Genomic DNA, 72,089 nt, shown 5'->3' on the forward strand with positions numbered 1-72,089 from the left:
GTAACAGTCAACATTCAAATCCTGTAACAGACAACATTCAAATCCTGTAACAGTCAAAATTCAAATCATCTAACAGTCAACATTCAAATTCTCTAACAGTCAACATTCAAATTATCTAACAGTCATCATTCAAAATCTGTAACATCAAACATTCAAATCCTGTAACATTCAAAATTCTAATCCTCTAACAGTCAACATTCAAATTCTCTAACAGTCAACATTCAAATCCTGTAACATTCAAATTTCAGATTCTCTAACAGTCAACATTCAAATCCTCTAACAGTCAACATTCAAATCCTGTAACTTTCAAAATTCAAATCCTCTAACAGTCAACATTCAAATCCTGTAACAGTCAAAATTCAAATCCTCTAACAGTCAACATTCAAATTCTGAAACGGTCAACATTCAAATTCTGAAACAGTCAACATTCAAAATCTGTAACAGTCAACATTTAAATCCTGTAACAGTCACAATTCAAATCCTCTAACAGTCAACATTCAAATTATGAAACGGTCAACATTCAAATTCTGAAACAGTCAACATTCAATATCTGTAACAGTCAACATTTAAATCCTGTAACAGTCACAATTCAAATCATCTAACAGTCAACATTCAAATCATCTAACAGTCAACATTCAAATCCTCTAACAGTCAATATTCAAATTCTGAAACAATTAACATTCAAAATCTGTAACAGTCAACATTCAAAGCCTCTAACAGTCAACATTCAAATCCTCTAACAGTCAACATTCAAATAATCTAACAGTCATCATTCAAAATCTGTAACATTCAACATTCAAATCCTGTAACAGCCAAAATTCAAATCCTCTAACAGTCAACATTCAAATTCTCTAACAGTCAACATTCAAATCCTCTAACAGTCAACATTCAAATCATGTAACATTCAAAAATCAAATCCTCTAACAGTCAACATTCAAATTCAATAACAGTCAACATTCAAATCCTGTAACATTCAAATTTCAAATTCTCTAACAATCAACATTCAAATCCTCTAACTGTCAACATTCAAATCCTGTAACATTCAAAATTCAAATCCTCTAACAATCAACATTTATATCTTCTAACAGTCAACATTCAAATGATCTAAGTCATCATTCAAAATCTGTAACATTCAACATTCAAATCCTGTAACAGTCAAAATTCAAATCCTGTAACAGTGAAAATTCACATTCAGAAACAGTCAACATTCAAATCCTGTAACATTCAACATTCAAATCCTGTAACAGACAACATTCAAATCCTGTAACAGTCAAAATTCATATCATCTAACAGTCCACATTCAAATCCTGTAACAGTTAAAATTCAAATCATCTAACAGTCAACATTCAAATCCTCTAACAGTCAACATCAAATCCTCTAACACTCAACATTCAAGTTCTGAAACAGTCAACATTCAAATTCTGAAACAGTCAACATTCAAATTCTGAAACAGTCAACATTCAAATTCTGAAACAGTCAACATTCAAAATCTGTAACAGTCAACATTCAAAATCTGTAACAGTCAACATTCAAAATCTGTAACAGTCAACATCCAAATCCTGTAACAGTCAAAATTCAAATCCTCTAACAGTCAACATTCAAATTCTCTAACAGTCAACTTTCAAAATCTGTAACAGTCAACATTCATATTCTCTAACAGTCAACATTCAAATCCTGTAACATTCAAAATTCAAATCCTGTAACAGTCAACATTCAAATCATGTAACAGTCAACATTCAAATCCTGTAACAGTCAACATTCAAATCCTGTAACAGTCAACATTTAAATTCTATAACAGTCAACATTCAAATTCTATAACAGTCAACATTCAAAACCTGTAACAGTCAACATTTAAATCCTGTAACAGTCAAAATTCAAATCCTCTAACAGTCAACATTCAAATCCTCTAACAGTCAACATTTAAATCCTCTAACAGTCAACATTCAAATCCTGTAACAGTCAAAATTCAAATCCTCTAACAGTCAACATTCAAATCCTCTAACATTCAACATTCAAATCCTCTAACAGTCAACATTCAAATCCTATAACAGTCAATATTCAAATTCTGAAACAATCAACATTCAAATTATCTAACAGTCAACATTCAAATCCTGTAACAGTCAACATTCAAATTCTGAAACAGTCAACATTCAAATTCTGAAACAGTCAACATTCAAAATCTGTAACAGTCAACATTCAAAATCTGTAACAGTCAACATTCAAAATCTGTAACAGTCAACATCCAAATCCTGTAACAGTCAAAATTAAAATCCTCTAACAGTCAACATTCAAATTCTCTAACAGTCAACATTCAAAATCTGTAACAGTCAACATTCATATTCTCTAACAGTCAACATTCAAATCCTTTAACATTCAAAATTCAAATCCTGTAACAGTCAACATTCAAATCCTGTAACAGTCAACATTCAAATCCTGTAACAGTCAACATTCAAATCCTGTAACAGTCAACATTTAAATTCTATAACAGTCAACATTCAAATTCTATAACAGTCAACATTCAAAACCTGTAACAGTCAACATTTAAATCCTGTAACAGTCAAAATTCAAATCCTCTAACAGTCAACATTCAAATCCTCTAACAGTCAACATTGAAATCCTCTAACAGTCAACATTCAAATCCTGTAACAGTCAAAATTCAAATCCTCTAACAGTCAACATTCAAATCCTCTAACAGTCAACATTCAAATCCTCTAACAGTCAACATTCAAATCCTATAACAGTCAATATTCAAATTCTGAAACAATCAACATTCAAATTCTCTAACAGTCAACATTCAAATCCTGTAACAGTCAACATTCAAATTCTGAAACAGTCAACATTCAAATTCTGAAACAGTCAACATTCAAAATCTGTAACAGTCAACATTCAAAATCTGTAACAGTCAACATTCAAAATCTGTAACAGTCAACATCCAAATCCTGTAACAGTCAAAATTCAAATCCTCTAACAGTCAACATTCAAATCCTCTAACAGTCAACATTCAAATTCTCTAACAGTCAACATTCAAAATCTGTAACAGTCAACATTCATATTCTCTAACAGTCAACATTCAAATTCTCTAACAGTCAACATTCAAATCCTGTAACATTCAAATTTCAGATTCTCTAACAGTCAACATTCAAATCCTCTAACAGTCAACATTCAAATCCTGTAACTTTCAAAATTCAAATCCTCTAACAGTCAACATTCAAATCCTGTAACAGTCAAAATTCAAATCCTCTAACAGTCAACATTCAAATTCTGAAACGGTCAACATTTAAATTCTGAAACAGTCAACATTCAAAATCTGTAACAGTCAACATTTAAATCCTGTAACAGTCACAATTCAAATCCTCTAACAGTCAACATTCAAATTATGAAACGGTCAACATTCAAATTCTGAAACAGTCAACATTCAATATCTGTAACAGTCAACATTTAAATCCTGTAACAGTCACAATTCAAATCATCTAACAGTCAACATTCAAATCATCTAACAGTCAACATTCAAATCCTCTAACAGTCAATATTCAAATTCTGAAACAATTAACATTCAAAATCTGTAACAGTCAACATTCAAAGCCTCTAACAGTCAACATTCAAATCCTCTAACAGTCAACATTCAAATAATCTAACAGTCATCATTCAAAATCTGTAACATTCAACATTCAAATCCTGTAACAGCCAAAATTCAAATCCTCTAACAGTCAACATTCAAATTCTCTAACAGTCAACATTCAAATCCTCTAACAGTCAACATTCAAATCATGTAACATTCAAAAATCAAATCCTCTAACAGTCAACATTCAAATTCAATAACAGTCAACATTCAAATCCTGTAACATTCAAATTTCAAATTCTCTAACAATCAACATTCAAATCCTCTAACTGTCAACATTCAAATCCTGTAACATTCAAAATTCAAATCCTCTAACAATCAACATTTATATCTTCTAACAGTCAACATTCAAATGATCTAAGTCATCATTCAAAATCTGTAACATTCAACATTCAAATCCTGTAACAGTCAAAATTCATATCCTGTAACAGTGAAAATTCACATTCAGAAACAGTCAACATTCAAATCCTGTAACATTTAACATTCAAATCCTGTAACAGACAACATTCAAATCCTGTAACAGTCAAAATTCATATCATCTAACAGTCCACATTCAAATCCTGTAACAGTTAAAATTCAAATCATCTAACAGTCAACATTCAAATCCTCTAACAGTCAACATCAAATCCTCTAACACTCAACATTCAAGTTCTGAAACAGTCAACATTCAAATTCTGAAACAGTCAACATTCAAATTCTGAAACAGTCAACATTCAGATTCTGAAACAGTCAACATTCAAAATCTGTAACAGTCAACATTCAAAATCTGTAACAGTCAACATTCAAAATCTGTAACAGTCAACATCCAAATCCTGTAACAGTCAAAATTCAAATCCTCTAACAGTCAACATTCAAATCCTCTAACAGTCAACATTCAAATTCTCTAACAGTCAACTTTCAAAATCTGTAACAGTCAACATTCATATTCTCTAACAGTCAACATTCAAATCCTGTAACATTCAAAATTCAAATCCTGTAACAGTCAACATTCAAATCCTGTAACAGTCAACATTCAAATCCTGTAACAGTCAACATTCAAATCCTGTAACAGTCAACATTTAAATTCTATAACAGTCAACATTCAAATTCTATAACAGTCAACATTCAAAACCTGTAACAGTCAACATTTAAATCCTGTAACAGTCAAAATTCAAATCCTCTAACAGTCAACATTCAAATCCTCTAACAGTCAACATTTAAATCCTCTAACAGTCAACATTCAAATCCTGTAACAGTCAAAATTCAAATCCTCTAACAGTCAACATTCAAATCCTCTAACAGTCAACATTCAAATCCTCTAACAGTCAACATTCAAATCCTATAACAGTCAATATTCAAATTCTGAAACAATCAACATTCAAATTCTCTAACAGTCAACATTCAAATCCTGTAACAGTCAACATTCAAATTCTGAAACAGTCAACATTAAAATTCTGAAACAGTCAACATTCAAAATCTGTAACAGTCAACATTCAAAATCTGTAACAGTCAACATTCAAAATCTGTAACAGTCAACATCCAAATCCTGTAACAGTCAAAATTCAAATCCTCTAACAGTCAACATTCAAATTCTCTAACAGTCAACATTCAAAATCTGTAACAGTCAACATTCATATTCTCTAACAGTCAACATTCAAATCCTTTAACATTCAAAATTCAAATCCTGTAACAGTCAACATTCAAATCCTGTAACAGTCAACATTCAAATCCTGTAACAGTCAACATTCAAATCCTGTAACAGTCAACATTTAAATTCTATAACAGTCAACATTCAAATTCTATAACAGTCAACATTCAAAACCTGTAACAGTCAACATTTAAATCCTGTAACAGTCAAAATTCAAATCCTCTAACAGTCAACATTCAAATCCTCTAACAGTCAACATTTAAATCCTCTAACAGTCAACATTCAAATCCTGTAACAGTCAAAATTCAAATCCTCTAACAGTCAACATTCAAATCCTCTAACAGTCAACATTCAAATCCTCTAACAGTCAACATTCAAATCCTATAACAGTCAATATTCAAATTCTGAAACAATCAACATTCAAATTCTCAAACAGTCAACATTCAAATCCTGTAACAGTCAACATTCAAATTCTGAAACAGTCAACATTCAAATTCTGAAACAGTCAACATTCAAAATCTGTAACAGTCAACATTCAAAATCTGTAACAGTCAACATTCAAAATCTGTAACAGTCAACATCCAAATCCTGTAACAGTCAAAATTCAAATCCTCTAACAGTCAACATTCAAATCCTCTAACAGTCAACATTCAAATTCTCTAACAGTCAACATTCAAAATCTGTAACAGTCAACATTCATATTCTCTAACAGTCAACATTCAAATCCTTTAACATTCAAAATTCAAATCCTGTAACAGTCAACATTCAAATCCTGTAACAGTCAACATTCATTTCCTGTAACAGTCAACATTCAAATTCTGAAACAGTCCACATTCAAAATCTGTAACAGTCAACATTTAAATCCTGTAACAGTCACAATTCAAATCCTCTAACAGTCAACATTCAAATTCTGAAACAGTCAACATTCAAATTCTGAAACAGTCAACATTCAAAATCTGTAACAGTCAACATTTAAATCCTGTAACAGTAACAATTCAAATCATCTAACAGTCAACATTCAAATCATCTAACAGTCAATATTCAAATTCTGAAACAATTAACATTCAAAATCTGTAACAGTCAACATTCAAAGCCTCTAACAGTCAACATTCAAATCCTCTAACAGTCAACATTCAAATAATCTAACAGTCATCATTCAAAATCTGTAACATTCAACATTCAAATCCTGTAACAGCCAAAATTCAAATCCTCTAACAGTCAACATTCAAATTCTCTAACAGTCAACATTCAAATCCTCTAACAGTCAACATTCAAATCCTGTAACATTCAAAAATCAAATCCTCTAACAGTCAACATTCAAATTCTCTAACAGTCAACATTCAAATCCTGTAACATTCAAATTTCAAATTCTCTAACAATCAACATTCAAATCCTCTAACTGTCAACATTCAAATCCTGTAACATTCAAAATTCAAATCCTCTAACAGTCAACATTTATATCTTCTAACAGTCAACATTCAAATGATCTAAGTCATCATTCAAAATCTGTAACATTCAACATTCAAATCCTGTAACAGTCAAAATTCAAATCCTGTAACAGTGAAAATTCACATTCAGAAACAGTCAACATTCAAATCCTCTAACAGTCACCATTCAAATCCTGTAACAGACAACATTCAAATCCTGTAACAGTGAAAATTCACATTCAGAAACAGTCAACATTCAAATCCTCTAACAGTCAACATTCAAATACTGTAACAGTCAACATTCAAATCCTCTAACAGTCAACATCAAATCCTCTAACACTCAACATTCAAGTTCTGAAACAGTCAACATTCAAATTCTGAAACAGTCAACATTCAAATTCTGAAACAGTCAACATTCAAAATCTGTAACAGTCAACATTCAAAATCTGTAACAGTCAACATTCAAAATCTGTAACAGTCAAAATCCAAATCCTGTAACAGTCAAAATTCAAATCCTCTAACAGTCAACATTCAAATCCTCTAACAGTCAACATTCAAATTCTCTAACAAACAACTTTCAAAATCTGTAACAGTCAACATTCATATTCTCTAACAGTCAACATTCAAATCCTGTAACATTCAAAATTCAAATCCTGTAACAGTCAACATTCAAATCCTGTAACGGTCAACATTCAAATCCTGTAACAGTCAACATTCAAATCCTGTAACAGTCAACATTTAAATTCTATAACAGTCAACATTCAAATTCTATAACAGTCAACATTCAAAACCTGTAACAGTCAACATTTAAATCCTGTAACAGTCAAAATTCAAATCCTCTAACACATGGGTCCTCAAACTGCGGCCCTCCAGATGTGGTGAAACTACAAATCCCAGCATGCCTTGCCACAGTTTTCCTATAAGGGAGTGTTAAAACTGTGGCAAGGCATGCTGGGAATTGTAGTTTAACAACATCTGGAGGGCCGCAGTTTGAGGACCCATGCTCTAACAGTCAACATTCAAATCCTCTAACAGTCAACATTCAAATCCTCTAACAGTCAACATTCAAATCCTGTAACAGTCAAAATTCGAATACTCTAACAGTCAACATTCAAATCCTCTAACAGTCAACATTCAAATCCTCAAACAGTCAACATTCAAATCCTATAACAGTCAATATTCAAATTCTGAAACAATCAACATTCAAATTCTCTAACAGTCAACATTCAAATCCTGTAACAGTCAACATTCAAATTCTGAAACAGTCAACATTCAAATTCTGAAACAGTCAACATTCAAAATCTGTAACAGTCAACATTCAAAATCTGTAACAGTCAACATTCAAAATCTGTAACAGTCAACATCCAAATCCTGTAACAGTCAAAATTCAAATCCTCTAACAGTCAACATTCAAATCCTCTAACAGTCAACATTTAAAATCTGTAACAGTCAACATTCATATTCTCTAACAGTCAACATTCAAATCCTTTAACATTCAAAATTCAAATCCTGTAACAGTCAACATTCAAATCCTGTAACAGTCAACATTCAAATCCTGTAACAGTCAACATTCAAATCCTGTAACAGTCAACATTCAAATCCTGTAACAGTCAACATTTAAATTCTATAACAGTCAACATTCAAATTCTATAACAGTCAACATTCAAAACCTGTAACAGTCAACATTTAAATCCTGTAACAGTCAAAATTCAAATCCTCTAACAGTCAACATTCAAATCCTCTAACAGTCAACATTCAAATCCTCTAACAGTCAACATTCAAATACTATAACAGTCAATATTCAAATTCTGAAACAATCAACATTCAAATCCTCTAACAGTCAACATTCAAATCCTCTAACAGTCAACATTCAAATCCTATAACAGTCAATATTCAAATTCTGAAACAATCAACATTCAAATCCAGTAACAGTCAACATTCAAATCCTGTAACAGTCAAAATCCAAATCCTCTAACAGTCAACATTCAAATCCTCTAACAGTCAACATTCAAATTCTCTAACAGTCAACATTCAAATCCTGTAACAGTCAAAATTCAAATCCTCTAACAGTCAATTAAAACAAAGAAAGTGTAACCTCTAGGGTCCTGTTAGGAGGGGGAATCAGCCACAGAAGCAATATCACTGGAGTTCTGAAACAGTCAACATTCAAATTCTGAAACAGTCAACATTCAAATTCTGAAACAGTCAACATTCAGATTCTGAAACAGTCAACATTCAAAATCTGTAACAGTCAACATTCAAAATCTGTAACAGTCAACATTCAAAATCTGTAACAGTCAAAATCCAAATCCTGTAACAGTCAAAATTCAAATCCTCTAACAGTCAACATTCAAATCCTCTAACAGTCAACATTCAAATTCTCTAACAAACAACTTTCAAAATCTGTAACAGTCAACATTCATATTCTCTAACAGTCAACATTCAAATCCTGTAACATTCAAAATTCAAATCCTGTAACAGTCAACATTCAAATCCTGTAACAGTCAACATTCAAATCCTGTAACAGTCAACATTCAAATCCTGTAACAGTCAACATTTAAATTCTATAACAGTCAACATTCAAATTCTATAACAGTCAACATTCAAAACCTGTAACAGTCAACATTTAAATCCTGTAACAGTCAAAATTCAAATCCTCTAACAGTCAACATTCAAATCCTCTAACAGTCAACATTCAAATCCTCTAACAGTCAACATTCAAATCCTGTAACAGTCAAAATTCGAATACTCTAACAGTCAACATTCAAATCCTCTAACAGTCAACATTCAAATCCTCAAACAGTCAACATTCAAATCCTATAACAGTCAATATTCAAATTCTGAAACAATCAACATTCAAATTCTCTAACAGTCAACATTCAAATCCTGTAACAGTCAACATTCAAATTCTGAAACAGTCAACATTCAAATTCTGAAACAGTCAACATTCAAAATCTGTAACAGTCAACATTCAAAATCTGTAACAGTCAACATTCAAAATCTGTAACAGTCAACATCCAAATCCTGTAACAGTCAAAATTCAAATCCTCTAACAGTCAACATTCAAATCCTCTAACAGTCAACATTTAAAATCTGTAACAGTCAACATTCATATTCTCTAACAGTCAACATTCAAATCCTTTAACATTCAAAATTCAAATCCTGTAACAGTCAACATTCAAATCCTGTAACAGTCAACATTCAAATCCTGTAACAGTCAACATTCAAATCCTGTAACAGTCAACATTCAAATCCTGTAACAGTCAACATTTAAATTCTATAACAGTCAACATTCAAATTCTATAACAGTCAACATTCAAAACCTGTAACAGTCAACATTTAAATCCTGTAACAGTCAAAATTCAAATCCTCTAACAGTCAACATTCAAATCCTCTAACAGTCAACATTCAAATCCTCTAACAGTCAACATTCAAATACTATAACAGTCAATATTCAAATTCTGAAACAATCAACATTCAAATCCTCTAACAGTCAACATTCAAATCCTCTAACAGTCAACATTCAAATCCTATAACAGTCAATATTCAAATTCTGAAACAATCAACATTCAAATCCAGTAACAGTCAACATTCAAATCCTGTAACAGTCAAAATCCAAATCCTCTAACAGTCAACATTCAAATCCTCTAACAGTCAACATTCAAATTCTCTAACAGTCAACATTCAAATCCTGTAACAGTCAAAATTCAAATCCTCTAACAGTCAATTAAAACAAAGAAAGTGTAACCTCTAGGGTCCTGTTAGGAGGGGGAATCAGCCACAGAAGCAATATCACTGGATTTCAATTAATTTTTTTTTAAAGGAAAAGTGCCACCTTGGGAGCAGGAGCCCCGGGAGATGACTCCATTGCCTCCCAGAGTTCTGCCTCTGGTCAACATTCATATTCTCTAACACAGGGGTGTCAACCACAAGGCCCGCGGGCCAAATCCGGCCCGCCAGACCTCTTCATGTGGCCCGCGCAGCCGCCGCCAGCCTTCACCTTTTATTCTCGATTTTTTTTTAAACAAGAAAGCCGCCTCTTTAGCGCATGCGCGGCAGCCTACCTACAAGCCAGAGAACGTCTGCCCTCTAGCGCAGTGCCGCCGGTCGTCAACCCCTCCTCCGCTCCCACCTGCTGTATAGGAGCCAGAGAGAGGAAAGAGCAGGTCCGTCGTGGTGAATGGTGCTGCTGCTGCTGTGCGCTCCAGGTCACTTACTGCTGAGTGTGCACTGCACAGTGACCGGCAGCACGCTGCCCCCCACTCCTGGATAGATAGTGTGAGGAGCGCTACTCACAAGAGGGAGGGGGAAATGCACCTGTGTGAGAGCGCAGCTGTGTCCTTGGTGGTGGAGCAGCTTAGACTGGAGTGGACGCATCAGAGTGGGTAAGTGTCAAACTCTCTGCCTATGTGTGTGTGTGTGTGCACTGGCACATTGCAGCCCATCATTAATTGCTGTGTCCCATGATAATAAGCAGGACATATGCCCTAAGACTGAGTGCTGCCCCCCTGTGCAGGCAGCGTGTGCCCTAATGCACTGCAGTTCACAGCAATAGCAGGAGGGAAATGCTACTGCTGAGTTACAGTGGTATTATTTGGGACATACTTGTATGAAGGACACTATTATGATAATAAAGAGTGGACACATAGTCCTACAGATACAACCGGCCCTTTGAGGGTGACCAAACTGCTGATGCGGCCCCCAATGAATTTGAGTTTGACACCCCTGCTCTAATGCATAAACACAGAATAAAACATAGCACTAGCTCAGTTACACTTTTAAATGTACCAATCATCATGAAGTAGCACAACCACAATGTAGACACAAATATTATAGACATTTTACAGTGATCTTCTGCAAGAGGCTAACTCAATGCCATGCACACTCAAAGGCATGCAAAGACAGCACAATCAAATATATATACAGCTGAATTTGCAGGTCCCATTTCATGCAAAGGCTTGGCATACTCTACCTTTCTTTATCCATTCTCAGTACTCATGTACATGACTCAGAATAGTGAGTAACTCTGGCTACACACCCCAATACACCTGCAAAGTGATTCTCTTGCATGCATTTATATTGTTGCAGCCCAGTTGCCACCCATAATATTCATAAAGAGGCGATAGCAAAATGACTGAGAAACATATCACTATGATTCATGTGTGTATCACAAATATCCATATGCAGCCCATGAAAAATGCTAGATGTAGCATTTGGACCTCATTGACACTGTAGACAACCACATAGACAGGGGCTTATCTATAATGGGTGCATTGTGTGCTGTGCACAAGGGTGCGTTGGTCCATCTCACACACCCCACACCCTTTGTCAGTGGCATCCTTTCTGCAGAAATCACTGGATAAACAGTGTGGTGGCAATTTCCCAACATTTTGTGCATGCCCAGTAGATAACGCAAAAAATGTCTGCTGCGCCATTTCCTCGAAGACCTGTGCATGCGCACTAGGTCCTGGCACAGCTGTAGGGTCTCCTATTGACCCTAGTACGCAGAGTCTGTACTGTGCTGCAGGCTAGAGTGGAGGGACTGCAGGGGGGCCCTCTCCTCTCTAAATATGCCCCTGCACATAACTACACTTAATGACAGCACTGACAAATGCAATTAAAGAATATACAAAAAATGAAATCCTTGGAGTAGCAGAGCCATCTTAACATTAGTAAAGGCCCCTACTGCCTACCTTGTCTTGCCCCAGTAGTCCAGCTCAGCGTCAGTCCCCGGACCTCCAGCCATGTGCTCTGGGGTAGCAGGAGGGCTGCTCATCACTAGGATGAGTGAGCGGCACTGAGTCCCCCCACAGGGCACCTCGGGAGCTGTAGTTTTGGCCAGCCACTCCCCCTCGTGGCTCACCCTGCCGGAAGAGCAGCCAGCGGAAACTACAAGGGTATGCACCCAGAACCCACTGCCTGGATGAACGCCATCTTTCCCATTCAGTTGGGCCCCTAGGTCCTAGGGCCCCTGGGCAAGTGCCCATCGTGCCCAATGGGAAAGATGGCCCTGTGGAGTAGTAACATGTGTTGTATTTTCTATAATAATTTTAAAGGAGAACTTTGGAATAGACTGGTGATTTTTTAACCTTTTTTACCTTGTGGCACATTAAATAAGATTTTTGTCCCTATACATGAAAAGAAGAGACCAGTAAATAACAGTGGAACTGGTGGTGGCTGTAAACCGGTTCAGGCATCTCTAGATCTGGGGGCCCACTTGAGAACAGCTCAAGGCACACTAGTGTGCCACGGCACAGTGGTTGAAAAACACTGGAATAGACAATACTGTAGGTTATTCCATTCAACAGCGGAAAAAAATATTGGTTTGTGCTCCATTTAACAGAGTATTGATCAGAACCCTGATAAACTTAATCTACTTCAGTGATGGCAATAAAATTGTTTCATTTAATTCTAGTGAGTGCCGGCTCTCAGTCATCAGCATATCCTATAATACTTGTATATGGAACACAGAGAATGGATTAAAGAAGCACTCTACTCTAAATAAATAATATGTTATATATTCATATATAAACTATTGATGCTTTAAAATATATATATATTTACAGTACTGTTATCTGGACAAGTGTTTTTGGCATATCTAAGTGGGCATGGACCTGCTTAGCATCCCCCGACTGACAACTTCATTCCAGATGTCGCAAGGGTTAATGGGAATCGCTGCACCTGCTCTTTAAATCTATTCACACTACCAAAACACTGCAAATTGGGATCAGATTTTCATACCAATCATTGTGCCCCCCATATACTTCCTTCAAAAGGCTGGGGAGAGGGATGCTCTTCCTACTCTCTGTCTACACCAGACTAATGAGCTGTCAGAAGATATCAGTCCCCATCACTAGCATATGTGCAATGTATGCATAACTAGTTGTCCCTGTGTTTGCAGTACTTATTGCAGTGCACTAAATGGCAGATCAGGCGGTAAGAACGGGTGGCAGATAAGGTGAGATAAACAGACATCTGTAAACACTGAGGTGATGCAGAAGTGTGAAGTACGAGATTCTGCGATCTGGGCTGGCCTATGAATACAAATAATATAGACAGTGTGTGCATCAAATGTGGCACAGCTGATAACTTATCCAGATGGGGATAACATTTGTGTGCTTCCAATTATATGATACAGATAATTGGGAGACAGGGCCGTTTCTAGACAATTTAGCTCCCAGGGCAAAGAAATAAAAATGCGCCCCCCCTCCAAATATACAACATGGTATAGAAGAAATTGCGCGCGCCGAAGGCGCGCGCGCCGAAATAGGGTGTGTGGTTTATTTGTCGAAAGGGGCGTGGCTTAATATAAGGGGTTTGGTCTAGCAGGACAACAATTACCTTACATCTCACTTTTGCGACCTGCATGACCAGACATTGGTTACCGCAGGAATTGTCATTGTCCTTCCGCACTTAAGTTGGCCAGCTGAAGGGCACACAGTGACCTAGTACACCTCACAGATCAAGGCCAATGACAGCCTACTTAAATCATTATACACTATTTATCCGTGATTCCAATAACACATTACGCAGCACACTGTGATGACAATTACACCTTATGTCGCACACCATGATGACAATTACACATTATGTCGCACACCGTGATGACAATTACACATTATGTCGCACATCATGATGCCCATTAGACCCCCACACTGTGATGCCCGTTACACTCCACACTGTAATGGCAATTACGCAATACTCCCCACACCGTAACGCCTATTACACATTCGGTACTTGTGTAATATCTGGGCGCCCGATTTTTTCATTGTATTGCATCGCATCGCATGCAATATAGTGGCATACAATTCATGCGATGCGATTTTTCATTGTAAAGACCTGATTTTTAATTGTATAGTCACCCATGGGTGATTTCATACCCCCACTATCCAACTACGCGTGGAGTTGATCTTATATAGTGTGGCGAGCGCAGCGAGCCACCGAGCCGGAAGCGTGGCGAGTGCAGCGAGCCTCACGAGGGGACGCAGAATACATGTAAAGTAATCTGCGTCCGCTCGCCACACTACAGTATATAAAATCAACTCCATGCTTAGTTGGATAGTGGGGGTATGAAATCACCCATGGGTGACTATGCAATGAAAAATCGGGTCTTTACAATGAAAAATCGCATCTCATCGCATGCCTTAAGTAGTGGCATGCGATGAAAAAAATTGGGCGCCCAGATAATACACAAGTACCACACATTCTGCCCCACGCACCGCTGCTGCCGTTTACTAATATGCCCCCACAGTGCCAGATATGCCCCCACAGTGCCATATATTTATATATGCCCCCACAGTGGCAGATACGCACCCACATTGCCACACATATGCCCCCACAGTGCCACACATATGCCCCCACAGTGCCACACATATGCCCCCACAGTGCCAAATATGCCCCCACAGTGCCACAGATACGCCCCCACAGTGCCATACATATATGCCCCCACAGTGGCAGATATGCCCCCACAGTACCACACATATATGCCCCCACAGTGACAAATATTCCCCCAGTGCCACAGATATGCCCCCACAGTGGCAGATTTGCCCTCACAGTGCCACACATATGCCCCCACAGTGACAGCTATGCACCCACAGTGCCAAATATGCCCCCACAGTGCCACAGATATGCCCCCACAGTGCCATACATATATGCACCCACAGTGCCAAATATGCCCCCACAGTGCCACAGATATGCCCCCACAGTGCAATACATATATGCCCCCACAGTGGCAGATATGCCCCCACAGTGCCACACATATATGCCCCCACAGTGCCACATATATGCCCCCACAGTGCCATAAATATATACCCCCACAGTGGCAGATATGCCCCCACAGTGCCACAGATATGCCCCTACAGTGCCACACATATGCCTGCACAACTCACTGTCTGTGTCTCAGCTGCTGGCCTGCTGCTGCTGCGCTGCTGCTGCTGATGATGATGATGATTTCCTGGGGACTCGAAGGGGAGGGGAGGGGAGCGGAGCGCACATCGCGCGCCTCACCTTCACAGTGTGTGCCTGAGCCGTCAGCCATTCATAGCTCGCGGGCTGGCTCCTGATTGGCTGCCGCCCGCGAGCTCTGATTGGCTGACAGCCAAGTGAGCGAGGGGAAGGAGAGACGCGATGCGCTCCCCTCCCCTGGGAAATTAAACAGCTGAGCTGTGGCGCCGCGGACGGGGATAGGGGGCATAGGCGGCGCTGGGGGGAGCTGCCAGGCGCCACGGCTGTTTAACGGAGGCTGACAAGCCGTGCGGCGCCCCGGGCTGCTGCACGGCTTGTCCGCCTCTAAAAACGGCCCTGTTGGGAGATCTTCTCAAGCTAGATTGCACAAATCCGCAACGTATCAACAGAAGTCAACTTTGGGCTCCGGGGAACATCATCAACGGCACGTGGTCTCAGAGCCTGGAGTGTTACCTATTGGCACTTATGTACCTAAGTGAAGCCTTCACCTTGCACAGGAGCGCAAGGCCCACATACACCCTGAACGAAGAAGGAAGAGAGATAGGCAGAGACAAATGGACAAACGGACAAAGATGGACGGATAAGATGACACTCACCACCAATAAACTTGCACTTCACCCCTCGGTTCTCCTCACAGGTCCCTGTAAGGAGACAAGAACACAAGACACGTGCAGAGCCTAACTCAACCTAAATGTGGCACAACTACTACAACACAAAGCCCTAGAACTAGAAGTGTGTGCGGTGCGACACAACTATACAAAAAACAGACTAAACAACTTGGCTCTGCATGAACAAACAAACATACAATACAGTACAAAAATGTACCACCAAATAATCCCTTCAAACTTCTGCCTATTTTCTGATGTTACACTCCCTACCTAGCTAGAGCTGGCCAGTTTACACACACTGTAAATATTCCCGTTTCCTAATTTGGGACTAGCGAGGGGACTGCCACACAGCCTGTCTGCCTCTTAACCCCAACCACCCACAAGAAACTACACGCTCTGAGGGAAATCACAATAATGGGCCCCTATTTACCTGCCTATAAATTACACTGGCGACTTTGGCCTGGTGCCAGTCACTAACCATCCTCCTAGCTGCTTCCAGGCCTAATGCCTTTTCATACCCACAGGCCTAGTGCCTAAAGATGTGGCCACAGGCAGTGAGCCCAACTAATGAGACCTCAGGCTTAATGTCTTGTGAATTAAGCCCACAGGCCTAGCGCCCAGCTATCTGGGCTACGGGTCCAGTGCCCGGCTATTCGGGGGGGCCCCGGGCCGAGAGGGCCCAACTAAAATGCCCACAGACCAAGAGGACCTGATTATTTCCACGGGCCTAGTGCCCGACACCTGGTGGTTTCAGGGGATGTGGGGTAGGTGGCCCTAGGGTCGCCTACCTGCCATTTGGAGAGGCTGCGCGGGGGGAGCTTCGTCTCCTTGTCCAGGAGGCACCAGAGATCTTCTAGCTTGATACTGGTGTTCTCTGGTCTCTGATGCAGCTGCTGGACTTCTTTTGGCTGCATCCATCGTCTTTTTCCTCCAGTGTTTTTCTCCGGCGCTCCTACGCTCCATCTACACCGACGACCTCTTCTCTGCCGCCTCCTGGCGCCATCTGATGGCAGACGCCGGGGGCGGGGCAGAGTACGGCACGGCGAGTGCTGATTGGCTCGCGGCGGGCATTTCCTATTGGCTGCCAATTTGGGAGCCATGATTGGCTCCCGAATGGTGCCAGTGCTTAAACGTCGCAGGCAGCGTTTCCCATTGGCAGCCAAAAAGGTGCCAATTTAAGAAAACCGCCCCAGCCGCTCCGTCACTCCTTGCTTTGCCATCTGGACTGTCAGCGCTGGGATCAGATATTTGATCCCAGCTCTGCCTGGAGCAGGGTCCCGCTGAGCACACAGCTGCCTTTTCCCTGCCACTGCTGCTCTGGCGGGCACACTACTACACGCACAGAGGGAAAAATCCTTTGATGGTTACTTACCTTTGAAGAATTTTGCCTCTGCGCGCAGCCAAAGGGTTGCCCGGGACTTTTCAGCTGCACAGCCTTCTCCGCATTGGCGGCAGGCGCTGATGTCATGTGACGTCAGCAACCCGCCTCAAGCATTGCTCACCCACTGTTTTTTAGGCACACCCATGAAACGCCAGGTGTCTACCCCAGAACACCCCCTGCCTGTCAGGCAGCAAGTGCCACGGCAAATGAAAATACAGCCGAATGCGCTCGTGGGGGTCTGCACATGCGCATAAGCATATGCACGTGTGCAGACCACCACCATCGTGAAGGGGAGCGAATTTGAACCTGAATGTTCTGTGATCAGGGCAGCCATCAGAGGGGAACTGCAGGAACTCCAGTCTATCAAGTTTAATTTGTCATCATTTCACTGTGGAAGTTGAGTAGAGCGGCCAGTGCTGCGGACATGGGAGGTCTCCTCGGACACGCCAGGGGTTCTACAAGAGGGATGGGGGCCCTGCTTATTTTGTCATTCCCTTGCCCCACAATTTTTGATGGCAGCCATTTCTGTGATCTGCTCAAAATGAATTGCATCATCATTGAAGAAGTGGCTTCATAGGAGAATGAGAATCGGCACAAAAGTTATTATGGTGAAATAAATGCATTTGTAGACCATAATCTCATTAAATAAAATTGTCCTGTCTGCGTGCAGGTTAGGTGCAGGGTTATCTTTACGTATTGGCACAGGGGCAGGTTGAGATCATACAATCAGAGTGGTGCCCCCCAGCCTGCACCCAGACAGTAAATATCTCAGAGGTATATTTAGGCACCCTATCCCCTCATGTCCTTTTTCCTTCTTATAGTAGTGCCCTTTACACATTATGCCACACACCATAATGCCCATTACACGTTATGCAACACACTGTAATGCCCTTTACACAATATGCCACACACCGTAATTCCCCTTACACAATATGCCACAAACCGCAATTCCCCTTACACAATATGCCATACACCATAATTTAATTACACATTATGCCACACATGCTTATTACATATTATTCCACACACCATAATGCCTATTACATATTATGCCACCCAGTTATGCCGCTGACACTATTTTATCGATAGCTGCAGGCGGCGGAACAGTCAGCGATGCTGACCTTTCATAAATTGGGCAGGAGAAATATCGTAGCTGCGCTATGCCTCCTGCCCCACACCGCCGCACGCTAGACACCCACTCAACGGGTGTCATAGATCAGTTTAAGCGCTATCCCCTGCCATAAGGCACAGGGATAGTGCATATTCCCCTGATCGTCAGTTAATAAATCAACCCCTGAGTCCCGGCTCCCCATTCAGCAGCAAGTCCCGGAACCCTAATCTCCAACATAGAAGGCAGAGAGTCCCGGGCTCCCCACTGCGACTTCCGGGTCTTATCAGCCTCTGCCTGTCCTGTTGCTTCCTCCAAGCACCGCAACCTCCTCCTCCTACAGTCTCCGCCGCAATGCCCAGCCAGGTACCTTTCTCTGTTGCAGGAGCCCCCGGACCCTTCAGCGATCGCTTGGAAGGCCACCACACTGCAGAGATGTGCAGGGCCTTCTGAGCGATTGCTTTCAATTTACCAGCAGGGCTGTTATTTATTGCGGTCCTGCAGGACCACGCATACATATCACTGTGTGGCCTGCACAGCAATGGTCAGCCACTTTCTGAGTGATTTACTAAAATTATGTCAAATCGCTCAGAAAGTGGCTGAAAATTGCTCTGTGTGTAGGGCCCATAAGACTTTTAATTACTCACTGCCTGGGGTTTCATGGCAAAAGGTGCAGCTTTCTGCATCTTCTCCTAGTAGCGCCAGTTCTTCCAGGTAATGCTATACACACAGTTGCGTAATTACAAATTTTGCAAACCCCCCACCCACCCATGGCATTTTAGTGCCACTTACACATGTAATGCCCCCACTAGAGCTACTTACACACGTAATGCCTCTGTGGCCATTTTTACTGTTTTTCCGAAAGCGCTGCTGCCTTCCTCACGGGACTCTGGAGGGTACCTGCTGAATAGATGTCTATTTCCGTAGACAGAGGGGCTGGCGGCATGGCAAACAGCTCACAGACCTGGTCACTAGGCCAAACCTCAATAAAGTCCTAACCTGGACAATTCAAATGTTGGGAGGTATGAGATGAGTAACTGCACATTATTTATCAGGTGGTAAAGTACAATTTTACTGAGAGTGGAAATCTTTTAAACCTTTAAATGCTCTTTTTCCTTAAAAAAAATACCTCATTCCTCCAGAGATCTGAAATTGAAAGGGTTGTAACAAAACAAGGGCTTGCATTGCTTAACATGAGGATGACAGTTTACTAGTTTTGCTGTCCAGGCAATTATATTGCTCAATGAATTGTTAAGGAAAACACTTGTGGGAGAATCCTCATACTTATACACTAATTATTTTGCATAACTCACCATTTTTCTTGTAGCAAACATCAAACAAGTTGTTTCTGTAAGAATCAGATCTTCTGGGGGGTTAAACAAGCTCTCCATCAGGATGACAGCTTGACAGGGGTGTATTGAAGATGATGTTCCCCCGTCACAACCGGGTGCTTATTATATTGTCACTTTTGGTACGCTTCATTACATCTGCATAAGGAAAAGGAAATACATGCAATGGATTAACCTCTTAACCAACAATACATTCTGCAAAAGGGTAGAACATTACCCGATACAGATGGAGCTGCTCTCGTTTAGTGGGGGGTCTGGCGGTGGGAACGCCAACCGCCGGAAGGGGACGCGCGCACAAGAGACGCTCGCACACCCCCTTCCGACTAACGTTTTCAGTGTCAGTTGGTATATGTTCTAAGAAGAAATGTTAACTATAATACTATAAACAGGGCTGTAATCAGGAGGGACTGCCGGGACTGGAGCCCTGTCCCCACATAGAGCCCCCTGCCAGTGGCATAACTAGAAATTTGTAGGCCCCATAGCAAAAGTTTTTAAGGGCACGAATCCAGGCGGTCAGAAATCGTGGTGCGCATCAGCAATTGCGACCACATCCGCATCTCTTACCCGTTTGCTGGTGCATTTTGCGACGCAAGTCCCTGTTCAGCACATTCCCCAGTCCTTCTATGTGGCAAGGTGTACATGGCAATTCCCTGGGACCTAGTCGGCGTCCCACACTGATCCCAATCCAGTCCCACGCTGCATGGGCACCACCATGACACTTGCAGTCACATGACAGATTTCTCAAATAATTTCCCTGTGACCTTGTCACTCTGACCTGTGCACTTGCTCATGTGATCAAGGTGTGCACAGGTACTTCCTGGAGTTGATTGATGCTGCAACTTGCAGCCAATTGCAGACAGGCAGGGGGGATATAGGTCAGGCCTCTGGCACACCCTCCTTGCCTTAAACAACTTGTCTGATCCCTGAGTACTCCCCAGCAGTCAGCGCTCTAGGCTCCAGGTTCCCTGTTCCAGAGTCACCTGTGACATGCACCTGTGATCTGCTGATGATGATGGCTATACACAAGCTCCATGGTTAACCATTCATCTGCCCATTTATCCATAGCTTCCAGGAGAAGAGGTCTGAGCTTTTCCAGCTTCCACCAGCAGAGACCACTATTGGCTCCCAAAGCCATATACCATCATCGGCTCTCAAGTCTGCACAGCCTGTCCTCAGCCCCGGGGCAGTTACCCTCTCGGTACCCAGACCGTCAACATCCATTGTAGCTCCCATGCCGTCAACACCCATCTCGGCTCCTAGGCCGACGCAGTCCACAACTTCTAAGCTGACACCATCAACAGTTCTCCAAGACTACTCCTTGGCCGACACTGTCTCAAGTTCACCAGTACTACCCATCATTAATCATTCCTCAGTAATTGGCCAGTTAGGTGTTTGAACTTTGTCTAGAAGGCCACGACCTGTCCACCGAACACAGCGAAGTCCAAACCTCCTTGCACTGGTATTTGGTGAAAACCGTCAGTAGGGTTAGACTCCGTGCCTCTGTTCAGAGTCTTATCAACTCTCCCACCTAGCTGTGTCCTCAGTGCCCAGTGTTATATGAACCTTCCATACCTCAAGCCTCCCATGTTCCAGTTCCCAGACCCTTCCACTGGCTCACTGCTGCCACTGGGGTTGCCACCTCACACATCATCGATTCCTGGAGATTACCCCCCCCCCTCTCACCCTCATGCACGTGCCGAAGGCGCACATGCTCCTGGAAAACTGGGTGTGGCCTTGTAAAATAGGTGTGCCCTATTCAGGAAGTGTGTGTGGCCTCTGCAATACAGACACCAAAAGTGGGCATAGTCAGAAATAGCCCAGTAATAACCTCGGTGCGAGCACATAATGACAGCCAGCCCCCTCCCCCCTTCTTCTCCATACAGAGTCCTACAGGTACAATACAAGTGCTCCCATTATAGTTGTGTCAGGTGTGTGTAGCTGTCACACACACTGTGACAGCTACACACACTTGACACAACTATACTGGGAGCACTTGTCTCCCAGTATAGTTGTGTCAGGTGTGTGTAGCTGTCACAGTCAGCGCTACCTGCCCTTGGTCCAGTCCCTATGCATGTGGTGGGTAAGAGGCAGCACACACGAGCACCACTCACCATCTTCTGGTGGCTGGTGCACCTGTGTTAAGTCCCAGGGTCTGACATCTCACTGAGTCCGGGTAAAGAGGCGGCCGCAGCATTTAACCCAGAAAATGAGGTGAGTCGCAACCTCACCAGCGGCAGTGCCACCTGTCCACACTACACTCTATGTATCTGCCACTGCGGCGCTGCCTGTAGGCGCAGGCAGCTCCGCAGTGGTAGCAGGTCAGGAGCATGCACACAATTGGGAGGCTATGGAGGCTTTTTAAGTAACCCAGATTCCGGGAGAATCCCGGAATCTGGGTGACAGCAAAATCCTCCTGGAGGGTTGCCACCGATTCCGGGAGAATCCCGGAAATCCGGGAGAAGTGGCAACCTTAGCTGCCACAGCCAGGGACACCAGATGCCCGAGCCTTGACACATGCTGACTGAGGAGCCACAAGTGTTGACACTTGCAGCTCCTTAGTCCCTACAAGTATAAGGGAATCCTCTGGGATGTCACTCATGGCTCCTCCCTCAGCCAATCAGGAGCAGGCTCCAAGGGGAGCTCCATACCTAATTGTTTTTTGCACAGCTCCATGAATTGAACATGAGCTTCTATGTTGGAAACCGGCAACTCAGCCTGACCGCAAGTGCCCACAATGGACATTGAAATCGCTGTCTACTTCTGGATTACTTCTTGTTGCTATGCTGTACTTATTGTTGCTATCTTGAAGGGGATCCCTTAAGGGATCGAAACCTTGATGAATTATGTTATTTGACCTAGGATTAAAAATGTTCTCTACTCTTCAGTTGCTTTGATGAGTGCCCGTTTCCTGGGTACTTGTCTAAATAAATGGATTTACTACAAAATGGATCCTGAATCTTGCGTGAATAGATGCTGATATTGGATATATGAAGAACGATTGATTGTGACATTTTATTGTTATATAAAATGTTATTGTGTTATTATCGCTGGGTGGTACTTTTTGTTTTAAACTCAAGTGCCCTCTAATTGTTCCCTGCTGTACTTCCAGGAGCTCTGCACTTACTAAATAAAATAAAAGCCACAGCAAACAAAAGATACACATTTTCTGATCTGTGCTCCATATGCACGTTGTACCAGTACATCGCTCTACAATACTTGAAACCTACGAACTGGCCACTATTTGGCATCAGTGCACCAAGCAGCAGACTCACCAGGGTTTAAATCCCTGTTAGCGCAATCATACAAGTACCCAGCTGTGGCTGTGAGGGCCCAAAAACCTGGACTCTTAGCTGCATAGGTCTCTTCTATCTCTAAATATTTGTGAACAACAAACATGGATTGTAGGTGGATGCTTCCAAGGAGTGCCAAACAACACAAAATAATCCTCACAAAAAAGGGTATCCAGCTAACTACCAGTCAACAAAAGTGAGTGAGTGCAGAATTAAATAAATGCACCCAAGATAAATGGCCTTCTTTTACTTCCACAAATAGCTAACTACACCACTTAATCAAAAAACAATGAAGGGAGGGTGGAAAAACCAACAAGCGAACGTGGCTTTGGCCCAGCAGGGCAGAAAAAAACATATCCACTACCCCCTAAGAGGTTACTGGGACACATGACCTATAAAAAACTCCCACCACAGCCCTGAGGTTTGATTCACCTCAATCTCATAACATAATCCCTCATTTTGACTGTACACTGCAGGTGGGACTGATGTAAAATGTGCAGATACAGGCTTGCCATCAGAAATGATGGGGCCCACGACTGGCAAAATACAGTAGGAAGGGGCTGCCTTCTGGAACCCGCGGTGTGCCTGGTGAGAACAGAGCTGATGCAAGCCCTGTCAGGGCCCCAGGTGCTGGGGGTTTGTGCGGGCGCTGATCACCTGGCTCCATGGGGGGGGGGGGTGCTGCAGCCGCTCTATGGGGAAGGGGTGGGATGCGGCGGCCGCCGATCGTTTGCCGTGATCTATGGAGGGGGGGCGGCACTGGTCAGCTTCTCCCGGCATCCCCCCCTCCTCCCCAAAGTGCAAACATCTAAGTGCATCCACAAACCCTACAATGTGCAAACATCAGGAAACAGAACATTGTTACAGAGAGTGTAGGGGAGGGGGGGTGGTTAGGGTTCAGTCGCCTCTAACCCGGTCTGGACGGGGGGTGACGGGGGTGTGGGCAACGCTCACCTGGCTCCATGGGGAGTGCAGAGGCCACCGCTTCCATGCTACAAAGTGCCTAGAGCTGCCTAGTGGTGGCGCCGGCCCTGGGTGAGAACTCTGGTGTTCGAAGCACTAGCTGCACTACTCTACCTCTCCATTGCTCCAACAGAAATGTGAACTTTGTTTATGACAAGTTATACTTAACAGACTTCAGTCCCAGGCTCCCTTTCTGTCTTGTTTTGAATATGGTGTAGAGGTTAGAAAAATGTTACTGACTAATTTGTAAAAAAAATTCCATTCATGCTTTAATCAGTAAAAGCTTGACATGAAGTCCCTTCTTCCCCAGCTCTGCCGCTAAATAAATGATATGTGACCTGACAGTGCCACTTTCTTTAGATGATAACTGCATCCTTGTGCCACAGACCATGAGATGTAGATTAGCAATACATATAGTAATCCTTGTATTACACAAAATATACAATTCTGTACACAGATAACTTATGTTGCTTAATTGAGTGTAAAACAAGAATCTTGCATGTTTCAGATAACAAAGGGTTAAATAAAGAGTAATGCTCTTTTATCTCTTGTCTTTGAAGTTGAACATGAGGATTGAAAAAGGCAGGCTGCCTTAGAGAATGTCTTATGCAAATTAGATTAGTCTTCAATTAGTCAGACAATATAGCCAAGCATAGAGATTACTGGTAAAAGTTTGTAACTGTTGCAAGAAGATATTAACTTTTCAGTGTGCATAATCATACATATATTATATTATTATATATTATGTTATTGAGTTATAAATATACCAATCAGATTCTATCTATTATCTTCTGGAAGGTGGTAAATAAATTAGAAGTATATTCCGATTGGTTGCTATGTGCAACATCCCAACTTCAATAGCATTCCCATTTTAGTAAATAACCCCTTATTGTCAATATACTGTGCAATTTGCTATCATGAACAGCCAGAGAAAAAAATAATACCTTCAACTGGTTGGTCCCCTAAAGAAGTCTAACTGTATGGACCACCAAACATGTAGATTTTTGTGATCTCCATGTGATAACAGTGAGGATTTTGACTTGAGCTGCACCTGTAAGGTTGTAGGCGGGAAAACGTTACATCTCTCTTATTAGCGACACTGGGGGGTAGATGTATGAATCAGTGATAAGGGAGGAGAAGTGAGCTAGAGGAAAAGTGGCCCATGGCAACCAATCTGCTGCTCTGTATTATTTAATATTATGCAAATTATTATAGATGTAGTGCTGATTGGTTGCCATGGGCCACTTTTAATCTGGCTCACTTCTCTTCACTTATCACTGCTTCATACATCTACCCAATGGGTTTCTGTCACCTTTCCAATACTGTAAGGAATTTTAAAACATTTGTTCAAGAATAAAAATATTTTTGATATCATCTAATAATTGCCCATTGGGCCCATGTTCTTGGGTGATTGATGGGTATGTTTTTAATATGCCAACCTTCTTTACTGTGATTTCCCTGATGACTAAAATGAAAAGAACCTGCTCTATTTTTTGAGATGGAACATTGGTTCTATAACAGACATTACACCTTTCTACAAATATCAATACACTACCCATGTGTACGGCCCGTTGTACACATGCAGGAGCCCATCCTGCGATGACCGCCTGCTACTTTTTCTATTGGTAAGCCGTTCGCAAGGTGATTGACAGGAAGTAGGCGCCTGGAGGTGGGAAGCGGACATTCGGCCCAATGTATCAAGCTTCAAAAAGTGATAAAGTAGACAGTGAAAAATAGCCAGCCAATCAGCTCCTACCTGTCATTTTTCAAACCCAACCTGTAACATGGCAGGTAGGAGCTGATTGGCTGGCTGTTTATCACTCTCGATTTTATCACTTTTGAAGCTTGATACATCTGGCCCATTTTGTGGGAGTGCTAAGAAAACCACTAGGAAACCACTAGCCTGCCTAGGAAAACACAGGGATTGCCTACGAAAACACTGGGAGTGCCCGGGACAAAGGCTAGGCCTGCCTGAGTGTGTGATATCAGCTCAAGGCAGGTGATATCAGCTCAAGGCATATCACACACTCAGGCAGGCCTAGCCTTTGTCCCGGCACTCACAGTGTTTTCGTAGGCAATCCCTGTATATGCCTTTTTCCACCACACCGTTGAGTAAGTCTCTGGCTACACTGAGCCTAAGATTACATGTGCCCAGTGTAAAATCGATCAGTTTTTGGTGAACCTGTTACGATGGACGTATTCGCTCAGCTATGAATAGATTTGTAGCCGTACACATCCATTCACACAGCAAGGACATTCATTTGCATAGCCAGATTTCCCTCTAGCAGGGTGGCGGCTTAACCGAACTCTAGCCACTGCAAATTCACGGACCACTGAATTTGCACTGTACAGATGGAGCGGGTCTCGTTCAGGCAGGGACTGGTGGTGGATTCGCCATCCGCAAGCCCCCGCCAGCCACCAGAAGGGGATGCATGCGCAAGAGACACACGTGCTTCCCCTTCAACCAGAGCTCCCACCCGGGTCCCCGCCGCCTCCCGGCCGCCCCCAATGCCGTCCCCCACCTCCCAGCTTCCCCCCCCCCACTTCAGGGAGACGGGCAGGGTTTGCATCCCAGCCTGCCCAGTAACTGGGATGCGCATGCGCGTGGGACGCTCGCACGTCCCAGTCAGATGGAGCGCCGGCTTGCTAGTGGAGGAGTTCTGGCGCACCACGGAGCTGAGTGAGAGGCGCTTCATCTGTACATATCACTTTAATTCGTTATATCAATTGTATATATCACTTTAATAAATTTTATCAAATTCCCTGAGGGAATTATATATTTTTAGTTCTTGCATTTTGCACCAATGGGAGATTTCTGAGAATACTGGTATTATCTCCTTTGTGGATAAGCTCTAAAAGCAGGCCACACATTATCTCTTGGCTGTAACTTCCTTTAAGATGGTTTGAAATAATCAGTTCATTAACTGGCAGAAAGTAAAATGAGGTCAACGATGTTATCAGGAGCAAATTTCAAGCTTTTATTCCAAATAACTAACTGTATATTTCAGCAATATCCAACCAATTGAAATGATTTGCACTAAGATTTTAAAAAAAAGAGGAGATATATCAGATGAGAACTTTGATCAATATAGGACTAAATATAAAACAGTTATTTTACAAATTCTTTTATATGTGTTCATATTTGTTCAGCTACTTCAATGCCAGCCCAATATACAGGTTTTTGCAATGTGACAGTTTGACTGGCAGTTACTTTTTTCATTACCCAAAATTAATTAGATTTTTTGAGAGGGCAAAACAAAGATGAACAGATAGGGAATTCTTTTGGTACAAGATAACAAATAAGCTGTTCATAGAATTTTTATTTTTCTTCTACAAGGAACTAAAAACACAGAGAATATGAAATATTTCCTTGAGTTCACCTACAATAGTGATTAAATACCTAGCAGTACCAGGGATGACAGAAGGGAAAAATGCCGGGAATCAGGCCCAGGCAGAAAGTGCAATACAATAAATGACTTGTATACTAAAATCAAAATCAAGCGCTACTAAATCTGGAGCATAATCTTTAAACGTATTGTCTAGAGCATTTATCTAGTAATTCCTCATCTATAAATGATAGAATACACGCTATAGAAGTAAGCGCGTCCCTGGGTATATCTGTGTAGAATCAACAAATGCCAGAATGTGTTGTTATTCCCCCCCCCCAGCCCCCCCCCCCCCCCCCCCCCCCGCTGCTTAGTATAAATATAGAACAGCACGCAGTTTTCAGTGGGACAAACAAAATAACTATGAAGGGACCTCATATACTGTGTAGTATATTGGGAATGGGGCTACAATGTTCGTAGACCAGGCAAGACCGTATTGTGAAAAGCTGCAAGCAGGCCTGAATAAATTGTGGATACAGGGTGCCTCAGTCCCAACTTAAGTTCTTGGTAAGAGAGTCCTGTAAGATGAGTGCGGCTCCTGCAAATTGCTTAATGAGGGCATGACAGAGCTGAAAGTATCGAAAAAGATACGTGTTTCCTACTGGAATTCATACTGTGCAGTAAATTACCCATTATTAGGGGATAACTCATGATCTGAGATAAGTTTCCGAACCCATGAGAAATCGTCCAAAAAATTGAGTCAGCTGGGGCTGCTTATCAGGGATTCAGATAAGTCCATGATAAGCGCATGCTTAAGGGAATCATTTGATAAACCCGCCAGAATCCATCAGCTGTGGTTATGTTCCGCAGCTAATTGGATACTGTCCTTAACCCTTTGAGTGCCAACATCTCTGTGAGAGATGTGCAAAATACCAGCTAAAAAAGCCAGCGTTGCTAACATTTGATTTATGAATACAGATTAAAAAAAAAATTATATTTCCTATATCAGGTAAACATTACAGGTCATTACGATGAATAAAAAAATGCTTGCTTGGCAATTTTCACACCAATTTTTACAAATTCACTTGGCACTCAAAGGGTTAAGCTGCAGCCAAGTTTTAGGGCCAGATGTATCAAATTTCAAAAAGTGCAAAAATGGAGAGTGATAAGCAACCAGCGAATCAACTCACATCTGTTATTTTTCAAAACCAACCTGTAACATGACAGGTGGGAGCTGATTGGCTGGCTGTTTATCACTCTACATTTTATCACTTTTGAAGCTTGATACATATGGCCCTTAGTGCCTGACAAAACAAATAAAAGTATGAATGAAAAGTCTTTGAGGTGTGACACTGAAGATAATAATAATAACACTGGGCCGACAGTCAATCAATGAGGAGAACATTTGTCAAATAAACTATGATAAACAGAGGAAAGAGGGGGGGGGGAGTATTATGACAACAGGAAAGATTTAGCACAGAACAAACATGAGGCAATAATTAATAGCCTGTACCGTGCAAGCTGTTAAGGAACTTCTTCCATTCTGACCTTAGATTTAAAGCGGCAGTCAAAAGGAAATCAGGCCCGTTTTGCCTTGTAAATGATTGCCGCTTTACAATTTTTATTGCATAATATAGATCACACATTGCAACCCTTCACTGTGCTAAAACATAACTTGAGGAGTAGCATCTATCTTAAATGCATCATTCAGTTTATAGATAGACGTTCATTTACTTAGGCTGATTTTGGAATTGGGTCCCTGAACCTATCAATATATTTTAGAGACAACCTTACCTTGGTTGGCTGTATAACCCTTGACTCCTTTAATAAAAGCCTATACTGATGCTCTGTGACCCATGACTCACAGCCTATGTCAATTACTTTTCCAGACAGCCCAGGTTGATATAATGTAACCTTTGACTGTTTTTAAATGATTTATGTTGCATCTGGCCCGATGCATTACACAAAGCAATTTGTAACCTTCCTGCATAGAGTTAGTTGATGTTGGTCTAGGTGTCAATCGGTGCAAGTGGGTTTAAGCAGGCAAGAATCCGAATACTTATATTGGAAGTCTTTCACTGGCTTTGCTCTTCTCCTAATATCTTCATATCATATGAAAAAAATTCACTGTTGGGTTACCATTATTTTCGCTTCATACACTTGTAACCTAACAGTGTATTTGATGCTGTACTGTGCTGGACAACATATCTTTTTCTTATTTGTTTTATTTCCCATTTACAGGAACATGAACTAAACTTCCATTTCATGCAATTTTTAATTTTCAAATGTATAACATTTCCCTGGTCCATCCCAATTTTCTTGACATTCATATTACAGTCATCCTCCAGACAGAAGACTCTTGATTAGGGAGGCCAATCCCGGACATTTTTTCAATCCTGGCTTTCAGGATTTAAAACTGTCAATGCTCCAATTCCTGTAATCCCAGGATTGGCCTCCTGAAGCCGCGCCATGCCGGGACTGGAGCAGATAGACAGATGGAGGAGGAAGAGCTTGGCAGCGGACAGGGCGGCTAGCCGCTGGTCGTCTGTATCTAGGATGTGACCCCATAGAGGGAGAATAGAATAGGTGGCGAGCTTAGCCACCGTGCCCGCAGAGTGGAGAGCTTGCCACGCTGTCTGAGTCTGGCCAGTCGGGATCCCGACGTCGGGCTGATGACTGTCGGGATCCCGACTGTCGGAACCCTGTACCACACCCATCTCTATACTGTCTCTGTACTGCATCAAACACATTTCGGCCTGGATGGCCTTTATCAAGGTTAATGTGAATTATTTCAGGAGTCTCTTATATAGGTGTATCCTAATTGATCATGTATTTTGATAGGTTTATCAGAATTGTCAATCATACAAGGGGGGGGGGGGGTCTAACAGAAAAAGTTGACACATTATCCTTGATAAAGGCCACCCAGTTCTGAATGCGTCAGTAGCAACACTGGTGCTATGTTTCTTTATGTTTAGGCTGCGGAGCGGGAGGGATAGGTTCAGGCTGCAGGGTAAGTAGGTAAGGATTAGGCACCAGTGGGGAGGGTTAGGGATAGGTTTTGGGGGAAGAGGGTTAGGCATCGGGGAGGGAGGGTAAAGGGGGCCATGAGGGAAGGTAAGTATAATATACCCACTATCAGGATTTCTTCCATTGGGATGCTGGCATCGGTATACTGACTGCCGGAATCCCATCCGCCGGTCAACCGTTTTATTTTTTTATTGAAGTCCATTTGAGCATAATAAGGACTGCAGTTTGTAGTGCTAACTAGCTACTGTATCTACAAGAGATTTCTGTGAAATCTCCTGAATGAGGCTATTAGTAAATAGCAATGCAGAACATCATTTTATGACAAAATGCTTTATACTGTAAATAGGCCCCTGTGGAACAAACTTAAAAATTGTGCTTGAACTTGTAGGTTGAATTTGATGGACCGGTGGGGTTTTTTTTGCAACCTCATCACCATTAAAGACATAACTGTATATTAATATATACATAGCAAGTCAAGACCTGTGTATAGAGAAAAGGATAAAGAGACACAAGTACATGTGTCCTATATATTAAGCAATGTGCAGTATGCATTTGTGCAAGTGCATACTGTATGTTCCATCTGATTTACACATTCCTGTGTTATACTGTAGCTTCTACTAAGTACTAAATGACTGTGTGCACAAACTTTTGCACGTCTTATTCACTGTTTTATTCCATATCTGTTAAATTTAGCAAATAAATAGTAATTATGCATTAAACTGTGCAGAACTATGTACTGCTCCGTGCGTACCCCGCAGAGAGATTGTAATTATAGCCTTTCACTTACAGATTCTGCGGAACGTGCAATTAAACCACTTTTGCATAATACTGGGGGCTCTATTTAGTACACATAAAAATGTCTTTCTCCAGCATTTCAGATGGAGGAAAGAGTCTTTTTCTCTTCTCCCTATTTATAGAGGAAATTGCAGCGAAATAGACTATTTCGCAGAGTTTTTTAATCCCGTCTCTTAGTGATACAGCCACCATAGTTTTCAGTGGGGAGTGATCAACTATGCTATTTATGGAGAAGAGAATGGCCCCAAACTATTCTCCATAATATGTTGTTATGGTAGAAGACAGAAGATCAATATCTCCTTCTGCTTTCTCCCACAGTGCTCCTGTGCCTAGCTCATGCCTCTTCCTTCAGATGCACAGCTACTGTATGTCCTCATCAATGCTGACCTGGATTCCCCCTCCTAGAGAAGGCAGACCAAAAGTCAGCATGTGAGTGTGTATAAAATATGAATATATTATACTCGCTTCTACATGTATTTCGTATTTAATGTAGTTAGCAGTGGCGTAACTATGGAGGGTGCAGGGGATGCAGCTGCTATGGGGCCCGGGCCCTTGGGGGGCCCCATAGCACCGCACAGCAGGCATCCCCTGCACCCTTTTTCCTTATTAGTGCCGCTCGCTTGGGAGTGTCAGTGGTGCCTCTGCCCCCTCCCCCGCTAGCGACGATGCGCTACATATGAAGGGGAATGTGGTGGTCCGGCTGTTGCAGCCTTCCCCCCTCTCCCTTCTTTGATGCTGCCGGAGACTGACGTCACTATCTAGTGACCAGCCCCGGCGTGACACACGCTGTGCTGCTTGCCTGGCCCTGGGAAACAGGAGACACGGAGCTGTCAGTGCAGGAAGACTCGGCACTGACAGCATGAATTATATTGGTAAGGGGGGACAGGGTTAACTGTGGGTCGGAGGGGAGAGGATGTGAATAGGAGAAACACTGGGTGAAATGTAATAGGATGAGAGATTTAGAAAGTGAGAGATTTGGTAAGAAATCTCCAGTTTTTTTAAAGTGGCAATCATTGACACAGCAAAACCAGTGTGATTTTGCTGTGTCAATGATTGCCACTTTAAAAAAACTGGAGATTTCCTACCAAATCTCTCACTTTCTGAATCTCTCATCCTATTACATTTCACCCACTGTGTGTGTGTGTGTGTGTGTGTCTCTCTCTCTCTCTCTGTATGTCTGTCTCTCTCTGTCTCTCTCTGTCTGTGTCTCTCTCTCTCTGTATGTCTCTGTCTGTATGTCTCTCTCTCTGTCTGTCTGTATGTCTCTCTCTGTATGCCTCTCTCTGTCTGTCTGTCTGTCTCTCTCTGTATGTCTCTCTCTCTGTCTCTCTGTCTGTATGTCTCTCTCTGTGTCTCTGTCTGTCTGTATGTCTCTCTGTCTGTATGTCTCTCTCTGTCTGTCTGTCTCTCTCTGTATGTCTCTCTCTCTCTGTCTGTCTCTCTCTCTCTCTGTCTCTCTGTCTGTCTCTCTCTGTATCTCTCTCTGTCTCTCTCTGTATCTCTGTCTCATTCTCTGTCTCTCTCTCTCTCTGTCTGTCTCTCTCTCTGTATGTCTCTCTCTCTCTCTGCCTGTCTCTCTCTCTGTATGTCTTTCTCTCTCTCTGTATGTCTCTCACTCTCTCTCTGTATGTCTCTCTCTCTGTATGTATCCCTCTCTATCTGTCTGTCTCTCTCTCTGTCTATGTCTCTTTGTCTGTCTCTCTCCACCTCCTCTCATTTACTCCCTCCCCACCATGTCTCTCCTCTTTTTCTCCCTCTCTTCTGCTACAACCCCCCCCCCCTTTACACCTCAGCCCCTTCCATATAATCTCTCTCTATCTCCCTCCCCCCCCAAACACACACACCTGTCACCCTCTCCTTCTGTGGTGGGCGGTCCTTTCAAAATTTTGCTATGGGGCCCAGAAGGTAGTAGTTACGCCTCTGCTGGCGACGTGCTAGCCATCGCCCTTCCACTTGTGTGCGGCTATTTTACAGCTGAGGATTTATTGAATTAGAGACAATAGTATTTATATATACTGAGCGTTATACAGGATCATGGAACTCTCCACTCAAATAATTAGTTTGGAGATTCTAAGGGGCAGATTTATTAAGCTTGGAGAAGAGATAAACTGGAGATAAAGCAGAGAAAAGGTAAAAGGAGATAAAGCACTAGCCAATCAACTCCCAACTGTCTTTTTCAAACACAGCTGATTGGCTGCTGCTTTTTTTCCTTTTACCTTTTCTCTGCTTTATCTCCAGTTTATCTCTTCTCTAAGCTTAATAAATCTGCCCCCAAGTCTCTACTACCAGGCTTTTAAGCAAGTTTGATGATGTTTGCTATGGTGGCCTGTCTCCTGTCTGTACTCCTGATGGTGCGGTGGAGACTGCAGAGGTCGTGGAGGGCAGCCTGCCTATATGCACTACATATGTGAACGCTACTGCTCCTGTACCAGCCCCAGATACACGTACCTTTATGGGCCTGTCTGCTGTAAAACTTGCCTTGGTTGCTTCAAGTCTCTGGGAAGCTATGTTCACATGTCCAGAATGCTGCCTGGATTATCCCCGAGACGCTGGAGACAAACACCTTATTGCTATTTTTCCTATACTATATGGACCTAAGGACTGGCCGGATTGATAGTTTACGCTGTATTTTTTTTTGTGAGATCTCTTTCACCGTTTCTACCCATTTTCCTTTAGCAGCACTATTATTTTTCCTCAGTAATACCGTATGCAATACCATGCATATATATCCATCCTGATTTTACTACTGTTATAGGTACTTTTAATGTATACTATGTGATGCTGCATTACTGATTCTGTATGGTGAACGCACTGTCATTGAATTTGATGTATATATCTTTGTTATAATATCCTGTAAATAAAGGGGGAGGGGGGAGTTTGCATAGAATAGTAGAATTTAGAATAAAGGGGTTATGGTTAAGGGATCCAAGTACGCCTTAGTTGTGGGTGGGTTGTACAGGGTGGGGGGGTTATAGGTTTGGTTTGTTTTGGGTTTTATGGGTGGGTTTAGTTAATTTTTATTTCTTATTTTCCCTGTTTGACCGGACACCTGACTTTGCAACAATCTTTTTTTCCTTCCTTTTTTTTCCCCAATGGGTATTATGCTGATAGTCTATATTTCTTTATTCGTATTTGCTATATTTTAGTGTGATATACTACCTTAAATTTATGTGCATTATATATCCGCTAGTATCTATAATCCAAATGGCGCTTTTGGGTAATGGTAGTCCACATACCCTGCAATGAAAAGCTTTTGTTTGGAATGCTCACACTTAATACATTTTTGTCTCTGTATGGTATTTTATTGTTAACAACATTTTGATTATTTTCTACTGTATAAGTACCCTACGTCTGTCGTTTCGGGAACTGTGTCGGGCCTGGTGTTTATGTCTGCTTCACTCCTTGCCTATATCGGGTTTTTTGATTATTGTATTCTAAAAATTTCTACAGAAATCATTGAATTTAAAAAAAAAAAATGAAAATGTGGTACCAGGACCTTTTGTAAAGCAAAATATTGATCAAACTATATAGAAAAGTTGGTAGTACAAATAAAATACGTGCTTTCAAAAATTGCAACAGTATTTTCTACCTTCCTGTGCACTTATAGGTAAGAGAAGATATTGCTTGTTTTAATGCCTATATTTTGGGATTAGATATAGTGAGCCCCAAATTCTCTTCATGTGATGTGGCTGCTACTTTACGTTTTCTCCTCCTCCCTCTCTTTCTGGGGGGGGGGGGGGTTGTGCTCAGGGAGTACGCCTGCACCTATGTACTAAAAATAAGCATGCAATCTCCAAATTAAATGGGGTAAATCTTTAATGGAGAAGGATTTGGGGGTGGTCAATGTCAGTAGTCTGAAGCTGTGTACTCACAGGGCAGATATATTGCTGAGCAATATATTGCTCAGTGTCTCCTTTTCATCAGCGACCAGAGATGGTCGATGATGAAAGGGAACCTCTGCCGGGGGAGCCGTAGAGGGAATCAGCTGGTCGCAGGAGCAAGCCTGCAACCAGAGATCATAAGGGGGCTAAAAACGGGAGCGCGCACCCAGTGATTTTTTTTGCCGGTGCACACTCCAATCGCTGCCAATATGGTCGCTCAGCGATTATAGCTCGGGTGTACACAGCTTTACTGCTCAATGTCAACCAGCAGCTGCAATGGCTAATACAGTATTAGCATGCATAAAATGGGGCACAGGGAAGACAGTGTCATTTTGCCACTACATAAATTGTTGGTTGGGCTTCATCTAGAATACAGTGTACAGTTCTGGGCACCACTCCATAAGAAAAACAAATCTTGGAACTAGTAAGGGTTCAGAGAAGGGCAACAAGATCCAATATAGGTTGAACTTAATGGCTTTTTTTTTCAACCTCATCAACTATGTAACTATCATCAACTATGTAACTATGGGAGTTATTCTGAGAGATAGATTTGGGTTTTTTATTGTTTCTGTGCAGGGTAAACACTGGCTGCTTCATTTTTACACTGCAATATAGATATCAGTTTGAAGTACACCCCCCACCCAAATCTAACTCTCTCTGCACATGTTACATCTGCCCCATCTGCAGTCCACATGGTTTTGTCCATCTAAGAGTGATTGTGGCTTTCCGATTGAATCAGAATAGCCCCCTATATATAACTATGTAAGAACACACAAAATAAGTCATTGTGGGAATTTACTAAGGTGGGAGTATATCAGATACTATCTATTATCTTCTAGAAGATGCTAAATTAGTAGATTCTAACACTTACCCATAGCGACATCCCATGTGAAATTGAACTCCCATCTTAGTAAAGCCCTGTACACATGCATCGATTTTTTTTATTTTTTTTACAGATTTTCAATTCAATTTTGCTTAGAGGAAGTAAAATCTAATCGAATCCTAAACTAAATCTAATGGTTTTTGTATCACTTTCGATCTACATTCGATTCACGCTCCCGTTTTCACAAAATCTAACAGAAAAATCTACTGTTTAGCCAAGGAAATATCGAATTCGATCTAGTAAATCAAATGTGTTCAATGTACCATGATTGAATATCGAATTCGATATCTAATGCAAAAGTACAGATCTAATGCCAAATCGAATGGAAAGATCTAATGCCAGATCTAATAGAAAATCAAATCTAACATCGAATCAAAAGCAAATCGATGTGTATGTACAGGGCTTTAATTTCCCACATACACACAATTCCTCTGTGTGCATAATTGTTAATATATAATACATTTTGTTTTGCGCTCCCTGGGTCAGGGTAGTGAGTGTTTCAGCTAATAAGAGTGCAGGATTCCTTTGTGACCATTACAATTACAGACTGCATATTGGGAAAGGCAGGATGAATGGGAAGTTCTGAATAAATCTGCACAATTTGTCAGATTTATGGATGAGGTGGGTTGCTGTGACCCCGACTCAGTGTGAACATTTTAGCACCAACAGTAATTTTTTGTTGTTGTTGTTACCAATCTAACACTGTAATTATTTCCTCTCACCCTACGGGGTCCACTACAGCAGTGCAGGTTGACACAAAGCAAAGTTTTTTACAAATCTTTTTGCACAGAAATGCTGAATTAGTGCTGTTTTTACAAATCTTTTTGCACAGAAATGCTGAATTAGTGCTGTGTGTTGTAGTGTTATATCATACAGCATAGATAAGAGCCCAATGTCCAATACAATCGGGAATATTACCTGCAGGGGCATCTGGTACGCAGGGGTCACTTTACCTCTTCAGCTAAACCTGCTCTGTTTGCAGACACACACACACACTCGCCTAGCTTACTGATAGGATGGATAAGCAGATAAAGGTGTAAAAAGGGGTAACATTTATTGTACAATGTACATCATAGGTACCAGCCCAATGTCCATTTCAATCGGAAAAGATTATAGTATAGGGGGATCTGGTACGCAGGTATCACTGTAACAGGCAGACAAGGGTGAGACAGAAGCAGAATCCAATTACAACAAGCCGGGTCGGTACACAGAGGGTCACAGAGGGGCCGGTCAGGAGCGGCGAGCAGAGTTCATTAGTCCTCAGGTATAATTGGACGGCAGCAGAATATGTACCGCAGACACCTGAGTATCCGCTTTCTGCACTTTCCTTTCTCTGGCTTGGCAGCTTTATCAGATGTTACACTACTGGCTGTTACTGGCTCAGGTATTATATTAGGGGTTAAGGCCGTCTCAACTGATGATGGTACCATCTGTGGGATTATAAGATCACATGTGCAGTTGATGAACCGCTTTTCAGCACAGGTCTTTTCCACAAGTATCACTTGGCCAGGACTTGTCTCATCCACATCAGGTGTTTTCTTTGATGGGATGACAGGGTCATGGGTCCAGTTGATGAACCGCTTTTCAGCGCAGGCCTCTTTTACAAGTATCACTTGCCCAGGAATGGTCTCCACACAAGGTGTTTCTATTGGTGGGATCCATGAGTGGTAACGTATCCACTTGGCAAATGGTATTTTAGCCACGGCCTCTTCCACAAGTATCACTTGGCCAGGACTTGTCTCATCCACATCAGGTGTTTTCTTTGATGGGATCACAGGATCATGGGTCCAGTTGATGAACCGTTTTTCATCGCTGGCCTCTTCCACAAGTATCACTTGGCCAGGACTTGTCTCATCCACATCAGGTGTTTTCTTTGATGGGATCACAGGATCATGGGTCCAGTTGATGAACCGCTTTTCAGCGCAGGCCTCTTTCACAACTGTCAATCTGCCAGGAATGGTCTCCACTACAGGTGTTTCTATTGGTGGGATCCATGAGTGGTTACGTATCCACTTGGCAAATGGTACTTTATCCACGGCCTCTTTCACTAAGATGACATTGGGAGGAAGTTCCTCTCCCAAATCTGGTGTTACCCTCGCTGGTCTCACAGGATCACGTGTCCAGCTGATAAACTGATTCTTAGCGCAGGCCTCTTTCACGAGAATCACATTGGGAGGAAGCTCCTCCTCCCAATCAGACATTGTAATATATTCTTTATATATTTTCTCTTTCTGAAAAAGGGAATGCATCCACTTTCCAACAACTCGTACTGAGAAGTGAGGATTCCACGGCAACAGCTCAAAACATCCTGTGGTTAGTGTGTGTGATGTCATACTGATTATGATATAATCTGCACATGAGACCCTACTACAGTGTTTACCTTTTATATATAGTAAATATAATCCTTTTATTTTTTTTTATTTTTTGTAACATTTACATTTATATAACAAATGTGAGCGATGCTGGTATTTTTAGCATCTCTCTGATGTTTGCACTCAAAGGGTTAATAGCCGAATAGTGTAGATTATACAGGTATAAGTGAAATGATAGCAGTGTGAGTGTATGTATACACATATAAGTGAGGTGATAAACTGTATATAAAGTATACTCACACTCTACCATCTCATTTATACAATATCATTTCACATATACCCTGCTAATGTCATATAACCTGCCTTCATCTTAGGTCCATTGGCAACTAGTTGAATAATAATCGGTCCAGTGTGTGTGAGCAAACCATTACCAGCCATTTTCTCCCAGATGCTGACAAACAGTCTGGCTAACTCCCCAACTGAACCGTTAGTTGGTGAGCGCTAGCCAACAGTGTCGGCCTACTTCACTGTCACAGCCTCCAGGGAGCTGCTTGTCAGCAGGAGGGGCAGCCTGGATCACCGCACCCCTCCAACCCTGTAATCAAAATAGCTGGACCCCACCCCCAGCAATTGTAGCACCCGCAAACTTCTTCCTCAACCCAATTTGCAGCACTCCATGCGCTTTCACCCCTTCACAATCTAACCATCATTAGTGCCCCATCATCAATGGAATCAGCGCCCACCCATCATCAGCGGTAGCAGCACTCCCCCCAGTGTGTCAAAGTCTGTCAGCACCTGTGTTTCAGCATGTTATTGTCATCCTGTCAGCATCTGTCTGTCCATCATGTGTCTTTGTATGTGTGTGTGTCAATGTCTTATTGTTTTAAATGTTCAAAACATGCAGGAGTAGGAGAACCTGTCCGCCTACTTCTGTTGTATGGCCAGCATAACTTTTTGTCTGTCCAACCAACACACCACCCCACACCACACACCTAACCAACTTTTTCATCAGACCGGCCAACCTGCGAACCTTTTCCTCAAACCAGCCAACTTCTCTCCAACTTGTCATGTCACAGAAGTAGGCGGACAGGTTCTGCTTACTCCAGCATGTTTCCAATATTTCAAATAAAAAAACTTCTGCATGTGTCAGGCGAGCGCTGGCACACTGACACACTGACACACTAGTAGCAGGTGCCGTTAATGAATGGCAGGGCCTATACTATGCACAGTCCAGATGTGGATATTCATCTGGGTCCCTGTAATTGTGGGTGCTGCTAATGATCAGTAATATCGCTTGTGTTATGGGGCCTACACACGGAGCGATGTGTGCCAGTGATATTAGCAATGTAGATCGCTCCGGACACAGCGCTGCGTGATCTGTCAGGGCCAGTGTTCTAGGGTGAGAACATGATCGATCTGACTAGGTTTATACTGCATGCTGTATAAATCTAGATGGGTAAAAGCTCTGCTCTGGGACACATATCGCTATCACCCCCACACACGGATTGCTTCGAAAATTACCCAAAATCGCTACATGTTTAGGCCCCATTAGACACAGAATTTCAGATGTAAGTATTGCCCGTGGACCCGTAATCGAGATGCAGCGAACAATAAGTAGATTCGAACAGCGTGCAGATATGGGTACAGGGCCGGTACCACTAACAACCAGTGGTGTCACTTATGTTTCATACACAGTTTGAGTGTGGTCATTGCTCACAAACACTGTAATTATGGGTGCCATGAACAAAGTGGAGTTAGTATACAGTCGCAGACCCCAAGATCACGCATGCTGCTAACTATCAACTGAATAACCATATATTCATTATTAATTATGGTAGCTCAGGTGACTGCACATCCCAAGTGGGGGTTACTGTGCTCACCATGGTTGAAGGGGGGGAAGCCGGGTGCAGGGGATATTGAAGACGGTGCTGTTGTAGGTGCTCATCAGCAGCACTGATCCTCTCCTGCTGATCAGTGTCCGCCTACATATCGGTCAGTTGGGGGGAACTTTAATCTACACCTGAACTGCTATTTGGAGAAAATTAAACCTGTTCTATCTTCCCAACTAGTTAGAGCAGCCACTTTGGGAGCAAACGGCATATTGGAACAATAACAATATCGTTCAGTTGGACGGTCGGAGGAAAGTTGGTCTGATGGATGCTCCGCTTTAGTCACATTAGTTATCTGGTTCTGCTAGTAATGTCTGGAGCCACTGTATTCTTTCCGATGAATGTGCCCCTGAACTTAATGAACCCTGGATGGTCAATGCTCAAAAATGTATGATTTTGAAAGCAGTTGTTTCACATAATTAAATTTACTGTTAACAATAAATGTGAATTTTTATTGTGTACATGGGTTTTAGTATATCTGTTTAGTGGCGATACATACAATATCACGGCAGTCGGAATGCTGGCATTAAAAAAAAAAACATGGGCTCCATGAGGGATTGAACCCTATCCCCCCTACCTTTCACCCTACCCCTCCCTTGCAGCAGCCTAACCATAACACTTTTTGTCTTGCTAGTGCCTAACCCGCATACCCGGCCTCCTAATCCTGAACTGATCTCTACACCCCTCCCCCAATTTGCGGCTGTACGCTAGCCTGTGCCAATACTAGCCAACCAGGATTCCAGCTGTCGGTATTCCGCTGTCAGCATACTGATCCTTTCTAGGCTCCATTGCCTGTCTTCAGACCGCCGTGATGCTGGCCACATCTCGCTTAGTGATTGCTACTTTATTATATTACAATCTAAGGATGTATTTATTACTGTGATTTCAGACTCTTGCTCCTTAAATAATGTAATAGTTCCCTAGTAGAAGCGCCGTTCTCCGCTTTTAAGCGTAATCATGTTTACTACGTACATCTGTCGTTTTGAGGCGTTTTCTGTGTTTATGGCTGTTATATGTAGCTGGAACCAAATGCACTGTTTTTTTATTATTGTTACATGTTTCCTGCTGAGAAATGTGTTTTAAGTTGCTCTCTTTATGGTGTCTGCACTCTTTCTTTTAGAAAGAAAACATGACTCCAAGAACAAGCTCGGTGTACGATCTGTCATCCCGAAATCTGACAATGAATTGGAAAAACTCAAGATGCAGTCTTGAAAAAGAAAATGGAGGAATCCTCCAAATCAAAAATGTCAGAGGCGGAAAGGAACAGATTGCTGGCGGTAATATATGTTGTGATATGCAATGGCCCTTCCTGTTAGTCATAGTAAATGACAGCGCTGTTTTTCTTATTTCAGTCTCAGGAAAGTTATCGGTACAATTGTCAACCTAATTATTTCTTCCAGCACTGAAGCCAGGCATGTCCAAACTGTGGCCCTCCAGCTGTTGTGAAACTACTAGAGATGAGCGGCGGGCACTTTTTCGGGTTTTGGTTTTGGTTTTGGATCTGGATCTCCCTTCGTGTTTTGGATCTGGATTGGTTTTGGCAAAACCACCCTTGCGGGTTTTGGTTTTGGATCTGGATTTTTTTTGAAAAATGCTAAAAATTGCTAAAATAACAGAATTTGGGCCTGTTTTTGCCCCTAAAGTGTTAATAAGCTCAATGACATTAGTTTCCACTCATTTCTAGTCAATTTTGATCACTTCAACAGCTCACAAAATTGTTTTCATTTCTGTAGTTGGCCCAATTTCCCCTGTATGAGTTTCCTGCGCAGCCGCCGGTCTGTGCAGAGACTGACTTCTAATCTGCGGCAAGTGTTTATCTGTTCTGATCAGTTTAAAATTTAATAAGACCCCTATCTGTCGTGATCAGGTTGATGAACTCTGGAAACATTACCAGTTGCCTCCTTATCCATCACCTAATGGGTGGAGGGGAGGGGGGTAATTGGTGGCAGATAACCGAGTTCCTCCACCTCTCTAGGACCCCTGGTTTGGAGATCCCTATCTAGTCTACCCTTATAGACCCCTATCTAGGTTGAGAGGTCTATCAGTCTGCAACATCTGTCACCCAATTTACCGCTAAGGTTAATTCGTTTGATATGACTGGCTAGGCGTGTGTTCCCTTACCTCCCTCACCACTTCACAACTTACATGTCACACTGGACACAGGATATATGTCGTCACACTGGACAATGGATATATGTCGTCACACTGGACACAGGATATATGTCGTCACACTGGACAATGGATATATGTCACGCTGGACACTGGATATATGCCGTCACACAATGGTTACATGTCACACTGGACACTGGATATATGTCGTCACACTGGACACAGGATATATGTCGTCACACTGGACACAGGATATATGTCACACTGGACACTGGATACAGTGGCGGAACTACCGAGGGTGCAGGGGGTGCAGCTGCTACGGGGCCCGGCGGCTGGGGGGGCCCGTGAACAGCAAGCAGTCCCCTGCACCCTCAGTAGTTTCATTCTGTTAGTATAGAGCCGCCGCGGCCGTCTGCTTTAGCGTGCCTCAGCCGTGGAGAAGTACAGTAGCCGGGCGGAGGGAAGCAGCGCCGTGCAGTAGGAGCCACTGAGCCTCACCACACCTGACCTCACCACACAGGATGAGATTTGCTGCAAGGGTGGGGGTTACCGCAGCTAGTCAAGTGCCTGAAAGCAGCCGGCCCCCCCCCCCCTCCTCTTTCTTCCGGTGACAGCCCGTGACCCGTCTACTCAGTGAGACCTGGAGGCTGAGGCGCAGAAGCTGACAGGAAATCCGCAGGCACTTGCCGGCCCGTGAGCTGTACGGGGAGAAGGAGGCAGTCATCGTCCAGGTGCGCAGTACCTCCCTTCCGCGGCTTTCCCACACTGCCGCTAGTCAAAAGCCACCTGAGGCTGCTGGAGGGAGCAGAGAGGGAGAGTAGCGGCGCCGGTCCCAGCTGAGGGGGGTGTGGCTTAGTGTCGCCTAGACCCAGCAGTGCCAGCGGCCTGTTTTATGGGCTATTATCACCAGCGGTGCGCCTGTCCTGCAAGATGGCCTACAGCTGAGGAAGCTGTCTCTACCTCCCTGAGGACACTAGTTCTGCCGCATGGACCGTAGACCTCCGCCCCTGGCACTGTGAGTACAGCTCAGATGCCTAACTATCTAGTTACCTTCTCTAATGCAGCCTAACAACTCTATAAACCCTCCTCCCTCGCAGTCTAAACTATACACCCCCCAATCCTGCAGCCTAACTGTACACCCCCACAGCCTACCTATACACCCCACAGCCTATCTATACACCCCCACCTATACACCCCCCACCCCCAGCAGCCTAACTATCTATTCAACCCCCCCACCCCCACAGCCAAACTATATACCCCCACCCCCGCAACCTAACTATACACCCCCTCCCCTCAGCCTAACTGTAACCATACACACCAATAGCCTAACCTTAATTTTACACCCCCCCTGTAGCCTGACCCTAACTATACATTCCCCACAGACTAACCCTAACTCTACACCCCCCCAAAGCCTATAACCCTAACCACACACACACACACACACACGTACCCCGTAGCCTATAACCCTAACCAGACACAAACACCCGGCAGCCTATAACCGTAACCATACACAGACACACACACCCCGCAGCCTATAACCCTAACCACACACACACACCCTGCAGCCTATAACCCTAACCACACACACACACCCCGCAGCCTATAACCCTAACCACAGACACACACCGCAGCCTATAATCCTAACCACACACACCCCGTATAATCCTAACCATACACACATACACCACGCAGCCTATAACCCTAACCACACACACTGCAGCCTATAACCCTAACCATACACACACACACACCCCGCAGACTATAACCCTAACCACACACACACACACACACTGCAGCCTATAACCCTAACCACACACACACACCACCTTCAGCCCTCCTTTGGCGCACACTGTTCTCATTTTCAGAATGGGGAGGAAGCATATTTTTGTACCTGGGCCCACAACTCTCTAGTTTCACCTCTGTCTCTAGCTATCTATATAGGGGGGGCACCAACTTTTTTCTTGCTTCCGAGCGACATGGACGAAATTACGCCACTGGTGAGAACCTGGGAACGTCTGAGCGTGGGCATGGTAGGAGGCACAGTGCCACTGCCAGATTCTGTCTTTGTCCTCACTGTCCGATGCGGCGGCGGTGCTGGCGCGGCCGCTCACAGTTAATGTGTGGCTCAGTGCTGCTGCTGAGACGCGGCAGAGAGCGCTGTGTGGGTACGCACTCAGGATCTGTGAATCCGCCTGTGCGTAAAAGGCCAGGCTGGCGGCGCATGCGCAGAAGGTTGCGGATGCTGGGGCTGCACACACACAGCGTTTCTGTCACTGTCTCCAGTCAGCAAGTCCCAGTGCCTCAGCTCAGTTACCGTTACCGCGTGGCACTGCTAGGCTGTGAGGAGCCCTTGCAACCCTGGTCCCTGCTGCTGCACGGGGGTCAGGCTACTCTAGCAGGGCCTGGACAGGCTCCAGTCATGTGTTTTTGGCCCCACCCCCTTGCGGCCTGTGGCGGTCTCTGATGAGCCTTACGTTGCCCCACTGGCCCCTGCTGCCAGTCAGAGCATGAAACCCTTGGCATCGAGCAAGTAGCCCATAGCAACGAGCATGTAGGTAAGTGGCACTTATGTGGCGTAATATGTAATAGGCAGTACGGTGTGTGCTATTATATATATAATGGGAAGTACAGTGTGTGGCATAATGTGTAATGGGCATTACGGTGTTTGGTATATTGTGTAATGGGCATTATGGACGTGGATCGCCCCCCCTTGCGGGCTCGCTGCACTCGCCACGCAGCGGGCCCGGTGCCTCGCTACGCTCGACACACTAATTTATTCTCCTTCCGAGGGTGTCGTGGACACCCACGGGGGGAGAAAGTGTTGGGATTTCGGCATTCGGGATTCCGGCGTCGGGATTTTGAACGCCGGGATCCCGACCGTCGGGATTTAAACTGCATCCCATTACGATGTGTCGCATAATGTGTATGGGGCCTTGCAGTTTGTCGCATAATGTGTATGGGGCCTTGCGGTGTGTCGCATAATGTGTATGGGGCCTTGCGGTGTCACAATGTGTATGGGGCCTTGCGGTGTGTCACAATGTGTATGGGGCCTTGCGGTGTGTCACATATTGTATTAGGGTATTACGGTGTGTCGCATAATGTTTAAGGGGCCTTGTGGTTTGTCGCACATTGTGTAATGGGCATTGCCAGGGGGGCCCCATTACACATTTTGCTATGGGGCCCACAAAGTTCTAGTTACGCCTCTGGTAGTTAGCAATTTTTCTGTGGAGCCTCCCTGTATACATACTGTACTTATAATTGCAGGGAGACTGTGAAGGCGACACCTAAACATGGACATGTACTGCTACATCTGAAACTCTTGTCATAAAATGACTTACATTCAGGGGTTAAAGTGGAGGGATAAAGGGGTGGAACTGAGTTCCTCCACCTGTAACATACCCTACAATCATTGGCGGTTCTAGACTTTTCTTCTATAGGGTGCTGTTTACTGTTTAATCTTGAACCTTCCCCTCCAGTCCTGACTCCTCCCCTTCCCAGTCCCAACTCCTCCCCTTCCCAGTCCTGACTCCTCCATCACACAAATAAATAATAGTCTGAAATGTAACAGGGTGCTATATTTAGACATGTGCAATATTTTTTTAGACAGAAGTGGCCAAAATAACACGTTTTCTAAAAATCGCTCATGTAAAGTGCTCATTGCAAATCACATCCAGATGTTTTTTCATAAAAAAACATCAAAATTGCTAATGTAATAGGGTGCGATTTTTCGTAAACATTGAGCCGGGCCTGGTTCACCAAACATGGGGGAAATAAATCATGGGGTTACCCCGTATTTAAGAAAACCACACTGGGCTCTTGGACCAGTCCTGTTCCCAAAAATATGGGGGACAAAAAAGTGGTGTTCCTCATATTTTGGAATCAGCACCAAAAACCAGTGGTGTCATGCCACCGCTGGGGGACACTTTTTATGCAAGTTACTAGACATTACATAGTGTGCCTAGTAGCAATGGTTTCAAACTAAAATCAAGTAGTTTCATGTAATCAGAATCTGCAGGCTTACAATGCAGGAACAAATAGGTCTAACGTACTAACGGACCGCACACGCACATGGGGCGAAGGCATGCCTATAAGGCCACTGAAGCCATTCGTTCGGATCAACACACAAAGGGGAGTGATCTTACAATGTCTGCTCGGACTTCCAGCGTACAGACGGGCGAAGGGCTAAGCAAACCGGCTCTGCTGGTGTTTTAACATGCCACAGCACCAATCTTCATGGAAGTAATGCTCAAACCATTACCCTATTACCCAAAGTGCAAGAGTTGACACATGTTGACTTGTGTGTTAAGGTTTGAGTAAGAGAATTAGCACATAATAACAGTTAAGAATAGTGCTGCATTTGTGTGTTAAAGAAGTGAAATATACAAGAGAGGGGCAGATGTAACATGTGCAAAGCATGTGCAGGAAAAATACTGACTGCTTTATTTCTACCCTGCAATATAGATCTCATTTTGAAGAAAACCCCACCCAAATCTAATTCTATCTGCACATGTTATATCGGATTCAGTATTAAACCCCGACGCTGGAATCCCGACAGCCGAAATGCCGACAAGGGGGGGGGGGGGCGTGGATCGCCCCCCCTTGCGGGCTCGCTGCGCTTGCCACGCAGCGGGCCCGGTGCCTCGCTACGCTCGGCACGCTAATTTATTCTCCCTCCAGGGGTGTCGTGGACACCCCTGGAGGGAGAACGTGTCGGGATTTCGGCGGTCGGGATTCCGGCGTCGGGATTCTGAACGCCGGGATCCCAACCACCGGGATTTTAACTGCATCCCGTTATATCTGCCCCACCTGGAGTGCCAGGGGAGGATTGGGATGTTAGTTATATGAGGGGGGTCTAACAGAACCAGTTGACACATTGGGTGACATTCTATGCTCTGCGATTTCCGTTTTTTGGCGTTATTTAGACCACAAAATGGCGATATCGCATTTTTCATTGAAATCGCCAATTTAATGTGATGCGTTAAGGGACAGAAATCGCATATTATGTGCGTAAAGGTATGCGGACCAAAAGCGCGAGATTAATTCGCACTTTTATCGCATCCAGATGTTTTCCAATACAAAAGTATACAAACCGCTTATTTAATGCTATGCGCATTCGCAATTCGCACTTTTTAGGTGTCTAATTATCGCACTTATTTCAGACCTGGTTCTGTTTGGCGAATTTGCACAGAACTCATTTTGGCCAAGTGCACACATGGTTAATTTCAACACAGGTGCCCTCATTAGCACTCACAAACACCCCTACATTAACCCCAACATCAGTAAGGACACCTGTGAGGGTTTAAATCATGTAGATTTTGATGACTATTTTCAAGTTGCTTATCTGTGATGTGTCCCATTTGGAGGAGCAACGCAGGAGGGAGGAAGCTGGCCAACAGATCCTGGTAGCCCCCCCACTACTGGGTACCCCACGTATGTATGGTGCTCGCCTGTACCTGGACTACCTGTCGGATCAACAGGTTGTGGGGATGGTTACGCTGAACCCCATTACCCTGTAGGAGTTATATGAGCAGGTGAGAGATGAATTGTACCATTTTGTAGGTGCCAACTATGCAGTGTCTGCCCAGCACAAATTAATGTGTGCCCTCTACTATTTGTCCACAGCCTCCACTCAGTGTGTGACCTCATGGGCCTTGGGGGTATCACAGGCCACTTTCTCTAAGCATTTTACTCAACTGTTACTTGCTATAAAGAAGTTGTTGCGGACATACTTCAGCAGCCGTTACTTTTCTGCTAAGCACATGTGCCCTGTACTCCAAAATGTACCAGTGTTGTAAGTGTACTCATTAACAAATTATTGACCAATACCATCTGTTTCCACCCACATTTAACCTAACACCAGTCCCCAACGGATGCACATGGTGGTGCTGACCTATCCCTTGCTGCTATCTACCTTCTAAGTACTGTTGATACATGTATGAATGAAGTTTGCAGTCAAACATGGCTCACTGGTGTTGTGGAACTACATGTGCCAGCATGCCCAGACACACTACAACCATTACAGTCCAAACCATGGGTGTCAGAGCCTGCTGGAATATGTAGATCCACAACGTTTGCCAGCCAAGGAGTTATACCACACTACTTTAGTGCAATCCCATAGTCATATACCATTACAATATGTTATAATTCACACATTAATTTATATTGAGAAAAAGACACAAATACAATGGTATGCGGTTAGCAATTTTACTTTTTTTTTTTATGTGAAGCATTCTGCATTTTGACATGTGGTAAATAACAACTGTGGGGCCATGTACAAAGATCTTTGGCATTTGAATAACTAAACATAGCAGCTACCTTCTCCCAGCATCAGGCAGCCCTACACCACTTCTAGACCCTGCACTAAGCCCACCACGGGTCCTCACACTACGACGGGGTGGGGAAGTGGGGGAGCCACTTATTGGGGTGCTGGATACACTGCTGAGGGTTGATGCAGTGCCACCTCCCACATTGCCTTCCTGCTGCTGTATTTGGGCCTGCATAGCTAGTAGGGCATTGGTCTGCGCTGTGCATGTTTGGGTTAGTGCTGTTAGACTTTGCACCAGGCTTCCAATATGCCTATTCTGCTCCCTTATTGCAGCAGTTAGTTCTGCAAAACGGGTGTCAATACTGTTGGCAATGCGCACTTGAGTGCCTACACCTACCCGTACACTACGTGCAATTTGGCGTAACTGAAGGAAGGTGTCACGCATGTACCCCTGTATATTACCTATTTGGAGGCTTTGGGAGGCCATGAATTCTAACTGTTTGTCCTTGAAATTAACCAAGGAGTTAGCTACTTGGGAAGCACTAGCTGCTGTATGGGGTGGGTGGGGGGTTGGGGGTGGGTTGGGAGACACCCCACTTGGGGGAAGATCACTCTGTGACGAGGTCTGCATTTCTTCCTCTGCCGCAAAGGTGTCGACCGGATCAAGAATGATGTCCATTTCGTCTAGCACCACTATTGAAGAATCTGTTGTGTTGCTCCCTAGTTGTATAGCACCTGTGGATACAGATGAAGAGGTAAGTATTGATGCATATATAGGCCACACTGTCGTCTACACTGTTTTACATAGGGCTATAGATGGCTGACGCACATACCTAGGGGTGTTATGCACTTACACATGTACCCCGATACAGCATGCAACATTGACATTAATAATATATCACATGCCTAGCTCAGATTACATTCATTTCTGTAGCAATGTAGCAGCAGGAGCTGAATGTAGTGTGAGATCTTGTTCATGTGACATGGGTGTGTGTACTGTATGTGTAATGGGGTGTGGTTTGTTCATTTACCTGCTTCCGCAGATTCAGCAGCAACGGGCCTTCTTCTCTTGGATGCCGCAGCACTTCGGGACGGACAATCTGTACAAGGAAAGATGGACAGGCATTATGGACATTGCTAAGGCTAAGCATTTTCTGAAAACATGCATTGAATTTACAATAATGGACAATACCCAATGGATAAGGACTGCATTCGATCTTGACCACCTTTTTTTTGGTTTATAGTCAAATATTTTATTTAAAGCTTAGTAGGAAACTAGTGTACACATGAAAACTATTGGTTAATCGGTGGTATGTAGCCATGGCAGCTAAACCACCAGTACACCACAGGGTTTTTGTACACATACATGTTAGTCTGCTAGAAAGAATGGTACACTGGTAATCAATATGAGTAGTTGTGGAACTACAGGGCCCAGCATTATCAGCAATTTCAAAGTAGGAGCAGACATTTTCTTGTGCATGACCTTGCTGGGCTATGTAGTTCCACAGCAGCACTTTACAAAGCATAACAATACAAGTGCACATTACAGGTATAATACATTGGCATGTATGTTAAAGTTTGCATGGGGTCACACTTACCAGCTCGCGGTGGCGTTTGTGGCCTGTCGGAATCCGCCACATGCATGCCAGGCAGGACCTCAGGTGGGATGATGCGCTTCAGATTCACCTCATACGCATTGTAGCTGACAGTGGTGGGGCTTCCTCCTCCAGTCCTGGTGGCCTCCTCCATCTCCAGGGCCATTTTATGTTTTAACTGGCGTTTTATATCGTTAAACCGCTTTTTCACATTGCGGACCAGGCGCTTGTGATTACTGACAGCGTTCACCGCCTGGGTGATGTCCTTCCATATAGCCCGTTTGCGCTGGGCAGTGGTCTTGTAGTTGCTTTTTCCGAGCAGACGCTCGAACACTGGCATGATAGCCCGGACAAGTGCCACATTTTCTTCATAAGAAAATCTCACCATCCGGCCACTTTTGGTGCTACCTACTCCTCCTCATTTTCACCACCAGCCATGTCGCCCTCCTCCTCCATGCCAGTGTCTTCCTCCTCCTCACCAGCATCTTCCTCCACCTCTGACATGTGGCCCTCCTGCAGCTGGTGTGGGGTATGGTCTAGGGCTTGGCTGTAGGATGGGGATGCCAGCGGATCCTCAACCTCCTCCTGCTGGGGCTGGACGGCCAGGGTCTGGGCTGAGGCTGGCCTTGCTGTGGCCATGCTGCCTGCCACACTGCTGCCTCTCACACTTGACTGGCTGCTGCCACTGCTCCCTCTGCCATTGCTCCCTCTGCCACTGCTTCCTCTGCCACTGCTCCCTCTGCCACTGCTCCCTCTGCCACTGCTCCCTCTGCCACCAACACCTCTTCCTGAACTCACTCTTCCACTGCTCCTCTCCATGCTCCTTACTTCCTATCAAAGAGTGAAATGGCGCCAATGGCCCTTTATATAGGGGGTGTGATGCATAATGGAGGGGACACAGGTGGGCCAATAGGTTGTGGGGTTCTTAGAGATGCGGAGACAGTTTTGTAAATCGCACTCCGGTTGGTCCAAAACTCGCACATGACCGGCGGAAGAAATGGCGCTTTTTTGTTACTAAAAATCGCACTTTTTTGTGACTAAAAATCGCACCACTTCGCCGCAAATCGCCCCTCTTCGCACTTTTCAGCCTCCAATGCGCATCCCATTAAATAATCTAATTTTGACTGAAAAGTGCGATTTTGAAAATGGCGATTTGCGGCGATGTGGTGCGCGAATAAAACATGCGCATTTAGCGCAAAGCATAGAATGTCACCCGATATCCTTGATAAAGGCCACTCAGTTCTGAATGCGTCAGTAGCAACACTGGTGCTACTGTATGTTTGGTGTTATGTTTCTTTATGTTTAGGCTGCGGAGTGGGAGGGATAGGTTCAGGCTGCAGGGTAAGTAGGTAAGTATTAGGCACCAGTGGGGAGGGTTTGGGATATGTTTTGAGGGAGGAGGGTTAGGCAGCAGGGAGGGTAATGGGGCAGGAGGGAAGGTAAGTATAATATACCCACCATCAGGATTTCCTACATTGGGATGCTGGCATCGGTATACTGACTGCCGGAATCCCATCCGCCATTCAACCATTTTATTTTTTTATTGAAGTCCATTTGAACATAATAAGGACTGCAGTCTGTAGTGCTAACTAGCTACTGTATCTACAAGAGATTTCTGTGATATCTCCTGATTGAGGCTATTAGTAAATAGCAATGCAGAACATCATTTTATGACAAAATGCTTTATACTGTAAATAGGCCCCTGTGGAACAAACTTAAAAATTGGGCTTGAACTTGTAGGTTGAATTTGATGGACTGGTGGGGTTTTTTTGCAACCTCATCACCATTAACGACATAACTGTATATTAATATATACATAGCAAGTCAAGAACTGTGTATAGAGAAAAGGATAAAGAGCCACAAGTACATGTGTCCTATATATTAAGCAATGTTCAGTATGCATTTGTGCAAGTGCATACTGTATGTTCCATCTGATTTACACATTCCTGTGTTATACTGTAGCTTCTACTAAGTACTAGATGACTGTGTGCACAAACTGTGTCCGACCGTGCTCGGCAGAGTATTTCTGTTCGATGAGTTACATCCGTACACGGTTGAGTGTGGCTGCACATGCGCCTGGCGAATGGTAGGGCAGTGGGCTAAGAAATGCACTCCGAGCAAAGTTGTATACAAGCGAGTCATTCGAATATCCTCCTATATGTGAGGTATCTGGGCCTTATTCTGGTCCATCATTTAGAGAAAAATTCCTTCTTAGATGGACAAAACCATGTGCACTGCAGGGGGGGGGCAGATGTAACATGTGCATAGATAATTAGATTTGGGTGAGTTATTTTGTTTCTGTGCAGGGAAAATACTGACTGCTTTATTTCTACACTGCAATATAGGTCTCACTTTGAAGAAAATTCCCACCCAAATCTAATTCTAGCTGCACATGTTATATCTGCCCCACCTGGTGTGCCAGGGGAGGATTGGGATGGAAAAGCAGCCTGGGAAAAGTATGGTAGCAGCCCTAATGGGCGGGGTCTTTTGGGAGGGTGGGGTCTGGTGAGCGGGGTGGGATTACTCATCATGAGGCCTGTTTCTGGGTTAGATACAATTGCGGCCTTCCTTGCATCTTTGCTGCAGTTGCATCTGCACTTCTTTGTGCCTGAGTCAGACCTCTATATACCTGCCACTACATTACTGATCCTGCTATACCCAACACTACATTATTGACCCTCATATACCCGCCCATACATTACTGATCCTGCTATACCCATTACTACATTACTGATCCTTCTACATCCTACAGTGCATAACTGATCCCCATATACCCGCCACTACATTACTGATCCTGCTATATCCACTACTACATTACTGATCCTGCTATACCCGCCACTATGCCCTCTATTTTATCCACTATATTACTGACCCCTCTACACCCAACAGTATATCATTGAACCCCATATACCAGCCACTACATTACTGACCCCACTATACCCACCACTACAATACTGACCCCTCTATAACCACCTCTATAACCACCACTACATTACTGACCCCTCTTTACCCACCACTACATTACTGACCCCTCTTTACCCACCACTACATTACTGACCCTTCTTTACCCACCATTAGACTACTGACCGCTCTTTACCCACCACTACATTACTGACCCCTCTTTACCCACCACTACATTAATGACCCCTCTTTACCCACCACTACATTACTGACCCTTCTTTACCCACCATTAGACTACTAAACCCTCTTTACCTACCACTACATTACTGACCCCTCTTTACCCACCACTACATTACTGACCTCACTATACCCACAACTACACTACTGACCCCTCTTTACCCACCACTACATTACTGACCTCACTATACCCACAACTACATTACTGACCCCTCTTTAACAACCACTACCTTACTGACCCCTCTTTACCCACCACTACATTACTGACCTCACTATACCCACAACTACACTACTGACTCCTTTTTACCCACCACTACACTACTGACCCCTCTTTACCCACCACTACATTACTGAACCGTCTATACCCACCACTACATTACTGACCCCTCTTTACCTAACACTCCATTACAGACCCCTCTATACCCACCACTACATTACTGACCCCTCTTTACATACCACTACATTACTGACCCCTCTTTACCTACCACTACATTGCTGACCCCTCTTTACCCACCACTACATTACTGACCCTTCTTTACCCACCACTACATTACTGACTCCTCTTTACCCACCACTACATTACTGACCCCTCTATATCCACCACTACATTACTGACCCCTCTTTACCTACCACTACATTACTGACCCCTCGTTAGCCACCACTACATTACTGACCCCTCTATACCCACCGCTACATTACTGACCCCTATTTACATACCACTACATTACTGACCCCTCTTTACCCACCACTACATTACTGACCCCCTCTTTACCCACCCCTACATTACTGATCCCTCTATACCCACCACTACATTACTGACCCCTCTATACCCACCACTACATTACTGACCCCTCTTTACCCACTACTACATTACTGACCCCTCTATACCCACCACTAACTTACTGACCCCTCTATACCCGCCACTACATTACTGACTCCTCTATGCTCACCACTACATTACTGACCCCTCTGTACCCACGACTACATTACTGACCCCTCTTTACCCACCACTAGACTACTGACCCCTCTTTACCCACCACTAGACTACTGACCCCTCTTTACCTACCACTACATTACTGACCCCTCTTTACCCACCACTACATTACTGACCTCACTATACCCACAACTACACTACTGACTCCTTTTTACCCACCACTACACTACTGACCCCTCTTTACCCACCACTACACTACTGACCTCTCTTTACCCACCACTATATTACTGACCTCACTATACCCACAACTACACTACTGACTCCTTTTTACCCACCACTACACTACTGACCCCTCTTTACCCACCACTACACTACTGACCTCTCTTTACCCAGCACTATATTACTGACCCCTCTATATCCCCCACTACATTACTGACCCCTCTATGCCCACCACTACATTAGTGACACCTCCATACCCACCACTACATTACTGACCCATCTTTACCCACCACTACATTACTGGCCCCTCTGTACCTACCACTACATTAGCGACCTTTCTATACCCACCACTACATTACCGATCCCTCTATACCCACCACTACACTACTGACCCCTCTATAGCCACCACTACATTACTGACCCATCTGTACCCGCCACTACATTACTGACACCTCCATACCTACCACTACATTACTGACCCCTCTATACCCGCCACTGCATTATCACCACCGCAATATCATATGTATCCCCTGCACACTACATAACAAAAACATTGTTAAAAATAAAACAAAGGATAAAGGATTGACAAAATGGGAAGCACCCCCATAAACTGAAAACTCTGGTAACCACATATTATCGTTATACTAGTAAATCGAACATACACATCCCCCTGCTGGGAACCCTCCCCACACTAACAGGTCCTTCACACACACACACACACCCCACTGAGCACGAGAGAGAGAAAAAGTGGGGAAAGAGACAGGGGAGAGGGGTGGTGGAGAGAGAGATAGATGGAAGGGGGAAGGAGCATGAGTGGGAGAAAAAGAGAGGGGAAATAGTGAGGGAGCTCAGGGGAGAGAAGGAGGGGAAGCATTGGAGGGAGAAAAGAGCAGAGAATGAGTAAGAGGGAGAGAGACGTAGTAAGAAAAAGAGAGGAGAGAGAATGGAGGAGGGGCAGATAAGGGAGAGAGGGAGAGAAAAAGAAATGAGACTCAGGCATTTCGTACAAATGTACAGTACTTCTAAATTAAGCCCTCCGCAACCACCACCACCCGCCACACACACACACACACTTCAGTGTCGAGTCTCCTCACACGGTGACCCGCTCCCATGCTTACCGCTGCTGCTGCCACCGGGCCTCCTTCTCCCCATGTTCTAGATGGTGCTTGCTGGGCTACCTGTTCCCCGCTGTACAGGTGGTGCCGTTGTGCATCAAGCCCCATGTGTAAGGCGGCGCCGCCCACAGCCTTCTTCTCCCTGCATACAGCTGGCGCCGCCTGCCTCCTGCCCCATGCATACAGGCGGTGCTGTGGCTGCCCGGCCTCCATTTCCCTTTGTCTAGTCGGTGCTGCCTGCCTTGAACTAACGGTGCCGCCTGCCTCCTGCGACGCTTGTACTAAATGCGCCGCCTGCCTCCTGTCCCACTCGTACTGGCGGTGCTTCCTGCTCCCCGTGGGGTGCAGGGGTTGTCTGCTATGCACTCTGCCGGCAACCCTGCAAGCAGCACAAGCCGGCCCAGCAGAGGAGGATGGGACTGGCCCGCCAGAACCTGACCCGGTATCCCGGTGTCTCAATCCGCCCCTGTGGAGTGCACATGGTTTTGTCCATTTGAGAAGGAAACTGCCTCTAAGAGTGAACCAGAATAAGGCCCTCTTTCTCCATTGTGATAGGTCTCAGATGAAAATGTCTTGAATTAATTCCCATATAGTAGCAACGTTTCAATGCTTTTACTTAGGCATTTTCATCAGGCATAAAATATACAATACAAAGGGCTTACCTTATATCCCCACCAAGTGATTTAAATCATTAATTGTAGCCGGTGTTAGCATCCCCTCCAGGTCGCAGCTGGTGCATATGACATCATCACGCACAGTGCTGTCCGATTACGTCATCTCGTATTGCACAGTATCAACATCCTGTCACCATGGCACCCAAAGTGTGTACAGAGATATAACAGAAGACGGCATCTGGGTAAAATATAGTGTATAAACAGCATGTAGTAATAATAAACGGAGGTAAACGAAAAGCATGTGTTGAGGGAAAATAGTCTATCTAATAGTTTAAAGCATATAATTCACATCGACTTCCTATATGGTATAAACTAATTAGACATAATCTAAATTTTAGTTTATGGCTGATCAGTTTACAGCATATAGGCTACAAACTTTTAGCCTGTTTTTAATACATGTGGTAAAACAGGGTTAGTTTCACCAGAGAGTGATGTTTTTCTCTGGTCTCAACTGCCCTGTAAAGGTCCAGCCTCAGAGAGAGTGCTTTGCAGCCAAGTAGCAGAACCTGGTTCACTGCAAAGCCAGGAATGGGTCTCTGAGGTGTATCTGGTGGAGAGATGGGTGGGTTTCCAGTCCAGGTTTTCAGACCTGCACAGCCACAGGTGGTAAATGGGCTAATTGCAGTAGAAAGGATAAAAACCTTACTATGGTTGCTGTTCATTGCGCCAATGCCTAATAGGGGCTAGTAAGTAGGCATAAGCATTATATTGTGGCTTGTATGACATTTAATACACACACAAATACTGAAAAATGCATGTGTCCTGTCTGAATGGTGAACCTGTTACATACAACAAAAACTTTTACCCCTGTTGCAGAAAGCAGTTAACAATAACATGACCATTCTAGATTTTTTTAACAAAAATACTAAAACCTTTGTCACCCTGGAGCAGTGTTTTTCAACCACTGTCCCGTGGCACACTAGTGTGCCTTGAGCTGTTCTCAAGTGTGCCCCCAGATCTAGAGATGCCCAAACCAGTTTACAGCCACCCCCAGTTCAAGTGTTATTTACTGGTCTCTTCTTTTCATGTAAAGGGCCAATGTATTTTATTTGTGTTACCTGTGGGGACCAATGTGATTGTTTTTTATATGGGGGCAATAGGTTTTTTTTTTTCTGTGGAGGCCAATGTGTTTTGCTCTGTGGGGATCTCATGGTGTGCCTTGGCAATTTTAAAATCTTATTTAGTGTGCCGCAAGATAAAAAGGTTGAAAATCACTGGAGGATGTGGGAAGCATCAAACTAGAGAAATATATTTAGAAATTATGCCAGCTGCTCATTTTGATTGCAGTTTTCTCAAATTGAAGTATCATCTTGATAATTCAGAACCAAATTAAACTCCCCAATAGAGGCAGATTGTATATCAGTAATATCTACCTGTCATCGTACATTAAGATCCTTACACAGTGTTTCTCAGCTGAGCCTTTTTCATGGCAATCCTGGCATATGCCCACAACAGCCTGAATATTAGTTTTTAGTAACAGAACCATTGCAGTGAGAGTATAACTACATTTATAACTGATAACTCACCATACCTGCTTGTGCTTTAAGCATACCTCCCAACTATCGCGATTTTCACAGGACAGTGCTTTTTTATGAGACTGTCCCACATCTGCGCAAGCAAAGCCATGCCCCTTTCACTGAGACATGCTTCTTTTCGGGCCACGCGGGAGTCCCAATTCCGGACCCTACAATGATTACAGGCTACTGTATGTAACGGTAAATCAGCATCTACTGTTACTGTATTATAGTATTTGCACTATAACGCATACCTACCCAACCAGAAGCTGCTGTAGGCTCCTAATTTTTGGGGTAGAGCCTCACAGAGTGAAAGAGATGTAGCAGGTGATTTCCTATTTTAGGTATGAATTGTTTGGAGACAAATGGGAGGTCCTGCTCATCAAAGACTGCTGTCAAATAAAGCCACAGGTGTAGGGATACATTTACTATAGCTTCAAAAAAATTAGATGAGGTGATGTTGCCCATAGCAACCAATAATATTCTGTCTATCATTTTGTAGGATGCAATAAAGAAATATAAGACATAATCTGATTGGTTGCAGTGGTCAACCAATTTTCATTTTCATTTTTTTAAGCTTAAGTAAATTTACCTCTTATTCCCTTAATTTGCCTTAATTGATTTGCTGTATTTTGTTCTTGTATAAGAGCTTTGCTCCTGGGCTTATTTTGGAACGGTTTAGGCTGGTCACATTCCAACATCAGTACCTGTAATTATCAAAGGAAAACACAAAAACAAAGAAAAATGCACAAATGGGTGCTGTAAAGAGAGGGGAACTGAAAATTGCTACTGTGTAAGAATTACGGTGTGAACTGAAATAAATATGTATAAAAACATGCTATATTACATTACACAAAATTAAACAGAAAATGTAAGTCAAGCTGGGTCACTAATGGGGTGCAGACCACACCTCAGTGTCACACTCTGCGGGAGTGACACCAAGTGCTGCACTCGTTTCCACACCCTACCCCCATCAGCTGACAGAAAACCCTCCTACCACACTCCCGCTAACATAGAGCTGATGCCTCTGCCTAACAACCAGCTATGTTCAGTGACGGTCTAACTGGCTACACTGGCTGTAGGGAAGGGCCATGGTATGGGTATTGGTGCCAGGCAGATGCCTCAGCCCACCATCTCTGCTATGCTGCTGCCTCAGCCTACACAAGCACCATTGCGAGGCACCAGCTTTAATTAAGGTACATTAAAAGAGTGTGTGGCAGTGTAGGATACATAAGGGGTAGATGGGCATACTGTACATAAGGGGGGGGGGCTGATGTGCTAAAAGTATATAACTAGTGGAGGTGATGGGCATGAAATATATTAGGGGTGGGTTAAGGTGGTGATTGGCATAAAATAGGAGAGGAGGTGATGGCACTACTGCTGTGGGTATTATGTGCTACTACTGTTGGCATTATGATTTAGGGATTATTTCCTAAGGGACACTACTATTGTGCATGGTATGTGTATAAGGGACACTACCTTATTCATGTTGCCCCTTATACACAATACCCACAGTACACTTCTATGTGGTGCTATATGAATTATGTGCACTACATGCAGTGTAATGTGAATAAGATTGTGCTACCTTGTGGTGTAATTTGAATTGGGGGTACTGAAGGGGGCCACACCCCAACCTTGTTAGACCAACCCCCTTTTGTGACTGTCTTTTAATAACATATTGAGAGAGGGCACAAATTATTTGCTTGCAGGAGCGCTAAACACTCTAACACTGGCCCCTGTTCACAGGGTTTCAGAATGGACTAAAATGGTAGGAGTTCATTGGAGTGCGTGCAGGGCGGTACTGAGCCGCCAAGGTACCATAGAGAGGTACCAGAAAGCAGGGAGCGGGGAGCAGGTAAGACTGTCATCCTCCCTCTCCCCTCCCCGACCCCCATCCCGCCCGTTAATCAACGCTGCCCGCTCCCTGCTTGGGGGATTTCAGCACGGCAGTATCGCCCACACCTCCCCCCCCCCCCCGTGCCGCATCACAGTGTTATCGCACTCTCCCCCCGTGCCGCATCACAGTATTATAGCAAAACCCCCCCCCACCCCCGTGCCGCATCGCGGGCGGCGGGCAGTGCGGGGGGGCTTTGCCTGGGGGTGGGCGTGGGAGCTTTTCCTGGGGCGGGCGGGGGGCTTGCACCGGCCCTGAGTGCGTGGCAACATGAGTTACAAAACTAGGCAACACCAACTGTGTGACACCTCTGTGTAGGCTGTGGCAGCTCCAGAGGAGGGGCTGTAGCACAGTTCAAATACAAATAGGGGAAAAATCACCAATTGCCCCTGAGTCAGTTTGGAATGGCAGTTGGTGGCAGTGGGTGTAGCTCCACTATTTGAATTTTGAATGCGTTGCAGCCCCACCTCTGGCGCCGCCACTGATTAAAAGTGATGGTCAGTCAGTTTCCTTTTTTGTTGCAGATTTGTTTCCGAACATAGTAGTTTTTAATCGTCACATTTTAATTTGGAATATTTGCCTTCAAAAAAAGAAAATTCAATATTTAAATCAGTTAAGGAATGTAAAGAATGCAAATATATGATTACTACCAAAAAACAGATCCAAAATTTGACAGTAGTAACAAAATCCAAAGATGAATAACGGCAACACATGATATCCCCCTCACCTCCTCTTTCATTATTTTGCAGGAATGAAGGTTGCTATTTGTGTGATCCCCGCTGTACTGCTACCTATTCCCAGCTATGTCCTTCCTCTTAATGGCTACATTACCTAAGATCTGACTGTGCCTTTCTTTTCATGCACGCGTGTAAGTGTGTGTATGTGTTTGCATATAAGAGCAACCTGTCATTACCTTTGCGGTAGTGGCTTTCTAAGAAACAGACGGCTGTTTGCAACTCATGAAAGCATGGTTGCTGCCACAGAGTGGGAGATTTAGGAGGATAATTGGGGCCTGGCAGTGTTCAGGCCTTTGACTTTCCCACGCAAACTCTGCAGGACAATTATTTTTCATAGAAAAGGAAATTACTTTTTGCTGCGCTGTGTAAATGACAAAGCAGTGGAATAGAATGACAGATACCCCTTCCCCAGGAGAATACCACTATGCATTGGCACGTATGGTATTAACCTCTGAGTACTAAGGCAAGGTTACCATGTCTACACGCACACACATATATATATATATATATATATATATATATATATATATATATAGTTTTGTAATAACCAGGAAAAGATTGTCAAAGTTATTTTCCTTTGAGGTATGTATAATGGTTATACTCTTGTCTCATTAAAATCTCTCTTCAGAGAGGTAAATACATTAGTTAAAAGGTTCAACAAAGTTTTATTAATAACAATACAGCTGACAATTAATACACAATGCACTATTATATCAAAGTTGTACAGTTCTATAAACACAAAACAAATGATTTATTATACTGCAACTGGAGAGGCCTCATTCCGAGTTAGGAATAATGGTTAGTCTACAATAAGCAATCACATACTGTATGTCTCAAAATAATAATACCAGCAAATTACTAAATACAACAATAAACAAAGTTCATGCTTATTTTCTAAATGTGTTTGCAATATAAATATACTACTCCTTTATACTACTCCTTGGAATTGCCCTAAATGTTTTTCCTTTGTGTAGGTTTTTGTGTTTAAGTTTTGTTGACGGTGCATTGTTGTGATGTATTGTTAATAACAATAAAGTATTCTTATCTTATCTTATCTTTAATGCAATAGCTTAATTATGAGTCCTTGTTGTGATAGCTCTGTACTAATCTCCAGTATTGAGATACAAGAGCGGTTGTTGCTGCTGACTGTTCTGTTTTTTTCCCCAAACAGGTCACGTTTGGGTGGCAAAGGACTAATGGTTTAATTTTGCAGAATAAAGATATTCCGATCCTCCTGTATTGAATATTTGTAATCCAGGGGAATTTTAGGTTACAACCTTAGAGGTTAATGGTCATCAAACAATGTATCCTTCCTTACTTGTTTAATAATCAAATACTTTTCATACTGTATGTGAAGTTTGTTAAACCCTATTTGAATAACCCTGGCTCCCAATATATAGTAGTCTGGTTATACACAGGGCTAAGTATCCTTAACTGAAGTAGTACAAAAGCATTAACAGGTTCATGAAAATCAGTCTCTCTCTCTAAGGTGGTTAAATCTGTCTCCTTTTTATATTTGCTGAGGCTCATATAACTATTTTATTGCCCTCTTCTTTAACACTTAATTGTAGAGAAGAATGCTCTAATAATCTGACTTTTATGCCAGTATTTATTAGAGATGTGCAGACTCGGATTCCAGAGATCCGAGCCCCCACGGACGTCATCATTCCGAGCCCGATTTCGAGCAGCGCTCGGAGATTCCCGCCTGACTCGGGTCCGTCCGCGTGGTCAGAACGTCATCTCCCGGCGCCGGATTTTGCGAGGCTTTAAATAGCGGCTGCTGCGCCCGCCATCTTCACTCCAGCCTAGTAGTGGGTTGGGAGAGGGTGTGTTGGTGCTGCTGCTGGGGCTTAAACTTGAGCTTGACCTTGAGTTTGAATGCAATATTTTTCAATCGCTGGGGCTGTCTCTCAGTGCTGCTGTGTAGTCTAACTGTGTACTTGTAGTACTACTGTCTCCTCTGTGCGGTCTACCTCTGGTGTGCTGTGCTGTAATTAATTATTTTATTCTCTGGGGCTGTCTCCCTCAGTACTGCTGTGTACTCTGTTCTCCTCTCTGCTTAGGAGAACAGTCTAACTGAGTACCTCTAGTACTATTGTCTCCTCTGTGCTGGGGCCTACCTCTGGTGCTGTGCTGTGCCTGTAATATTATTATATTATATATTAATTCATTTTATTTTATATATAGTCCACTGGTGCTGCCTGCACTGAATCTGCCAGTATTATTTAGTTACTCAGTCCACTGTTGCCACTAACAGTGCTACTGCCTACCTAGTGTACCTACCTAGTACATACTAGGCTGCTATATCTAATTTAATTAAAAAATAATACTTGTGCTGTGTGGGACTGTAAAAAATAATTCCATGCTGCTGGTGCACTGACATGTGCCACTGAGTGCCACTGCCAAGCAGTACCGTCCTAACAATAAAATTAATTATTATATAAATTTAATTTAATTGAATTATATATAGTCCACTGGTGCTGCACTGCACTGAATACTGTGAATAGAGGTTGCCAGTATTATTTACTCAGTCCACTGTTGCCACTGGCAGTGTTACTGCCTAAGTGTACCTACCTAGTAGTACAAGTACATACTAGGCTGCTATATCTAATTTAATAAAAAAAAAAAATAATACTTGTGCTGTGTGGGACTGTTAAAAATAATTCCATGACGTGTGCCACTGAGTGCCACTGCCAAGCAGTACCTAATAATAAAATTAATTATTATAAATTCTGCTGGTGCACAATACTAGTATTGCTGACGTATCTACCTGTCTTGTGCCTAGTACTACTGTCTTATCTACCTGTCTGGTGCCTAGTACTGCCATATCAACCGTCTGGTCTGGGGCTCACTGCCTAATACTGGCGTACCTGTGTGGTCTGGGGCTCACTGCCTGATACTGCCATACCTGTGTGGTCTGGGGCTCACTGCCTAATACTACCGTACCTGTGTGGTCTGGGGCTCACTGCCTAATACTGCCGTACCTGTGTGGTCTGGGGATCACTGCCTAATACTGCCGTACCTGTCTCGTCTGGGGCTCACTGCCTAATACTGCCGTACCTGTCTCGTCTGGGGCTCACTGCCTAATACTGCCGTACCTGTGTGGTCTGGGGCTCACTGCCTAATACAGCCGTACCTGTGTGGTCTGGGGCTCACTGCCTAATACTGCCGTACCTGTGTGATCTGGGGCTCACTGCCTAATACTGCCGTACCTGTGTGGTCTGGGGCTCACTGCCTAATACTGCCGTACCTGTCTGGTCTGGGGCTCACTGCCTAATACTGCCATATCTACCTGTCTGGTCTGGGGCTCACTGCCTAATACTGCCGTACCTGTGTGGTCTGGGGCTCACTGCCTAATACTGCCGTACCTGTGTGGTCTGGGGCTCACTGCCTAATACTGCCGTACCTGTGTGGTCTGGGGCTCACTGCCTAATACTGCCGTACCTTTGTGTGTGGGGGCTCACTGCCTAATACTGCCATACCTGTCTGGTCTGGGGCTCACTGCCTAATACTGCCGTATCTACCTGTCTGGTCTGGGGCTCACTGCCTAATACTGCCGTACCTGTGTGGTCTGGGGCTCACTGGCTAATACTGCCGTACCTGTGTGGTCTGGGGCTCACTGCCTAATACTGCCATACCTGTGTGGTCTGGGGCTCACTGCCTAATACTGCCGTACCTGTGTGGTCTGGGGCTCACTGCCTAATACTGCCGTATCTACCGTCTGGTCTGGGGCTCACTGCCTAATACTGCCGTACCTGTCTGGTCTGGGGCTCACTGTCTAATACTGCCGTATCTACCTGTCTGGTCTGGGGCTCACTGCCTAATACTGCCGTACCTGTGTGGTCTGGGGCTCACTGCCTGATACTGCCATACCTGTGTGGTCTGGGGCTCACTGCCTAATACTACCGTACCTGTGTGGTCTGGGGCTCACTGCCTAATACTGCCGTACCTGTGTGGTCTGGGGCTCACTGCCTAATACTGCCGTACCTGTCTCGTCTGGGGCTCACTGCCTAATACTGCCGTACCTGTCTCGTCTGGGGCTCACTGCCTAATACTGCCGTATCTACCTGTCTGGTCTGGGGCTCACTGCCTAATACTGCCGTACCTGTGTGGTCTGGGGCTCACTGCCTAATACTGCCGTACCTGTGTGGTCTGGGGCTCACTGCCTAATACAGCCGTACCTGTGTGGTCTGGTGCTCACTGCCTAATACTGCCCTACCTGTGTGGTCTGGGGCTCACTGCCTAATACTGCCGTACCTGTGTGATCTGGGGCTCACTGCCTAATACTGCCGTACCTGTCTGGTCTGGGGCTCAATGCCTAATACTGCCATATCTACCTGTCTGGTCTGGGGCTCACTGCCTAATACTGCCGTACCTGTGTGGTCTGGGGCTCACTGCCTAATACTGCCGTACCTGTGTGGTCTGGGGCTCACTGCCTAATACTGCCATACCTTTGTGTGGGGGGGCTCACTGCCTAATACTGCCATACCTGTCTGGTCTGGGGCTCACTGCCTAATACTGCCGTACCTGTGTGGTCTGGGGCTCACTGCCTAATACTGCCGTACCTGTGTGGTCTGGGGCTCACTGCCTGATACTGCCATACCTGTGTGGTCTGGGGCTCACTGCCTAATACTACCGTACCTGTGTGGTCTGGGGCTCACTGCCTAATACTGCCGTACCTGTGTGGTCTGGGGCTCACTGCCTAATACTGCCGTACCTGTCTCGTCTGGGGCTCACTGCCTAATACTGCCGTACCTGTCTCGTCTGGGGCTCACTGCCTAATACTGCCGTATCTACCTGTCTGGTCTGGGGCTCACTGCCTAATACTGCCGTACCTGTGTGGTCTGGGGCTCACTGCCTAATACTGCCGTACCTGTGTGGTCTGGGGCTCACTGCCTAATACTGCCGTACCTGTGTGGTCTGGGGCTCACTGCCTAATACAGCCGTACCTGTGTGGTCTGGTGCTCACTGCCTAATACTGCCGTACCTGTGTGGTCTGGGGCTCACTGCCTAATACTGCCGTACCTGTGTGATCTGGGGCTCACTGCCTAATACTGCCGTACCTGTCTGGTCTGGGGCTCACTGCCTAATACTGCCATATCTACCTGTCTGGTCTGGGGCTCACTGCCTAATACTGCCGTACCTGTGTGGTCTGGGGCTCACTGCCTAATACTGCCGTACCTGTGTGGTCTGGGGCTCACTGCCTAATACTGCCATACCTTTGTGTGGGGGGGCTCACTGCCTAATACTGCCATACCTGTCTGGTCTGGGGCTCACTGCCTAATACTGCCGTACCTGTGTGGTCTGGGGCTCACTGCCTAATACTGCCGTACCTGTGTGGTCTGGGGCTCACTGCCTAATACTGCCGTACCTGTGTGGTCTGGGGCTCACTGCCTAATACAGCCGTACCTGTGTGGTCTGGTGCTCACTGCCTAATACTGCCGTACCTGTGTGGTCTGGGGCTCACTGCCTAATACTGCCGTACCTGTGTGATCTGGGGCTCACTGCCTAATACTGCCGTACCTGTCTGGTCTGGGGCTCACTGCCTAATACTGCCATATCTACCTGTCTGGTCTGGGGCTCACTGCCTAATACTGCCGTACCTGTGTGGTCTGGGGCTCACTGCCTAATACTGCCGTACCTGTGTGGTCTGGGGCTCACTGCCTAATACTGCCATACCTTTGTGTGGGGGGGCTCACTGCCTAATACTGCCATACCTGTCTGGTCTGGGGCTCACTGCCTAATACTGTCGTACCTGTCTGGTCTGGGGCTCACTGCCTAATACTGCCGTATCTACCTGTCTGGTCTGGGGCTCACTGCCTAATACTGCCGTACCTGTGTGGTCTGGGGCTCACTGCCTAATACTGCCGTACCTGTGTGGTCTGGGGCTCACTGCCTAATACTGCCGTACCTGTGTGGTCTGGGGCTCACTGCCTAATACTGCCGTACCTGTGTGGTCTGGGGCTCACTGCCTAATACTGCGTTATCTACCGTCTGGTCTGGGGCTCACTGCCTAATACTGCCGTACCTGTCTGGTCTGGGGCTCACTGTCTAATACTGCCGTATCTACCTGTCTGGTCTGGGGCTCACTGCCTAATACTGCCGTATCTACCTGTCTGGTCTGGGGCTCACTGCCTAATACTGCCGTACCTGTGTGGTCTGGGGCTCACTGCCTAATACTGCCGTACCTGTGTGGTCTGGGGCTCACTGCCTAATACTGCCGTACCTGTGTGGTCTGGGGCTCACTGCCTAATACTGCCGTACCTGTGTGGTCTGGGGCTCACTGCCTAATACTGCTGTATCTACCGTCTGGTCTGGGGCTCACTGCCTAATACTGCCGTACCTGTCTGGTCTGGGGCTCACTGTCTAATACTGCCGTATCTACCTGTCTGGTCTGGGGCTCACTGCCTAATACTGCCGTACCTGTGTGGTCTGGGGCTCACTGCCTAATACTGCCGTACCTGTGTGGTCTGGGGCTCACTGCCTAATACTGCCGTACCTGTGTGGTCTGGGGCTCACTGCCTAATACTGCCGTACCTGTGTGGTCTGGGGCTCACTGCCTAATACTGTCGTATCTACCTGTCTGGTCTGGGGCTCACTGCCTAATACTGCTGTATCTGTATAACTGCCTGCTGGTGCATACTCACTGACATATTAATTGCACTCCAGTGGCGCTGTCCTGTGACATAACTCCACAAAAATAATGGAGATCCAAAATATGGAGGTTAAAAAACAAAGGAAAGATGAAGATCCACTTCCTCATAGTTCTGAAGCTGCTGCCACTAGTCATGACATAGACGATGAAATGCCAACAACGTCGTCTGCCACGGCCGATGCCCAGTGTGAAAGCAGAGGGCATGTACAATCGAAACCAAACTTCCGTATAAGGAATCAAAATATGAAATGTAAATCGTTGGAAGAGAAACCTAAACTTGGCAATATGCCATTTACGACACGGAGTGGCAAGGAACGGCTAAGGCCATGGCCTAACTTCATGACTAGTGGTGCAGCTTCAGATGATGAGGAAAGTCCTCCTCTTCCTCTCTCCCCGCCCAATAGGAAATTAAAGAGAGTTAGGCTGACACCGACTCAAAAAAGTCTGAACAAATTTCAGAAAAAAAAAACGATAAAAATTCGGAAAAAAAATCTGAAAAAAACTTCTAAAGACATATCCCAAATCCCCACGCAGAGTCCTAGGGTGGCGGTGGTTGTGATGCCCGACCTTCCCATCACTGTACGTGAAGAGGTGGCTCCTTCCACCATTTGCAGTACGCCCTCTGCATATGCTGGAAGGATCACCCACAGTCTAGTTCCAGATTTTATTAGTGAAGGTGATGTTGTACATAGGAGGAGGATATTGATGTAGCTGGCACTGAGGAGGAATTTGTCGAGGAGGATGGAGAGATGGTTTGCTTAAATGACGCACCAGGGGGGAATGAGGCACCTGTGGGGGAAAAAGTTTTTGTCCATGGGATGAAAAAGCCCATCGTCATGCCTGGACAAAGGACCAATAAATCCACCTCGGCGGTCTGGAATTTTTTTTATCCGCATCCGGACAACAAAAGTATTGCCATTTGTAGCTTATGTAAAACTCCAATAAGCAGGGGTAAGGATCTTGCCCACCTAGGAAACTGAGGGAAATCGTCTCCCTGTGGCTTACCCCCCTTAGACTCTCCTGGGGATTTGTGGTGTCGGACAACGCCAGTAACATTGTGTGGGCATTAAACATGGGCAATTTCCAGCACGTGCCATGTTTTCCCACACAATAAATTTGGTGGTGCAGCATTTCCTAAAAAATGACAGGAGTGTGCAGGAGATGCTTGTGGTGGCACGCAAAATTTGCGGACACTTTCGGCATTCTGCCACTGCCTGCCGAAGGCTGGAGCGGGAGCAAAAACTCTGCAACCTGCCTTGCCATCAGCTTAAACAAGAGGTGGTGACGCGCTGGAACTCCACCCTCTATATGCTGCAGAGGATGGAGGAGCAGCAAAAGGCCATTCAAGCCTACACAGCCACCTACGACATAGGCAGAGGAGCGGGGCTGCACCTGACTCAAGCGCAGTGGAGGCTGATTTCAGTTTTGTGCAAGTCAGTTCCGACACTGCCTGTATTAGTCAGGTGATTCCCCTGATCAGGCTGTTACAAAAGCAGATGGAGAAAGTGAAGGAGGAGCTAAAGCGTAGCGATTCCGCAAAGCATGTCGCTATTGTGGATGAAGCCCTCCATACGCTTTGCCAGGATACGAGTGTGGTCAGTCTGTTAAAGTCAGAGGAATACATTTTGGCCACAGTGCTCGATCCTCGTTTTAAAGCGTATGTTGTGTCTCTGTTTCCGGCGGACACAAGTCTACAAAGGTGCAAAGACCTGCTGGTCAGGAGATTGTCATCTGAAGGGGACTGTGACACGGCCCCAGCTCCTCCTTCATTTTCTCCCCCACCTGTGCCTGTGAGGAAACAGCTGCGATTTCCCACACAACCCGCTGGCGGGGATGCAGGGCAGGCAGGAGGGAGTTTGGACATCTGGTCCAGACTCAAGGACCTGCCAATGATTGCTGTCTACTGTCGGTGCATTGGATGCTGTCAACATTGAAAAAATGGTGGATGATTACTTTGGTGACAGCATCCAAGTAGACATGTCAGACAGTCCTTACCTGTACTGGCAGGAAAAAAAGGCAGTTTGGAAACCCCTGTACAAACTGGCTTTATTTTACCTGATTTGTCCCCCCTCCAGTGTGTACTCCGAAAGAGTATTCAGTGCAGCGAGGAACCTGGTCAGTGAGCGGCGAAGGAGGTTGCTTCCGAAAAATGTTGAGAAAATGATGTTTATAAAAATTAATTATCAATTATTCAATGAAGACCAGGAATTGCCTCCAGAGATTATAACGGGACCTGTGATTGTGAAGTCCAGCGGGGACGAATTGATAATCTCTGAGAATGAGGAAGTACACACTGAAGGGGGCGAGGAATCAGAGGAGGAGGAGGAGGATGATGATGAGTGACGATGACATCTTGTTGCTGTAGAGACAGTTTATACAGGGAGATATTGTGAATTGTTTTTTTGGTGTGGGGGACCAAACAAACCAATCATTTCAGCCACAGTTTTGTAAGCCCTGTCGCTGAAATGTTTGGTTATTAGTGTGCGCCCGCTCTCCTCTCCTGTCAGTCACGTTGCCCGGGACCTCGCAGCAGCACCCGCTCTCCTCCGGGCCACTGTGCAGCTTCAGACGTCGCTGTCAATCACCGCCGGGTCTCCTGCACGGCAACGCTGCCCGGCTCACTCCTCTCTAGCGGGTCTCACTTCTGCACACATCCAGGCTGCGCACTCTGCTGTGGATCTTTAGGGTGCCCAGCGTGTCTTCTCTCTCTAAGCATGTGTCAGCCTCTCTCACGCTGGTGCAAACCCTCCTCCGTTACACTGCACAGTTTCAGGTCACCTCTGACCTCTCCTTTCGCGCTCCCTGGGCAGCCAATCAGGGGGGGTGTCAGGCTCCCTGCACGTGGACTGAGCTGGGGCTGTTTAACCCCTCACATCCCTGCAGTTTTCCTCTGAGCAGCATTAGCTGCAATTAAACTTCTTTGGGGGCACAGGGGCACTCCAGGGGCACAGGGGGTATCCTGTAGTGGGCTGCCACACAAGACCATTCACATTTTTAGAAATATGGCTATCCACAGGTTGTTCAGTCTGCCATTTGAGATTGGGATCTTTCAGCACAGAGACAAACTGCACATCAGATACACACACAACTACTACTGCCTCATCTACCTGTCTGGTCTGGTGCCCACTGCTGAGAGTTATTCGTATGAGGGACTTGTACTTCTCTACCGGCAAAGGACATCCTCCTCGACAGAGCGTGCAGCTTCACGAGGGACGCATGTGAAGCAGTGAGCAAAGGGAACACCCGCCTAGCGAGCCAGATCACCTGAATTCACCCTAGCGATCAATAGAGTTACAGAAGTTGCAGCCAGATAGAACTCTTCCAGCTGCCACCTAGTCATTGATTAGGCCCCTCCCCTCCACCCATTAGGCAATGATTGACGAGACGAATGGTAAATAATAAATGAATAATTAATAATCACAAAATTAAAAATCAGATGAAATTAATTAATTATAAATAATCATAATCACAATCAAGACAGATAGGGGTCTTGTTAAATATTAAACTGACCAAAACAGATACACACTCGCAGAACAAATCAGTGCGGCACAAATTAATAATCATGAAATGAATCAATCACATCATTAAATTAATTAATAATCAATCAATCACAATCAAGACAGATAGGGGTCTTATTAAATATTAAACTGACCAAAACAGATACACACTCACTTAACAAATCAGTGCGGCACAAATTAATAATCATGAAATGAATCAATCACATCATTAAATTAATTAATAATCAATCACAATCAAGACAGATAGGGGTCTTATTAAATATTAAACTGACTAAAACAGATACACACTCTGCACCATCGAGCAGGTGATCGCTGACATGCCAGGTGCAACTGTCTTTAGCACCCTGAATGTCAAGTGTGGGTTTTGGCAGATCCCTCTGGACAGTGCCTCTTCCTTGCTTACTGTCTTCATGACCCCTATTGGGTGCTACATCTTCCTCCGCATGCCCTATGGCATCACCACGGGCAGCGAAGTTTTCCAGCGCTGCATGGAGCAAAAGGTTCGCTGGCTCTCCCTGTGACATCATCGCTGTCAGCATCCTTATCTGCACAGCCGGTTCTATAAGTTACTGCCACTGCTGCAACCAATGCTAGTGATGGTTTACATTACATTACATCTTCCATCTGCCACCTTAAAATTGATTAGCCCCCTCCCCTACACCCATTAGGCAATGATTTAAGAGACGACTGGTAATAAATGAATATCAGATTACATTAATTAATCATAATCACACAATCAAGCCAGATAGGGGTCTTGTTGGATGTTAAACTGATCGAAACAGTTACAGTACACACTTGCAGACAAACTCTGTGCTGCACGAAATGCCCACTGCTCCTTGGCTGCACATGGTAAACAGTTTTGGCAAAACCCATTAGAACCCAAAACCTCAAGGTAATCAGAACCCAAAACCCGAAAAGTGGCCGATGCACATCCCTAGTATTTATAGTCTCTTACTGAGTTCTGTAGAGAGTTCAGGGATTCCCTGCCAGTCCTTCCAGCAGTCAATTACCTCTAGACCGCATCTCCATTGCCGCCCTCTGCCAGCCTCCTTACAGTTAGGCTGCATCGCTATTGCCGGGTCTCCCTGGGAGGCTGCCACATCACTTACCATTAGGCCTCACCTCAGTGACGTGCGGTGAGGTTATTGCCTGTGGAGGCACTGAGCTCCCCGCACTGCACACGCACGCACACACACACCCCCACTCCCCCCACCCCCGTGGCCAGGCCTGGACACCATGCTACATGAGCAACTGCTGCCGGGAACTACAGCAG

The sequence above is a fragment of the Crinia signifera genome, chromosome 4 (assembly GCF_055691185.1).
Source record: "Crinia signifera chromosome 4, ASM5569118v1, whole genome shotgun sequence".
NCBI classification, from domain to species: domain Eukaryota; kingdom Metazoa; phylum Chordata; class Amphibia; order Anura; family Myobatrachidae; genus Crinia; species Crinia signifera.